Raw genomic sequence first — 60,948 nt, forward strand, 5'->3', positions numbered from 1 at the left:
TGTTTTTCACCCTACAAACTGGATTATCAGATAGCGTCTTGAAACTTTGCACTGGACCCACTGGTGGTGCAGCTGGGTTGTACCTGTCACCATATTCACAGCTGGATTTAAATGGATATGATGCTATTTCGGGGGTGGTTTTTGTGTTCAGCCTGATGTTTTGGGGCGCTGTTGCTCAAGGCGGGGGTACTGCTGGCCTTCCCAAAATAAGTGAGGGAGGCAGGAAGGAGCTACCGACCTTCCCTATGCTCATATCCAACCTGCTCCTGCAAAGGAACCCAGCCAAATACCTTGGCAGCCAGCTCTTCCTCCAGACAAACCCTTCATCAAGGATTCTGGCACAGCCTGACCACAAGCTTGAGCGGTGATAGGATCTAGGATCCGTCCCTGCCGCCCTTCCCGGGTTTATGTCAGGCTCAAAGGATGGTGTGGGCAGCAGAACAAGCCCAGCCTGTGCTTATCCCGCCTGCTTCACCTCCTCTTGCTGCCTGTTGATGAAAGCCGGTGTTAGCGTTTGTCATAATAATAACAATAATAACAATAATCCTATGCACTTCCCGAACAACCATCCATCTGCAGCGCTTGAGCTGCTGGCAAACCTTTAATTAGATTGTGCCTCCCACCACCCCCAGGAAGCAGGCGAACATTATCGCGTTTTCTCATTAGCGCCGAGGCCGATGATGCTCTTCGGGGAGAGGATGCTGCAGGTACAGCTGACGAAAAACGTGAAAAATGATGAAAAAAAAGAAATCAAATACAACAGAGTGTTTAGGGCACAGATCTCAGTTTCTCCGGGAGGAAGAGGAAGGCAGGTGTGTGCTGGTACAATCCCATCATACTCAAACCTCAGCTAAGGATGTGTAATGGAGTCTCATCCCGCAGTGATTGTAGTGATTTTGTGTGTCACTTGGGGGGGATTTGCCATTCTCGGGGTACCCCCCATCAGGCTGTTGTTCCCTGCAACTTGTCACAGTTTCACCCTCATTTTTATTGTGGGGGTGGCTTAAGATACTTGGAAACTACCTTTCCTCAAGTATTTCATATGCTTAAAACTTTTTTTCACTGTTTGATCAGCAGGTATTTAAATATAAATTGCCCTTTTAATATGAAACATTCTCTGTGGGCTTTATTTTTTGCTGGCCCTTTAAAATCCAGGGGAAAAGGCACCTGCAGCCCCTGAGCAGATGGGCTTCACCTGGGCCTCGTTTCCTCCTCTCCCTTTTCAGCTGCTGCCCTTCCGCTTTGCGTTTGCCCATTTGCCTTGAGAATCTGGCTCATGCTGCTTGGGAAGCAGCTTTGTGCTAAGTTGCCTTTTGGGGTAAAGGTTTGGTGGCTGCAGAAAGGCAAACTGAGCTGCTAATAAGTCCCTGGTGGTGTTTCTACTCTTTTCCCAGCAAGAAAGCTACATGCTTTTTGTTTTTCTGTGTTATTTTTTAGGGTAGGTCTGCAATGAAGAGCTCCTACGGGGGCTGCATTTCCCTCTCTGTGCTTGGGCTTCATGTGGTAGCAAGCTCCTAGAGCTTTATTTTGGGTGAAACTGCCTTTGTTTGTGGAAGTCCCTTTGTTAATGACGTTACAGAAACTTTTTGCACATGTGCAAATGTGTTTTGCTCCCTGAGCGCTTTTGGAGGTGAGCAATGGGTGCACAGCACGGCTGCGTGCCAGCTCCGTGTTCTCCGTCCTTCCTCCTACTTGCTGATACGGAGATAATGGGCAGGAAAATAAAAAGCTCCTGGCTATGGCTTGGTGGCTTGGGCTGTGCTGGAGAACAGCCCATCACCTTGGGGAGGGTTGTGCAGGCTGCTTTGCTTCGGTGTTATTCCAGCCTTGGGGTGCTGGGTTGTGTCTGGCTCTTGGCAAGGCTGGACACGGCTTATCCTGTGGTCCTGCTGGGGCTGCTGTTTGGTTGCATGAGGAGTTATGTGCGTGTGGTTGCAACCTGGAGAAATCCTGGGTTGGGAATGCACCGAGAGGTTATTAATGGTCCTCAGGTGGTTGGAGGGTTGAGTGGGGCTCCAGAGTGTTTCTGCACCATCAACTCAGTGCTTTGGAGGGAACATATTTATTTGCAAAGAGGGACTTGTGTTTCTCATCTACGCAGCTGGCGAGGTGCTGAGGATAGGTGTGCAGCAGGTCTGGAGTGCTTGTGTTTGTGGGTGCTTGTTAGATGGGTAAAAAGGAGTGGAAACAGGCTGCTGTGTCCTGCCAACCCCTAGATTTTGGGGATGGCAGGTCATCATCCCCCTCCTCTTGGCTGCGGTGGGCTGGGAGATGGTGCTCACAAAGGATTTCATCTGGTTTGCAAGCTCCTGGCCCAAAATTCTCCTGCCTGCGGTCACTTTGTGTATAGGACACTCCTAAGAGGTCTGTTGTGTACTTCCCAGCCCAGTTTGGAGATGGCAGAGCCCGGCCACATCAGGCGATGCTGCAGCCTTGTCTCTTCTTGGCTTCTTCCCCAAAAACACCCAACATAATCACCGAATACACCTTGTTGCCATAGGAACAGGAGTTGGCTGCTCTTCCTGATTTTTGTGGCAAACTCCAGGAGGTTTTTTTTGTTAATAGCAGACACGAGGTGTCCGGGGTTGTGAAAGCCGGTTGACTCAGCACCACTTTGAACCGGCCCGCAGGGTGTTTGGCTCTAAACATCCTGTCCGAGGGCCACCTCCCTGGGGTGGCTTCTCCCTTTATCTGCCTCTCCTCAGCAATAACTGCTCCTTTTTGCCACATCTGGAGCTGGGAGAAGGACGGGCAGGAGCCGCAGGTGGACTCTTCATAGAGAGAAATACATCGGTGAGCGGCTGTGATGGGACGGACGTGGCTGCTTGTGCTTGGGAAGAGGGGATGTGGGGACAGTCCATCTCTGCAAGACAAAGGTTTAGTGTGGTGATGGGGGAAGTGCTGCATTCTGCAGGCAATCTGTATTTTTAGCTCTTTTTGGGGGTACTTGTGAGGTTTTGGATGTTCATTGATGGCAGAAGATTAGCAGGAGATGGAGCTTGTGCCTTTTCTGTTGGGTGAAGGCTGTTGGCACAAGAGAGATGTGCCTGGGTAACAAGGAGAAACAAAGAGATGACCCTCCAAATGTGCACGGCCTGGTGCTGAGCGTGTCTTGGGGTGATGCTCTCCCTGCCAGGCAGGTGGTCGCACCCATGGGTGCTCATAGGGGATGCTCCTGCATCCGCACAGCATCCTTCTGGTAGCACCTGCATCAGCAGAAACAAGCCCCCGCGTGGAGATAAAAGCTGGATCTGTGATGGCTCTGGGGGGAAAAACCTGGAGATTGGGTAGAAACAAGGCTGCTGAGGTGCCGTACGGGGAGATGGCAGCTCCTGTGTGGTTATTAAGCAAAAGCATTGCAGGCTGGAAGCTGCGGAGGGAGAAGGGCGGCTCGGATAATAACTTCTGACTGCAGCCGTATTTCAAGTCCTCTGACAGACAAACCGGCTCGCAGGAAAAATAAATAACCCGGCTGCGGCTCACTTGGAGCTTAATCAGCTTTTATGTGAGCGTGGACTCGAATGCTGGGGCTGGTGAGAGGTACCAGGTTTGGGCTGTGTGGACGTGGGGAGGTTGTTTTTCTGTCTCTGGAATACGCGAGCTGTGTGAGTGGACCGTTGCTTGGAAACGTGTCTTTTTATTGCAAAATAGTGGCTGTTTTTTAAAAATAAGGTGTGGGTTTTTTTGAGTGGGCCTTATCCAAGCTGCTGTTTGACAGAAGGGTGGGTTTGGGGCATCTCTGCAAAGTGGGAGGTGTCCCAGGATGCCCGGTGCATGCGGGGTGATAAGTCCCTGGGTGCTGCTGTGGCTTGGGGCTGCAGGTGGGTTGTGTCACTTGTCATTTCTGGTCACCAGGATGTCTCTATTCCTATTACTCACAGAACGTTAGGGATAAGATGTCAAGTTAATGCTCCTGCTGTGTATCTTGATCAGGGTGCACTCCTGACCCCAGCTCTGGGCTGTTGCCCTTGCAGTCACAGTCCCTGTAGGACAATGGTTAAATCTGATTATACATCATGCAATTGTGCATTTGTTCTCAGTCACTTCAGCGTGTGGATGTCTGTGCAGGGAAGATATGTGCCCTGGACTGGGTGTCCAGGCTATAATCAGGGAAGACATGGGGCAGGAGCCATCTCACCCTAATGTAGGCATCCAAAATAGAGCGGAAACCCATCAGTGAGCCCTGAACCAGCACCTGGGATGGGGCGTTTCTCATCTGCATGAAAGGCTATGTAGGAACTTCCCTCCTGAAAAGAAGCCTTAATGCGGTGTAAACAGTTCTGAGCAGAGCTCACCCTCACCTGAGGCGCTTGCTGTGCCGCATCCGACCCTTATTTTTGCAGCACCTAATTACTTTCTAGTGTGGGAGGACTTGGAGAACGTGCTGGAGTTGTTCGTCCAGCCTCCTGCAATTCGCTTTGGTATTTATAAACACAGCGAGGATGTGACTTGTGACGCAAGGGCAGGTTGGTGCGGTAGCTTGGGGATGAGTAATGTCTTTTTCTGTGGACATCTGAGCTGTAGAAAAGGACCAGAAAGAGCGAGACCTCCTTAGGTTGTACATGTCTACAGAGAGCAAGGAGAGAGGTCTTGCTGGAGGAAACAAGACCATTGCAAGGTGATATCAAAAGCTCGTCACTATAAGTGTTTAGATTATGACTTATTCCCTTCTGTGTTTGCTGCTCTGGGATTTTTTTTTCAACAATTTGCGTTTGGGCTTAAACACTTTGTAGGATATAAATTTGCTCCTCTCCATCCCCGCTGGTACTCGGTGGCATTGGTCCAGCTTAGCTCAAAGGCCATTTTCATGCCTTTAGTCCTTGAGCTCTTCCTACAGGAGATGAAATCTCTTCCCCTTGTGTCGAATTGCTGCTTGTGTGCAACTCAGAGGTTGTGTGGAACGTGCAAGAGGCTCCTTTTGGGGATGGTAGTGGTTCCTGGGTTGCTCCCTCCTCCTGTTGCGGGTCCAGCAAAGCCTCTGCTGGCTGGAGCTGCTGAACACGCGGGCTGGATTCACGCCCTGGTAATTATCTAGTTGGGAGGGAGCTGATGTTCCGAGGAAATAATTGTCATGTTGCTTTTTATTAGCAAAAGAGCTTTGTTATGGTTCCTCTTCTAATAGCATGTAGCTATTATGCTTTCTTGGGCGCTAATGTGTTTTTCTCTTGCACGATGAAGTCCTGATGATTGTAGGTGTGCAACCACACATATCAATATGTATATGCATATATATATAGTGGGGCAGGGTGGCAGCTTCTCCGTGGTGATGTCACATCTCCGGTATTACCTGTTTGCAGCTGACGGCAGAGCTGTGCACACCTGCTCTGTTGGGATGCAGCTCCCTAGGGATGCTGAGCAGCCTGACACGTCTCCTGGGGACACTTGGGGTTGGTCCCCAGACCCTGTTTGTCCTTGCAGGTCCAGCAAGCGAGGACGATGCCAACGACTTTCCTCGGCAGTGCCCTCCGGGGCACTTGCTTCTTCATTTTTGGTTTCTGGTGGTCTGTGCGATACCCACTGAAGTATCTCAGGCGGAAAGCGAATGCGGAGAGCCAGCCGAGCCAAGGGGTCCAGCGCGTGGAAGTCTTCGAAGGGGCGGTCAAAGCTTTCTTTGCTCTAGCAGGTAAGATGACGAGTATGCCCTGATATCTACTGGCACTGCAGCTGCTCTCTCCCACGAAACAGGGGCTGTTTGTGGGGGAGAACAGCTGTGGGCTTGGGGACGCTCTGGTGGCATGCTCTGTGATGGACCCAGCCACTGTTCCTTTGGACAAACACCGCTCTGACTTCACCATCACAAAGACTTGTGCTCTCTAATCCAGGGATACTGGTGGAGCAGTTTGTGCCGGCCGGTCCCCACCTGCAGCTGTACAGCCCCAAGACGCACAGCTGGACGGACCTCACCCACTGGCACTACACCACCATGTACCTCTTCTTCCTCCTCTCTGGCATTGTGGACATCGTCTCACATTCCCCGCTCAAGCTGCCGCCTGGATTAGATCGGCTCTCGCTCTCTGTGGCTCTGTTCATCGAAGGTGAATCGCACGCGGTGCCTGGATACGGGTTGGGGCATCCCAGAGCATCCTTTTCCAACACAGCGTGAATCTTGGTAGGTTTGCTCTTCTGCTTCCGTGATGACAGCGATGCCGCGCTGGACCACCACGTGCATTCCTTGCTGGCCATTGCTGTCTTTGCCGGAGCCCTCTGTGCCCTGCTGGAGGTGTTTCTCCGTGACCACATCATCCTGGAGATCTTCAGGACCAGCTCCTTCCTTCTCCAGGGCTCTTGGCTTTGGCAGGTCAGTGCACATCCTAACGGGCTTTGCCCCCAGAAGGTGAGTGGTGGGGGGCTGCTCTGCCCTTACAGCACAACTTTTGGGGTTAAACTTATAAGCTGCTTGGAATATCTTAAAAAATAAGAGGAGGACATGAGGCTTAGAACCAGCTTGATGGAGATAAGCATCATAGAGAAGCAAGGAGGGGCGTGCTAAATGTGGTGATGCCCGACATCTCTTCCATCTGCGACCAGATCGGGTTCGTGCTGTCCCCTCCATGGGGAGGACCAGGCTGGGACCAGACTGACCGCGGCAACTTCGCCTTCCTCACCGTGTGTTTCTGCTGGCACTACGCTGGCGTTCTCGCCGTCCTGGCAGCAAACTCCGCTGCTTCACGCTGGTACGTGGGTGACAAGGGGGGTCCCGGCACCCTGCACAACCTGGGGGGACCGACATCCATACTTATATTGTCACTGTCTCTCCTGCAGCTGCAATGAGAACTGCCAGCTGAAATTCGGGGACATCGACGTGGAGCTGGACTGCAGCATGTGCATCCGCAAAAGCAGCAAGAGCTCCGGTGCCCTGCTGCCGGAGAGCCCCTCGGACGACAAATGAGGCCGTGAAAACATCTTCCCCGCTGGCTTAGAGCTCTTGAGATGAGGTTTTTAATTATTCTTGGTAAACCGCGGAGCATCCGAAGCGGGAGGCAGGACCCCCAAGACGCTGCACGGCAGGAGATGCGGAGCCTTCCCTGTGCATCCTCTGCAAACCGGGCTCATCTGGGGGCAATTTTTAACTTCCCTCTGGTGCAGCTCGGCCTGTGAACTGCAGGGCTGGTCCACTGGCCCAGTCCAACTTGTGCGGCTGATTTGGCTATTTTTTTTAATATTGTTTTTGCTTCTGCTTGTACAGAAAGGCGCCAAACCGGCTTTCGAAGCTCCTGGTGCCTGTCTCTCACTCTGGTGTTAATGGAGGGGGTTTTTGTACAAAGCTTAATGAGTATCCATGATCACCAATAAAGTACTTTAATTAACGACCTCGATGGATCTCTTGAATGCGACGCCTGGAGATGGAAGGCATGGTTAAGGCGATGTCCGGCTTCGAAATGCTTTGTGGGATGGATGAAATGTCAGAGGGATGGGACCATGTGCAACTTAACGCAGCTAAATCTGCCCTGAAAAAGGGGTTGATAGGCAGGGAGGGTTTTTTTTTCCCCCATTAGCACCAGCACGTGGCTGCTTTCCTGCTTGTTTTTCATCAGAAGCTGAGAGGATGAATCAAACCCTTTCACTCAGTGTCACTTTGTGCTTCGTGTCCAGGGGGATGTGTTGGTTTTCAGTTTTATTTTCCCTGAGGTCCTTCATGTGGTTTGCAGCAGAACAGCACAGGGAGACGCTTCCTGCCATCGAGATCCAAACCTGATTTAAGAAACATCGTTAAGCAGGATTCGTGAACGAAGAGTTAGTTAATCACTACGTTCACCATCAACACTTAAAACGCTGGTGCTGTGTCCTTTGCTAAGGGCTGGGCTCGGTGAACGGGGAGCACAAACAGCGTTATTATCATTATCTGTTAATACGTTTGCTCTCCTCCTCCCTGAAGATGTGAAGAAGACAGTGTGAACACCTTGCTGCTGATCTGCACAACTCCAAGACATCAAGAAGGAAAGAAAAGTCCACCCTGGCTCAGCGGTTCCACATCCCAGTCCCACAGGAGGTCCTCAGAAGAGTGAACACTTTGTATATATATTTATTATTATTATTATCTATTTTGTCTTTAATTTTTCTAATTATTCTTCTTTGTCCCTTTGGAACAGGGCTGGCAGGAACCCAACGCTTTGTGCTGCTGTCAAGAAAGGACCTTGAGGAGCACAGAAACCAAAGGCAAGCGCAGCATTTTGGGCTCCCCCATTTGCCACCCCCCAGAGGACGATAATTTTGGTATGTAAAGCAGGCCGGCATTCTGGGAGCAATGGTTTCTGCAGGATCTGGTGCCTTTAAGTTGCTGTGGATCTCCTGTGCCAGAGCTTCCCATGTGCTCTGGTTATTAATAATCCCCCTGGGATAAGAATCAAGGTCCTTGGGTCAACTCGTTAGAGATGAGCTGCCATTAACGGGGAGCTTGGTGCATGGGTTGTAACCCAATGTACTGCACTTTCGTTGAAAACAAAGGGGAAAAAATCCCTTTTATCAGCTAATGTTATATTTTTCCTGCTTTTTTCTTGCCCTGGAAATGCTGAATCCCTCGTACTGAGGCCTTTGCTACTTAAAATGTAGGTCTGTAGTGGGGATGTTCCTTCTTTCCCTGAATAAATGTGAATAAGAGCAAATACTTACTGATAATTTAGCTGTGTGTTTTAACAAGCTCAGTGTGATCGCACTGAGCCTAAAGCACAAGGGTTTCTTTGAACGGGGCGAGCAAAATTACCTGTCGTCTACCTGGGTGACGGAGGTGCCCCGTATTTGAGATATGACTGATGTCTGTTGGGTCAATAGCCTAGAAAGAAGAAATTAGATTGTTGTGGCTGTGATTGCATTTGTAGAGAGTTCCCAGCTAGCGTGTGGAATCGATATCCCCTTCAACCCCAAAATGCTCTTTCCTATTGAAGCTGGAAGGTAACAAAGCTCATCGAGGAGGCACAGGGTTATTGAGCAGGAAAACCTGCGCTTTCCACCCAAAACTGTTGCTGCCCATGCTGCTGGTGGGCTATGGGCAGGGATGGGGACCCTGCAATAGGGTTTGGGGTACAGAGCTGTGACATCCCACTCCGTTGCCACCCCACCTCTCCAAGGTGGGTTTAATTATTGGGGACCTCATTATTACACTCAGACCTAGGTGACGCCATTCCCCGGCTGATGTAGCATTATTTTGGATTTCTTGTGAAGCCTCAGAGGTTTATTTGTGCTCTCGGTCCCCAGGGAGGTGACAGCAATGCAGACATGCCACTCCAGCGCTGATTTTCGTTTGTATAGCCTCTGATCTCCCAGAAATCCCTTGGCCAGAAAGCGAAGCCACATTTCTACACCAATCCACATATTAACAAGTTGTTAACGTTTAACCGAGTGGTCCGGCAGGAGCCGGGGCCTCAGGTAATTCTGTACCTGCTTTTTATCTTTGTTTCCTGTCTGTTATCACACAGAAACACTAAGGCCGGTGTTTCTAGCAGCAAACGCTCTGTGCTGCACCATTAGAGCAGGGAGTGGACTGAGCTGTGTGTGTGTGCTCAGGAGGAACAGGGACACTTGTGCTTCAGATTTAAGTCAGTCAGTGAGATCTAAGTCAGGGCTGTGAGTTCATGGAAAGGCAGAGATGCAAGTTTTCCCCTTTCCACAACCCCTCTGCTGCTGGCCAGTGTCGGGGCAGCCCGGAGGAGCTGGCTGTGAGATGTAGAATAGCACTGGTATGCAATATTTCTTATTTTTATTACTGAGAGAGATTCATGGTTTAAAGAGAAGTTGAAATTGGCGCTTTAAGTGCCACTAATTTGGTTGAATTAGTGAATTCTGTTTCCAAACTTCCTGCAACTGCCGTTCAGCGCACAACTGGATTTTGTAGGTCACTTATATCTTCAAGAACTTTTCTTTTAATCTTAGTGCACTTCTTGCTTATTAACTCAAATGATTTGAATAACAACAGTAAGCAGCACATGCTTATGCATCCTCCATGCGTAACTCGAATCTCACCCAAAATTCACGGGCAGGATACACATGTGCACCAACATTTCCATATAGTGGAGTCCCATGAGTTTGTAATTACTCGTCCTACTGTTTTCCATAAAGAAGTTTGAAGATTGTGTGCAATTGCTAAAATCCAGTCAAACTTTAGTCCTTGGTGTGCCAAACAAACCCAAGGTCATGCTCAGATTCCCTAACTGCAATAGGAGTCAGGCTTATCTTTGCAGGTTCTGGCTTAGTGGTTGGGTAAATATTAAGAAAGATTGTGCTAATGCTTATTATTCTTGTTAGGACTTTCCTTCTTGAGAATCTGGTTTGGTTGCATGTGCTGGGTGGAAATACCCATGCGTGGTGATAACTGTGGTGAGGGGATGAGCATGAAATACCTGGAATATTAAACGATGAGTTGCCAGCACTGATTGAAAATGCAGCTCAAGCCCTTAATACTGTATAAAAAACTGGAATAGCTTTTATTAAGTATAATAGATCTCCATAACTGACGCTGAAAGAACAGCAGCTGGTTTTATTTGCCTCCTTTTCTCCCCAGTGACTTCAATTGCTCCTCGTCTCTCTAGACAGAGAGTGACACTGTTGGGAAATAAAATGTAGTTTCTACTTTGAATTGTGGGCTTAGAAAGCTGGTTTATTTTTGGGAATCTATTAGATAACTTACTATTTTCCCTTGATTTGCAGTGTCTTTGTGCTACATCTCTGTTGCTGACCCGGCTGCTCAGGATGTGCCGCTACTGCTCTCTATGTCACTTCAGCTGCTCCGTCACCCGGTGGGTGCCGTAACTGATGTGCAAGAGTTGAGAAAATGTCTGGTTTGTTGGGTTTTGGTTGGTTTTTTTACCCTGTGGGCTTACTGGCAGCTGATGGACATGGTGCAGCTCAGTTTGGTCCTCATGGGAAGGCTCTATTTGCAACCCAATGGATTAAAACCCACCTTTTTGAATTTCTTAGCAAATATTATGTGGACAAGGTGTTACACGGCTTGCGGATATCTGGGTCCGAGCTGCAGCTTGGGCCCCGACGGTGCCACCTAAAAAGACAGTTTTATGTTTAAAAACTCTTATCACAATGAAACTGACTTAGTTTAATTCAAAATTGTTTTCTTAGATCTCATAATTACACAGCCAGGTGTGTTTTAGGCTTGAAAGTTGTGGCTTTCAGGGGTTTCAGTTGTGGTTTTCTAGGACTGAACTTGTGTTCTTTTAGGGATGTCTGGGAGGTGTTAAGTTAGGGGTTTTGGGGGGATTGTTTTCTGGCTGTTGTTGTTTAAGTTGTGGTTTTGGGGTGTGTGTTTTCTGTGTTTAACTTGTGGTTTTAGGGGGTTCGTGGGGTTTGGGGTGTTTTTCTTCAGGTTGAAGTTTTTACTGCAATTTTGCTTTATGGTAATGCTGCATTAAATCTCTGTTCCAGGAGCCTTTGGAAGATACAGGGGGAGAAGAGGACAAGAGAACAATACTGGTGTATCTCCCCCGTCTTTCCAAGAGAACTCAAGGAAGAAGAACAGAGAAAGCTCTGCTGCTGTTTTTTCTTATAGGTTGAAGGAAAACTGAGTTATTCTGTATGTGTTACATCTGCAGTTAAGGTTTGTTTTATAGCAAAGCGCAGGTAAAGTTCAGCTCCAACTGGCAAGAAGACCACGGACTGGAGATGCACCTCACAACTTTGTAGCAGTTAATTAATCCATTAGCTAATTAAGCTATCCCTTGAGCTCAGGGGCTGTGACTCTTGTGAGCTCATGTATGACTTGATGAATTTTATAGAGAAACTTGTTTATATTTTGGACCAGGCTTAAGCGCTGGAGCCTGTACTGTCTTCAGCCAGCCCTGGATGGACAAATGTGACTGTAACACTCTGGGGTTTAGTTCTTATTTTGACAGATTGTTTTTATTGTGTTGTATGTTTTGTTCTAAGTGCTATATACTTTGTCTTGTTGCTGTGATTCCATAGGTCACAGCTGTAAGTGGAGAAGATTCAAAATAAAAGATGACTTAAAACAACTAATTGCATGATGTCTCTTAATTTGCTGGAGTTAAAATAAAACATAGCTTTAAAGCAATTAAAAAAAAACAACTTTGAAGAAAAAAAACCCTAAAACCTAAATAACAGAGACAAAAAAACAATTAAAACAAATCACACAAGCCTCCCCCACCAATTAAAAAAAAAAAACCCACCCCAAACCCAGAAACCAATAAAAAAAAAACCCAAAACACCATTAAAAAAGCATCACCACCACCAACCAATCAGAACTCATCATGAGCAGGAAAGCAAAAGTTTCAACCAATCAGAATTCAGAATCAGCTGTCTATCAAAACTATCAACCAATCAGTATTCAAAACTTTCAACCAATCAGAATTCACAATCAGCTGTCAATCAAAACACTCAACCAATCAGGACTCAATGAGCAGGAAAGCAAAAGTTTCAACCAATCAGAATTCAGAATCAGCTGTCAATCAAAACTATCAACCAATCAGTATTCAAAACTTTCAACCAATCAGAATTCAGAATCAGCTGTCAATCAAAACACTCAACCAATCAGGACTCAATATGAGCAGGAAAGCAAAAGTTTCAACCAATCAGAATTCAGAATCAGCTGTCAATCAAAACTATCAACCAATCAGAACTCACCATGAGCAGGAAAAGTTTCAACCAATCAGTATTCAAAACTATCAACCAGTCAGAATTCAGAACCAGCTGTCAATCAAAGCACTCAACCAATCAGAACTCATCATGAGCAGGAAAAGTTTCAACCAATCAGAATTCAAAGCCAACAACCAACCAAATTTCAGAACTCATGACCAATCAAAACTCAAACCCAAACAAAAATTAAAACCTAATCAAAACTATAAACTAAATACCAATCAAAACTGAAGTCTAACTCCCAATACAAACTGAACCCTAAATCCCAATTGGAACGAGAGTCCCCACTCCAGCCCAGCGCCCTGAGAGCTGCCCCAGGACCCCCAGCCAGGACAAACACCAGCACCTGAGACAGGTTCCAACTTCATCTTTATTGGCACAGAACAGAGAGCAAGTCAGCCCTGCTGGGCTATGCAGCTCCCATAGCAAAACCCAAGCAGCACACACAGCCCAGCAGCAGCTATATACATCTATATATACATAGGTACACAATGAAGAGGACTTGCTGCTGAAAGCTCATCACAACTAACAGACTGAGAGCTTTGCCTGGTCCTGGCACTGCAGCAGCCACAGCCATCTCCACACAGAACGCTGCAGCTCCTTGAAGTCAGCCCAAGTCTAAAAGTCCTCCATGGCAGAACGTGGTTGCTGGAGCTTCTCTCTATCTTCATGAAGCTATTTCAAGCATCCTATGCAGTACTGCAGGGCTGGGTAGACTCACCCCCATTCCACAGCTGCTACCAAGGCTACAGAAGTAGAGAACACTTGAATGTATCTCAGTAAGCCAAGGCCTAAGTCCTCTGTAACAACAGGAGCTGAGCGCAGAGGACAAAAGGCATCACTGAAACCGAGGGTCAGCAATTCCCAATTGGCAGCACCCTGCTGCTCTGCTGGATCCCCACACTGGAGAAGACTCAACTCCACTCTTCCACTCTTCTGGGAAGGATTCAACTCTTCTAATGATTTTGGGCTATAGGAAATTCAAGTGTTCTCTATTTTTTAAATTAAACCTAAGCAAACAAGCCTGAAAGCAAAATCCAGAGACCTTTCTCTTCAGTTTTTTCTCAGCTGTGGCTTGTAGCTCTTGACTCATCACGCTGAAAAACAAAAGGATGCTTCATCATGTAGTGTGGTAACATCCTCTGCGATGTTCTTGGCGCTCACCCTTAAAAACAAAGAGACAGCAGTAAGGAAAAAAAACCTCCCAGAATTATAAGCACAAAATACCAATCATCATCTTTACAAAAGGGATTAGCACATTAAGCACTTGGAACTTCTGGAGCTTGGAGCTGTGACTCAGTGGGACAACCCTGGTGTGCCCAGATAGTCTCAGTCTGGCTCTGATTCTCAGTAGCTGGACTGAGCTCCGGTGACTTGCACCAAGATCATGTCACCAGCAATTGTTACAAGTACAATTCAGCCCTGAAAAAACATAAACGCAGCCCAGCAGAGAACAGCCAGGCCACCCTTTTGCCTGCACTTTGTTTCTTTTAGAGCAAGTACTTCCTCCTGCCTGCTGAAAATTCACACCCACAACCGCATCTTCGCAGGACAAGACAAAGTCTCAAAGCCTGTAAAGCAGATTATCCCGTCAGATCATAAGAACAGATACTAAAAAGTGACACAGCAACAGCGACCTGATCTGACGTCAGAGTTGGCCCCTTCTGCAGGATTTAGGTGAGGTGCCCTCCAGAAGTCCCTTCCAACCTACATAGAAATGCACCAGCTGCAGGATTATTCCCTGCCAAACCACCACGCTGGAGAAAACCATTATTGCTCACCTTGCGTTGGATTTCACGGTGCCATCCCCGAGAGAATCCGCTTCGCTCTGTTCTTGTGCCAGTCGCTGCTGCAGAAACCAGAGGCTCTGGTAAATATGCAGAAAAACAACCCTCCTTTCCCAAACACACAAAAAGCCCACCGTGTAACGTCTCTTTTTTGACCTAGATCATTTTTAGTGTTCAAAGGCACATCCTGGGGGCACCAAGCCCTGCTCAAGATAACAAAGTCTTGTTCTGGGTCCCCTTCCCTCCAGGAGCAACGACACCAAGCAGCCACCCAGGGAGCAGGCAAGAGAATCCATGCTCAGAAAGCCGCCACCCCACTTTCTCCCTGCAGGTATTTTCTCTGAAGTAGCTGCACTTTCAGCTAAAACGAAATGAAAATAAATCCACCCTGGCACTGCCCAACAGACCAGAATTTTCCTATGTTCTGAGCTTGCCATCGCTAGACAGATTCTTTCATCTCTGAGACCTTGCAGGAGGACACACTAAACTATAATATTCAATCCAACTAAGTCACGACTGCATCTTCCTTACCTCTCACCTACACCGTACGGTGTGAGTAGCAGAACAAAACAGCCCCCTCAGCCTCTTAGACATTAGAGCAATCCATTTTACAGGAAGATAATTTCCAAACACACACACAGCCTCCTTCATGGCATCACCTCCCATGAAATTTAGGATACAGAACTCACTCAGCCTGACGAGGAAAGCAGTGGGAAGGTTCTGCCCACTGGGCAAGCCCGCAGGGTTTGCTAATGTGGGCAGCACTGCAGCAGCAGCGATGCTGAACGTGCCAACACAGACAATCTCAAGGGTCTGGCACCGGAGATGTGTCTCATCAGCCTTCTAGCTATATGCAGGTTACTAGAGTCACTGTGGCTTATAGGTTAAGTAAAGTACCTTTCATCTTCCTGACGAATAATGTCTTTTCTTGCAGGAAATTCATCTTCCACTTCTTCGGATGGAAGAAGCCCCGCAGGTGCTGGTAAAAATCAATGGCACGCTGCAGTCTCGGGGGTTGCCAGGCTTTGCATTGGGGAAAATCTTATCATTCTCCTCTCTGTGAGCACAGGCACCTGGAAAGAACAGCAACGTGTGAGCAGAGGGTTCAAAGCAAACACCTTCAAAGCCTCAGGTACTTCACTTAGAGCTGTGCGTGTTTAGAAGCTCCCATACAAGGGCTACCAGCCTTCGAGAGGTTTCTGCGTCTGGAGCGGCCCCCAGCCCAGGCTCGGAGGAAGGATTTGGACCATCTTGCATTGCCATGAAAGCTGCAGGGACTTTGAGGATGCCAGGAGGAAAATTCGCAGGTAGAACTGGCTCACCCTGCCCCTTCTGCTCTCCAAAAGGGACCATCTGGGGAAGTCTAAAGCACGGCCAACAGAATAATCGGCCAAGTTACGTACCTTCCCAGCACAAGCACAGCCCCTTGAAGCTGTAACGGAGGGAGGATGAGGCCCCCCCTTTCCCATCACTCTCCTGAGCACCACATTTGTTTGGTCAGTGATGGGCACAGCAGCTCGGACAATCTCCCAGATGCCATCCAGAGGCCGGCTGATGCTATTTAACTACCAAATCCTTCAGCCCTGCGGCCTGAAATTGCTCTCGGGAAAGGAGAGCTGCTTGAAATCAAACAAGAGGCCGCATTAAACTGTCCTGGCCATCCGCAGAGAGCCTACAGGGCAGAGGTTAAGTGCTCCTGCAACAAAGCGCTGTGTCCCCACAGGTCACTGGTAAACACAGAAAAGAACTCTTGCGTTTTAACACACTTGCTCCTGCAGAATCATATGTACAAGGAGTAACGCCTTGTCCCTTACATGCTGCACTCAGCAGAGCCTTTTCACTGCATCTGCAAAGCTACCAGGCCTGCTGGGATCAAAGGGTGAATTTGGGGGGAGACATCGGGTCAGCACAGACAAGATCATTATACTGACTGTTTTCTATCCTGTGTACAGCGTGGGGATCAATACTCATTTCCAGCAGCTGACCGTTTTTCAAAGGCTTGACGGAGAGATTTTCACACTTTCCAAACTACCTAATGTCAGCATCGAGCTCCACTTGCTCTTGCTTTCCCTGCCTTAGTCTTTATTACTCTGCTTGCCAGTTATCTGTTATTACATCCCATAAAAACGGTCTTTCTCCTGGCTCATTGGTGTTTGACCCTCGCTGTGCACATCTAAAAGCCTCTGCCATTGCAATAGAGCCACAACCACAACACTACTGCCAAAAGCCCAGTTGTAACAGCTCTGGAGACACGAAGAAATTCCTGTGGGATGACACCAAGCACTGCACTAGAGCTGGACAACACTTACCTCGAGATCTGCAGCTTGCTCCCAAAAACATGGATGCTCAGAGCTAAAACAGCCCAGACTAGGAGGTTTTATGTGCTCATTCAGATTAATGTTCCCTTTTGATGGAGCTGCACGGGGAAAGGCACCGCATCACCGTGTACTTGGGCTCCTCTCTCCACAAGCACCTTCAATCACTTCCATCGACCAGGGCTGAACACAGAAAACACGCTCCGCATGCATCTTGGTAAGTGTTGCTTTCTACATGAAAGACAAGCGAGGCTGGTAAAATAAATCCGCCCACGCTACATCCACTTAGCGCCGTGCACAGAGCGGTTTGAATGCACGTTACCTCACTGCGCCCTCGGAGAGGGAATATTAAACAGCTCCACAATACGACAGGAGACAAACCGACCCAGCGCTTCCTCCTCTGCTCAGCGTTCCCCATCTCTCTCAAAGATCCTTTTTCCTTAACTTACACAACTCCTCTTAAAAGGTAAGCAGAGGGCTCATTTTTGTTGCTTTTAAATCACAGCTTTCTTCTGAAATGCAGCTCTCCACAACACACTGCAAGTCTTTTACCCATCAACTACTCCACATCTAATTTTAAGTATCTTACTGTGATTAAACTTTTGACAATTCCCTCAACCATTCATTTGCACAGCTGGTACCATCAACACCTGGGACATGTCTTAGCGCTGATCTCCAAGTGAATACTTTTAAACATTATTTTCCAGAGGCTGCAGTCAAAATCCATCATAAAGAATCGATCCTGAGCACTTGGCAGTCTGCACCAAAGCATGTAACTAATAGACTTTGATTCCAGCCTGACATATTTATTTTGTAAGACTAATAGAATTTATTGAAGGAAAAATCTAATACTCAAATACATTTCTGGAATTCAATCCACAGCCTCTGTAATTTATTTCTCTTTCAGGTCACCCAACCTGAGGGTGCAGTCCAAGAAACAGCTTTGGACTGAAGATGCGCTCCAGCATCCTTCAAATTAAATTTACACTTGGAAATCAAAACTCTTTCCCAAGTAGTTGTGACAAGCCAACAGACGGGATTTTCTAGGACAGCATCTGTTCTCTCCTGCAGAGTCTGAATAATTTAGCCAGAACATGGAAGCACCAGTGGAACCAAGGAGCCCGCGTTTAAGGAGAAACAGGACACGCGATTGTTTCCTATTCAAATTTGCTAAACCTTCACGTTCCCTCCTACCCGCTCTTCCTTTCTTCACTCAGATCCATTGGGAACTGCTGGGATCAATGGGAAGGAAGGTTAATTCTTTGTCTTGGCCTCTGAAAACAGCGTTCAAATGGCAATGACTCTTCGGTCATTTCAGTGAGACGTGAGAGAGGAGCAATTTGTGTTCGAGGTCACACTTCAGAGAAGGAAAATAGAAGAGGAATGACATACAGGAGCAGACACAGCTGCGAGCTTTGCAGGCTGGTACTCTGAGGTGTTCTGGAAGAGAACGTTAAATCAAACACTCAAGTTATTTCCCTTCATAAAACAAAAACATTAGAAGTGATATAGTAAACGCTAACCATAGTTATTAGCCAATTACTGCCTGGGCTCTTCACATCTCCAAAATATTTTCGATCTGGCCATCCACATCAGGAAACGTTCATGCAAACTGTGTCACTGTATGAGGTCCATGTTTTTCTATGCCCTCTTATCCATGAATTGGAAGGCTGGCTGCCGCAGCTCTAACTGACCTGCGCTCCGGTGTGAGGACGTAACGTTATACAGGAGTCCCAGGTGTTGGTTTAGTATCGCGCCTCCTTCTCTCCACAAAGCTCAGCAAAACCTGGAAACAGCACAAAAGACTCTGGACACGGTTATACATTCTCAGTACCAGAACCTTCCTCCTCACTGAAGCAACAGTGGACAAAAAAGCAAAGAAATGTCTCGGCATGTTTGGCAAGGACATGGTGGGAGAAGAGAGAAACTATGTGAGCCCTTGAATAAAGAGAAGAAACGGTCTGGAAGTTAAAGTGTTTATTGATGTGTTTAAACTTTGTACATTCCCCACAGACCACACTAAGGAGTTTGCAGGTAAATCTGTGCATAGTGGGAAGAGACACGGAAGGGGGAAGAAAAAATAAAAGTCACAGGAAAAATAGAAAAAATACACCACAGGTTACCAGAACCTCCAGATTTAAAAAAAGCCGTGAGCATTAACACCAACTATACAAGCATTACAAAGACATGATGGTGAGTGGAACAATACCCCTTTTGTTCTTCTTGGGGCCTATGCATCCAATTTCCCTTAGAGCAGGCAGGATCCCTCTCCCAACTTACCCTCTCTTAACCCCCGTTAAGCAAACTGTTGTTTTAAGCCCTGTTAAAGCAAACTCCGCATTCATCAGCTCCCAAGGTACTGATTACTGTGGCGATTTGTCACGTCTGGGCGAAGACCCAAAGCTGTGCCTACGGCCCAACACCACCAAAAGAGACGCAAAGCGTCCAAAACCTGCGTCTCTCAACTACTTACCATGTTGGCGAGGCAGGAGAGCTGGGGAAAATTAGAAAGTAGTGGCGAGAGGGGGCTGTTAATGCCAGGTGAGTACTGAAGGAAACTGGTTCAGAACGGAGGATTTCAATTCAATACCAGGAACTTCCAAGTCTAGAGCAGAACTGAATGTGGAAGGGGAATGTGCAGCCCCCGGTATGCACAACCATGTTCTAACATTCCACTAGAGTAACTATGAACAGAGATGCTAGAAGCCTTTTCACTCCTTGCCTCCAGGGAGTCTGGATTCCTAGAGCCGCCCTGCTGGGTGCACACCACTGGCGTATGACAATGGGCTTTTTCTCTTTTTTTTTTTCTTTTTTTTTTAGTTTTTTTCTCTCGTTATAAGGATTTTTGTTAGTTACCATTCCAAATTGCTTCCTCGCTTATGCTGTCATAGCTCCTACCCCTAAATTAATCTCTTTGCAACTCCCAGTGAAATTCATTTCAAAGAAAAAAAAAGAATACTGCTTTATATATAAAAGCCAAAATGACCAAAGACCCACAACTGTCTCCTTTTTACAAGGCGGGCTGGTACAAATGACCCTCAATATACAGGTGCTCTATCAGAAATAAAAATCAACATTTCCCATTTTATATATATAGAGCTTGTATCAGACAACAGTACAACGGAACTGGTATTTTTCAGATTATTTAAAAAAAAAAAAAAAGAAAACTACATCTCAGTCAAATATCTGCAATAGATCCATTTTTCCCATTTAAGGAGATTTATATATCATATTGTTATATTATCATTTCTTCACCCATTTAAAAGAATGGAAATTGCAACTCTACAGTAGTAATTATAGTCTTAATGATCCAGGAGTTCTGAATGTAGGATGAAGTCCTCTCGAAGCAACTGTTGGTCAGTAGTTGATCCAAAACGCTGGACCACTTTGGCCCTCCGCCCTGCGCCTCTCCCGCCCAGGGCTGCTGTATCTTCATCTCTTTTATATCTGCATTTGCTCCAGGTATTTGTAAGTGGGGTTCTCGTAGCCGTGGTTTTGCATCTTGCTCAGATGCCGCTCTTCTGGGGTGAGCATCGGGTCAACCTTTGGAAAGACCAGAGGGTTACTGGTCAAAGGAGGTACTTGTAGGCTTTATTTCGTAGCAACAAGAGCCAACAAGCAAATGCTGGATGAACACTGTGGCAAGCAGGAAACAGGTGAAAAAAGCCACAAAAAAATTCTGCTTGCCCTTGCCTCTTTGGGGACGTTCTCCACAAATACTCTAGTAAGTTAGGTAACGGTAGAAATTTGGGACCCGCTTCTCTCATTAAAGAGGTAGTTGTAATTTCCTGCATCAGTTAAGCAAAGGGGAAAAGGGGCTTTCTCCAGATTCCATGAAGGTGTCATTAGAAACGTGTGTTAGGAGCAGAAGGAAGGAGGAGAACTGCTCCTCCGCGTTCAGCCCATGGTGCTGCCTTCATCGTTGTTACGTTAGCTGGGAGAACAAATTGCTAGAGATTGACTGACTTACTCCCCTGCTAAAGATATCGCCCGAAAAGCTCATTTACTGCTAAATCCTATCCTGAGCCAGACAGGGAAGCCTAATTCAATTCCTTGTGATAAGCAAATACCACTGTGAAGTGACAGGTCCCAGCACGCTCGTGACTGATACCTGCATACTGATAAACCAGCGACAAAGACGTCAGCATCTACAGAGTTAAGCTCCATCTAGCTGGGAGCAGAGCAGCTGATGGCTTGGCAGCTCCTGCCATCTTCACCCCCCACACACACCATGTGATTCGACGCTGACTATTTTCATCCCCGGTTATGGAGCAGGAGTTCTCACCTCCACAATCCCATGGCTGATGGTCCCGTACTGCCTCTTCCTCAGCATCACCAAGCTGATGACTATAACAGTAGCTATGGCAACCGCTATCACCAAGAGACCGATAAGGGCACTGCTGCTGAAACTGAAGTCATCCCGGAGGGAGTTGTCATTATCCTGGAGGGAAGAAAACAATGGAGCGGGTAGAGAAAGAGCGCACAGAAAACAGAATCCGGCTTTAGGAATCTGCCGATTCTCAGCTAGACTCGGTAGCCACATACGTACCGGCTCGTCCACCAGCCCACCGACACGTTCCGCGTTGAAAATCATTTCCTTCACGTCAAGGGTTTCATCAATTACCTGAAAACAGTCACAAAAGTGTTTTATGAAAGGAGCCATACAAAACAGGTGGCAGAAGGAATCTGAAGGCAGACAAGAGACCTTTAATGAGTACTAGCAAAGGCTCAGAACCACCTACCATCTCCCCCCTGCTCTCAACAGTGTGAGATGTTCTCCAGCTTTTAAAGCTACCTGAGTTAGCTCTGCAACCATTTGGACATCCAGACTGCCTCAAACTAAAAGCCCAACTGAAAAACCAGGCACTTGCCTTGGACGCAGCATTTCTGTTGCATCAGATCTAACCTGTGGCTTTAACACAGTTTTGAAAAGAAACTCTCAAAAGTCAATGTTTTTTCTGACCTAGTGAATTCTTTACGCTGCAGACAGAGCTAACACCTGCTGAGTCGTTTACCTTCAGAAGGCAGTAAGACCTTTCTTGCCATGAAAAATAGGTGAGAAGACAGATGATCACACCAGCATTCGGTATACTCGGACAGCAAGCTACCCAGCTAAAACAAAGGCGTATCAAAGGGTCCCTCTGCTTGGGAAAACAGTTACTAAATCAACCATTTCTCCAGCCCAGGCTGACAAAGATCTAGAGCTCTCTCTTTCCCTCACCCTCCCACCCTTCTGATGCTCATCAGTATTAAGCGCCCACAACAGTCAGAAAACTGACTCCCCCACACCATATGGGTAATGAATACGCTGACATTCTGCAAGCAGGAAGGAGACATGGAAAAAAGCCACCGCTATTAATTAGTGTCCAACGGCAGGCTTTGCTTTACAAAATAAAGGTGGAGGGCTCACCACATTTTCATCCACTTTGTTCTTGCTGTTAATCACTTTTTCTTCAGCGCCAATCAGACCGTCCAACTCAGTCATGCCGGAACCTGCACCAAAAGAGCAAGGCAGGGACCGTTAGTCTGCCCTCGGGGACATTTAGGAAGGGTTTACCTACTCTTTGTAGAGCTGCCATGGCTAGCGTGTGTAACCGCATGGACCGCTGATAATTAATCTGTCTTCATGCTGTTGTGTCAGAAGGGGAGCTCATAAGCTATGCTACAGTGACGAGTGATCAGGGGGGTTCTGTTAATGAGGGGAAATGAGGTGGCAATGAGAGAAGCAGACAAGACTCACCAAAAACCAGGCTGAAGTGTAAATCCAGAAATACCATACTGTTAAAGTGCTGCTGTTAGAAAAGGTCCAAGGCAACAAATAACACAAATGGTGAATGCGCAGTTCCCTTCTCCTAATGTCAGCCCAGGTCACCGCCACCTCGGTGTGACCTCTGTGGCGGCAGGACGCACCTCCTCTCTGCCCAGGGAACGCTCCCGCACCGTCAGCATCACCCATTCTTTAGAAATGGAGCGCAGCAGCCCGCACCTCGGGAATGAGAATCCCAAGGTCACCCGGAGCGGCTCGGTAATGAGCTGCTGTCCCGTATCTGGCACAAGCCCAGAAACGATAAATCTCGGGGTAAGGGAGGAGCGAAGAACTACGCTCGCCTTTGTACTGGAACATCACTCACCCACTTCTAGGCTGGAACTAGCATAGGCTCAAGAGAAGAATATCAATTAACAGAAGGCGGCTGCTCTGCATAAACTGTTTTGATCTGAAGCGTTTATAAATAGATCAGATCGATAACAGAAGACTCTGATGCAAGACACTCAGACCAAACGCAACGACAGCAAGTCAGGAGAATGCCAGTTCCCCATGATCAGGAGAGACAACATCACATCCTTCACAACACCTACGCCTCCCTAATGCAAGAGCAGGAGGACAGCAAAGGCTCAAAACTACAGCAGAGCCCCTCCACCGAGGAGCACGAGGTAGGGGAAATATTACTACAGCACTTAACGCTCTGCCGGTGACTGCAAACACCTCTGCAAGCTGCTGAGCTTGCAGGTTGCCCAGCCCAAGACATTATGGCAACTGCTGCTGGATTTGGCAGCATGTTGTTTGATGACATGCAAGGAAGGGCTACTTGACTCCAAGGCAAGTTTTTATTGCCTGAAAATGCCAAGAAAACTAATGTTTCACTCCAACCCCTCGCAAAAGAAGCACTTCGGGGTTTAGCGTGTCCCCTTTTCCTCGTATGATTCTCTGGAGACAGCAATCAAATTCCAAGCACGGCCAAGCCTGCCAGGCTGACTTCTCACGGCTGTCGAAGCAGGTCGTGTTATTGCGAAAGTCAATGATGGGGATTTTCTGGAGAGACCAGCCACAAATAGTTTTTAGAGAACTACTGTGTCAGCTTTTGGCCTACGGATGCTTTATTCAGTTCTCAGGAGCCAACGGAGCACAGTCTCCAGGGCTGGGAGCTGAGCTGCTGCACTGCGCTCTGCTGTTTGTACCGAATACCAGACCCAGTTCTGGGTAGCTCCAAGGCACAGTTTGGATTCTGTACTTCCCAGGGAAAAGATAAAAAACACACGCACAAAAAAACCCCCAAACAAACCAAAATTCAAACCCAAAGCTCCCTGGTAGCCCTTGTGAAATTCAGTGCAAAGGGAAGGGAGAGAAGAGGCAAGTGCAGGATATAATTTTTGTCCCCAAGTCATCAGAAACTCTTCCATTGACCTAAATGGGGAGAAATAACCTATACTGATCTTTAAGTCAACACAGCAGTCACAAAAAACCCAAAAACCAACAAACTAAAGGCTGTCCCAACTCTTTGCAGGGCAGTGAGCACACTGAGTCAGCTGTACACTATTCCACAAGAGGGATGAAGGTGACTTACATTTGTAGCGAAACACTGAGAATAGTTTCAAGCTACCTGGCTTTCTCCACATTACAGAATGGTTTGTGCTCTATTAAATGGTTATTAGCAAAATCCTTTGCTCTCCTTTGAGATTCTGCACAATATATTTGGAACCAAAAGCAGATTAAAATGCTGGGTTTACTCCCCACACAAAACGCATGTACTATTTCTACTTTGGGAATCAGATCTGTGGGAGCAGATCAGCTGGGCCTGATCTTTACCTGAGACTGTATCTCTAACAGAGGATTTAATTTAATGCCAACATTTCTACACCGCCCTTAAAGCCCAGGAAGCTTCTTTTTAGCCAGACACAGAGTTACCATAGAATTCATAACAACTTAAAGGAGAAACGGATCATCACACAGAGATGCTATGTTTGAAAAGGTGATGCCGAGGAGACCATGAACACAAAGAAGGAATCTCCGAATTCCTCCGTCTAGCTGCACTCTATAGTATCTATAGGAGCCTGTGTCTGCTGCAGCACTCCTGAGTTTAGTGCTGTCGTCGGGCAGTAAACACACATTCCGCGGGATGCCCAAGAGCCTCTAGAGTATTTACCATCAGCACCACCAGGTTTATTTTGAGCAGTGTCGAACGTGAGTACACATGGAGAGACGCAAAGTGCTGCACGGTTGCAGACAGACCGCTAAGCTCACGCTTCTCGAGAGCAAAGAAGCTGCTCCATGCACACCGAGACACCTTGTGAGCCCGTAAGGGAGGAACATACACAATTAGATACTCAGACTAACTTGTTTCTTTAACACTAGGCCTAAACAAGCAAAATTGGAAGTTACTGATCTAAATGACAGCAAGGAAATGAAAACAAAGGTGAGTATGAAACTAAAATGAGGCTATCAAACACACTGAGAAGGTAGGAGAGTGATCGAAAGCACTGTGAGGGAGCAGCTTAGAACCAACCTTTTTTCATTGGATGGTACAAATCCGGCTGAGGATCTAGCAGGAGGGAAAACAAAAACAAAAATAGCAGAGAAAGGAGATTAAGAGAGAAAGGAAAAAAGGCTTGCGCATGATTTCTGACTCAGACCCTGGGAAAAGCTTTTAGTCTACAGCTTTAAGCTCAGGACTCTGTTCAAGCATTTTAAAAATAAATAGACACACGCCAGCTGTCAACACCCGATGATACAAAAAATACAAATATGTATTGAAAAGAAAAAAAGCAAAAAAAAAGCAAAATAATTCCTGTAGCCCTTCAGCAGGTCATGGCACAAAGATTTTAACCTTATATGACAGCATTTTGGTTAAAGACTGAAAATTAATTCAAGAGTCAAGCCACACAGTAAAAAGTCAACATTCCCTGCAAAATGGAAAGAGATAAAGCAATTTTGCAAATCAAAACAGTAGCTCAGTGTAAATTCCTATCAGCACCGCCTCTTTTCCAATGGACTGTCTGAGGGGTTCTGCTGGGGTGGCCGCTTTGCTCTTAAATCACCCAAAGGGACGGAGCTTTTTGTGCCAGTGAGCTGAGCCTACTGGTTAAGAAAAAACACAGATGTTTTGTAAAGCCAGTGAACCCAATTTTCAGTTCCACGTACCTTCACTTTCAGGCAAGGCCGGGAAGGTTTTCACCTGGAACGGACGGAAAGGTTTGCCATCCAGGGGAATTTCTTCGCTCTCCTCGGAGCTCACTCTGACATCCACTTGGGACTCAGAAATGGAGGACGTGAACTGATCCATGTCTGCACGTTGCTCCTGAAGCAGCTCATCTGAAAGGAAGAAGAGGAAATATTCCACAAACGGCGTGAAGCCTGGCAGGAACAGAAAGGGGCAGATGGTCTGAGGAGCGCCGAGGCAGGGCTGCACGGGAACACCGCTCGGGGCTGCCAGGTTATCTTATCTTGCACGCTCTGAAGTCTCATCTGGAATTCTCAATATAGGCGTTAGCTAGGAATGCACACAAACAAGGGCCAAGAGGTTTGATGTGGTAAGATGGGATTAAACTCCTATAAAGCAGGAAAGCATCTGCTTATTTTTACGGATCTTTTTCATTGCCCTTTGAGAGAGAGCTTTGCTATTCTGAATGTTGTGTAGTTTTTTAAACAGACAGTGAAAATTCTTAGGAGCAGGCTATTCTGGCTGTGTTGCAAAACCCAGAGAATATCTGCCCCGTGGTACCTAAGCTTAAGCCCAAGTGCTTCTTGCTGAGGATATCCCCTCAAAGGAGGCAGCAGTCCTTTTGGAGCCCACTTCACTCGATATAAAAGCTCATAATCTAACACAGTGACACACAGAGACACTCACCAATCTCATCCTGGATTTCTTCAGCCACATATGGCACCTTGTAGAGCAGAGACAAGCTTTGATTCATCCGCTCCTCAATCACATGGAGATGTGTCATCACCTACAGATGTACAAGAGTGTGTTGGAGTAGGCAAAGACTGTCACTCACTGCACTGGTACCGGTATTTCACTTGTTTAGTAAAATATCTATGACTGGTGGATCTGTCACAGACAGGAGAAAGTGACATTGGTCCATTTAGTCCAGTTCTCTGGCTGATGCCGTCTAGCACGTCATGCTTCACGGGAACCGGCCATGTGTACATGGCGCTCTCAGTATTTTTCGGTATTTCCCAGCTCTCCACTGGAAATACTGAAGCTAGTATTTCCCATATGCCAGACATGGTCATAATTAATTTCCTGCAGCAGCTACAAACAAGTGCTTAATTAAATGGATTATCATTCCTGACTACTAGAAAAGATACACGCAAAAGGAGCAGACAATATTATTTATCAACTCTGGCTGCAGAACAAAGGTGCCTTTCAGAACAACGGTGGCCTTACATTTGTCTTACACCCACTACACCCACCCACTGGTGTTCTCCCTTCATTGGAGAAATAAATTCAAACTCTACACAACCTCAAATCACTCTTCCCCAGCATATTAAATTCACCGGTGAAGTCAAGCCTGACCTGAAGAGGGTGCTGCATAATCAGGGATCACGCAGACCACGAAAAACATTCATATTGATGGTCAAATATTGGAAAAAGCTAAGGAGTTGAATGGACCTGTTTCACAGTCTGACGTGTACCTGACCTTTAAGAGCAAGGATGAAAGCAATTTAATTTTACATGTGGCAGCCTGTCAATCAAGAGAATCGATCGAGGAGCTTAAAGTGCATCTGAAAAGTAAAGCGAATGGAAATTGAACTGTACCACCCACATCCCTCACATGTCGATTTGTTGACACTGCAGCCTTCAGAATGAATTAAGGACTGTTTAGGTTTTAGCTTAAGAATACAGTTCACACACTCCCTCTTGGGCTTTGGCAGCATCAGAACAAAGGGGCAGGGTGGGCCGTGCTTGACATGCTAAGCTGTCTCTTGAAAAGGCGTTCACATATTGCGCATCAAGAGCCAAACAGCAGCTACTGGTCTTTCTGAGGATGCGCAGCTCAATGAGAAGGCAAGAATCTGAGAGTCGAGAGCTGAAAGTCCATCGCAGCACCCAGAAACAACATGAAACCCACAGGACCAGGCACCTCTGAGTGTGCAGTTCGCTTCTAGAAAATCACTGCGCCACCACTCTGCACCTCACCAGGTGACACTAAGAGTCGAGTCCCTGTCTGACTCTTAAACCATGATATTTCCATCTCCTGCTCAGACAGCCAAGTAATAAAGCATTTTTTTCTCAGCGCCTATTTCCTTTCCATTTGGCAGCCCCACCGCATTGTCTCCTTGCAGCTCTCCATTCTTTTCTGTTCTCACATATCTTTCATGCATTACAGAATTCAAAGACAATTCAAAGCAGCAGATCAGCCACGAACTGGGGCTGGTAAAAAGTAGATTACATTCCTAAAGCTCCTCTCTCTGCATGTGAACAGACTTTTCAATGTTAACAGGCCATTCTTAATTTGCATCTTGGGCCTTCCAGTACATCTTTCACCATTTTAAAAGTGGGTTGTAAAAAACAAGCATCAGGACATAATTTGGGGAATATGTGAAACTACTTTTACAAGTACATTGGCCAGGTTTGACACTCGCTACCCAGCAGAAGAAAAATTGCTTTCTGGCTGTTCAGGAATAAAATATATTGCAACAACACAAAATGAACTCATCAAAACAGACTTTCTAATAAAGCTAGCAATGACGATCGGCGGTTGGCAAGAGTTATGTATTACACTTTGGAAACAAAGCAATAACTCTGCAGAGGTACAAGAGATTTCCCACAAACCCAAACCACAGGCATCATGAAGAACGAGCCTAACCAAAGTAATATTTGGCCAAAAAGGTCTTGAAAGAAATGAGAAAGCCTATTCAGGGATGAACAAGTCCCCAGCAAATAATTTCATGAGTGCTTGATAAAAAGAAACACTGAACTGAACTAGATCTAAACCCCTAGATTGGTCATTATGACCAAGAATAATTCGTGGCTACGAGTGGATGTTCCATGGTACCTGAACCCTCTATTTTTGACAGAGTCAAGTGCCAATGAAAACTGTACAGGCAGCACATCTGGTGACAGGCAACACGCACACAGGGTGGGAGATCTCTGCACAAGTATGAGAAGTTGCTATAGTACCCAGCAAATTAACGTGAGGCCTTGACGCACGGCCTCTAGGGTGTCTGACAGCCAGGGCTGGGTAACAATGCCTCCCCTTGAGAGAAACCTTCTCATACCTGAGATTTCATCTGCGCAGCCTTTTCTGGGTCAACTGCCAGGACGTGCTGGTAGTGGCGGATGGTGTGCAGACGGTCCTTGTTCTCAGCACGAACATAACGCTTGAGAGCTTGCAGGATGCGGTGGGGCTGCAGGATTGGAGGAGGGCAAGAGTTCAGATCCACTGGATTCAAATAAAATTCACAGCTGAAATACAGCACTTTGGATGTGAGCCTGCTTTGTTACTGGACAGATCAATCACCTGCACTAAGCTCTTAGATATTTTCTTTTTAAATTAAATGTTTCACTCAAAACACTATGTCTTCTGAACATTAAACAAAGCGGAAGTTTTTTTAACCAAGGAGAAAAGGGAGTGAGTCAATAGGAGACCCACTGCTAGGTCTTTAGGACAAACTGTCACGGTGGGGAAAGCTTTGCTGGGAACTTATTCTCACCTTCTGCCCCGGCAGGTCACAGACAGTCTTCTCACCAAGCCATTCCCACCTCCTACCCTTCCCCGCTGTACAAATTCATTGCAAAGACCCTCACCCGCGGCGGGTCAGCCTGCAGGGCAGCCAGGTAGTTCTCCAGAGCGATGCGACGGCGATCGTTCAGCATGGCTTCCACGCGAGCCAGGTGAGTTTCCACGAGCTGCTGCTTCTCACTTGCTGCCTCTTTCTCCAGAGATTTAACCATTGCCTGGAAGTGCTGGAACAAAGAAAGGAGTCTGTGAAATGAACTGTATGCAGCAGGGTCACCCATTCTCACTCACGGAACTCCTTAGAACAAACAGTGCCTGTCACGCTGCGTGTCCTGGGCATTTACAGCAGGAGAGAAGGGCACTGACAGATGTTGGTGCAGATTTAATCCCTGCAAATAGTGACAATTTGCCTTCCAAACTTCCTTCACAACACATTTGAAAGGCCTGATGAGGGTATGTGGCCTTAAGATCGAGGTCATGTTGGAGCTGGGAGATCCAGACTGTACTGAACAATGACACAGTATTAACTCTTTCCCTCAACGCTGCCGTATGGAAACAGGATAGACCCCTTCAGCCTAGAGGCATCAATCTGAATTTGAAAGAGTTTATAAAGGTGTTTCATAGGGGATTTTTCCTCAGCACGCCTTCAGATAATATCTCTACATGTCCTATTAGAAAGGTTATAACCCACATCTCCAAGTGAACCAGGAAAGTCCATTAAGTGTTGTTATGTTTCAACAGAGATGTTGAAATACTCTCTGGACTTGCATATATTTCCAAACAGTGGCTGACATTAAATCACGTAGAGAGAAAACTGTTCTAGGATAAAATCCAAAGCTGGAGTCAGTGTCTTAGTTGTATAATGGTTTGAGGGATCTTTATATAGTTGTCACTGCCAGAAGAGCCTGTTCCTAACAATCCCATACACAGAACTTCCCTGATTAACTCCACAGACTAACTGAGCTCTCCTCATAAGGTAGAAGATTGGCATTTTGGCAGCAAACCAGCTTTATCTGCTGCCTAAGTGGTTTTCACTAAGTCTGCCCGAAAAGGAAATGTGTGTCCAGAGAATCAGGGCCAACCTGAGCTGGGCTGTGAGGCCACTGGTTAGCGCAAAACAGGCCAAAGGTCTGAAGTTACAATTTGGCTCTGCTGTTGCTGCGCTCGAGGCATGAGATAGCTTCCTACTACTGAGTTTAGGAAAGGACCTGGCACCGTATTGGATCATCTCCAGCATTAAGAACAAAGCACGCAATTGAATCAAATCTCCTCTAAAAGGCAGCTGTTGACAGAACAGGAAAGCTGTTCTTCCATCTCAGTCATCTTTTGGCTTTGAATATTAGCAGCCCTCATTTAGTTTATTCAGAAGACGAAGGCCGAGCACCAGTAACTTTCCTCTTTAGGTCCTTCAACTCTTACCTGAATGAGAGTCTGTCTTTCTGCCTTGGGGAGATTTACAGCTTGGTGTTCTGCCTCCTCCCACTCCTTTTTCACCTGGACAGAGAAAAGGACAGAACGCATCAACAAGAAACAAATTTCTGTCTGGTCTTTGTGAGCTAATTTGCCTTCACATGCAGATCCTTGTAAAGCCCAGCTATGTTTGGAAAGCACTATAGAGCTGCTGTGGGATTTAAACCTAGCACTTAAACCCTCTGAGCAGCAGCAAGCCAGGTCTCCCCAGTGACTGGTCTCTCCCAACACTCCAAAGAAATGGAAAGCTAACAGCTACAGTGTGGTCACCTTGCAAGAGAAACATAGAAGGCTGGAGACTGGCAAATAAGTCAGTTCACCATCAATTTGGCCAGAAAAACACAGTCAGCAACTATGCGGCACAGCACAAAAGAGTAAAGCTAGATGCTCACCCGGTCCATGCGGTTGTGGTGTCTGACCTCCAGCTGCTCCTTTGCCTTCTGGAAGCGGGCATGTTCGTTGTCATCAGCGGGGGTTTCAAAGTAGACATCCACATCATCGGTTGGCACTGCAAAGGGAGGGTAAGGATCAGCGGAGGGCAGAAAACTGTGATCCTGGAATGCAAAGGACAGGCAGGGAGAGGAATCTCTCCATGCCTGCATAATTAAGAATCTGGCAGATTGAGTTTGCTGAACCACCAGAAGTATCTTTAAGCTGCCAATTTACTGCACAACATCACATAGTTACATCATCCCAAAAACACAGTAATGCACTGCGGCAACCAGCACCTGTTCAGCCTTCTCATAAGTTCTGAGATGAGCATTATTCAGCTCCAGCAACGGAACGACTTGGATTGCAGAATAAAGCACTTGGTTTCTCTTCCCTTTCACATTAGCTTTGGATAGTTTAAATGACATTTTGTGCATTAGCTGTTCGCTGACAAGCTGGCTCCAGACATCATTAATATGATTAGGAAGCTTGACAATAAATCTGCACAAAACATTACCCAACATTTTACACTTCAAACCTACCTTCCCTACCAGATGCACCATGCAGGACTAACAGGCAATGATATTAGACAAGACAGCAACAGAAGGAGGCCCAGTGTGACAACCTGACTTCTCCAATAAACAGCACGGTTTGTATCTTTAAGTCATTCGAATTCAACAAGGGCAGAACTAGAATTTTAGAACTGACAATTACAAGCATCTGCAAAATCCAAACCAGGAGCTCTGTACTCCATACACTGCAGTTCGGGAAACGCTGAACCGAGTGTTTGTGCTACAGTTTTAGAAACTACACATCCCGGAGCCCTTTCTGAAAGGATCTACAGCAAACGTGATGCACTCTGTTGTTGCCCTTCAGCAGAGGGAGGCCAGAAAGGGAAAGCCAAGGCAATCTTTCAACCATTTTAGTAATCTGAGTGGAAAAAACTCCAACACATCATTGAAAGACAGAAAAAAGATAACCTTGCACTTCAGCATGAACACAGGGTAAGAGTTTTACACGTACCTGAATCCACCAACCTTTAACTGGGGAAGGAGGGATGAAGGGGAAAGGATCGCTACATGAAATAACAGCAACATAAAACATGGGCGTTATTGTAGCGTGCAAGGGACAACGTCAGATCAGCACTGTATTCTGGGACTGCTCATGGCATTTCTGAACCAGGCTTGGACACAGAGAACTCTCTTTCCAGCCCCGAATCCCTCTGTAACAGGACAAACTTTTGCACAAAAAGCTCCTGACATCCGCATCTTTTATTTCACCACTTCGGTTAGATCAGCCCAATCTAAAGCACTTGCATGAAGCCCATTTTGTAAACAGGATTATGGCTGTATAGTCAGACTGCCAAGCCCCAGATAGCACAAAAAGCCTTTCAAAAGGCTTTAATGGTAGCTGAAGTGGAAGTGCTGGAGTTCAACAATAAGATTAATAAGGAGGTTAAAATGTTTTTGGTAGTTTTATCATCTGACATAAAAGCCAGTTGAAACTGGTGCCAAAAACCTCAAGCTCTCAAAAATGCAAGGATTGAGTCATGATTCATATTTCAAACCGAGCTGAAAGTGGGAATCTGAATTCTATACTACTAGTCTGATATTTTTCCAAAGTACAATAGCAAGAAAATGCCTACTAGCAGGAGAATGGGGAGCAGCAGCCTACTTTTCAGGACCAACTGGTTCAAACACATGCATGGTAACACAACTGAGAAAACAGCAAGAGCTTCCTTCCATATATTTGGAAAAAAAGCCAGTTTTGCAAATAGCATGATATATGTTTTCCCAAGAGGTGCAAGACAGCCCCTGGTCCCTGCTACAGATCTGGAAGACGACAACCAAGCCCTTAGCCAGAGCTGTAAGCCAACGGTGAGCACAGACAGCATGTCGAGAGCCATTTTCCCCAGGAAAGTTCACCCTCAAAACCTAGAGAAACGGAGACAAGCTGCAAAAGGACAGACAGAACTGCTGCAGACACCAGAACCAAAAGGATGAGCTACACACGGACCCTCTCTTGACCTGGGCAAGGAGAAGGAGACACCAAACGCCAGACACACAGAGGCCAGCTGCAAAAGGGCCGGGGGGAGGCAGGACTTACTCATCTTTTTACACACAGCCATACAATACTCCTCTGACTCAAAATTGTTCCTGTTGCCTCCGCAGCCTCCATATATAAAGCGAATGCATTTTCTCTTGTTAGGGTCGAAGTACCAACGAGGCATCACAGCCCGGCAGGGCCCTGTCATCGCCTCCTGGGAGCAGACAGCTGTGTGGAGACGGGGTAGAACGTGAGCTGGTGAGGAGCGACTTACACAAAGCAGCAGTGGCTCTAGGTCACACCTTCTCCTGGGGCACTAGCGCTGGCATCAGACCAAAGGGCTTTTGTCAGTTTGGGGGGGCGTCTATTGCTGCAAAAGCATCCAGCGCTGCTCAGGGAAGCGCCTGCATGTGGTGGTTTGAAGCAAAGGTGCAGCAGCAGTTGTCTTGACATGAAGCTCTCATGTGCTAGAGTGATTTCTCCCTAGCTAGAGGCTGAAACAGCAAGGATCTATTTTGCTGATGCCACAGTGTTATGTCTCAGGTGTCTCAGTGGTAGAGTCTGCACTGTATAAAACCAACATGATGGAAAGAAAACCCATTAGGGCTGCTTAAAGTGTTCAAAGATGCCCTGTTCTGCTGCACTCTGTCTGCAGAGACACTTCACATCTCAAAGGTGAGCTAAAAGAGCAAGTGAAAAGGCAGCTTAAGCAAAAGGAACGACCACCATGGCTAGGTTTTTAAGTTTTGGAACATCTACACACTAAATATCAAAATTCTAGGTACCCATGGACGTGGACTGCTTCACAATAAGCGGGTGATATAAGCAGCTAGATTAATTTGAGGCAAGAGAACAGATACAGTGTATAAGTGAGTAACTGTTCATGCTAATTTGGGAAAAAAGATTGTGTACCCCCAAAACAGACACCCCAATCATATTGTTCCAATTCTGTTTCAACACCTGCAGATCTGTACGAGTCCTGCACATATCTGAGCTCAGCCTTGTTTCAGCAAGTGAAATTATCTGCAGCATGCTGGCACTTTACCAAAAAGATGCAAGAACTGCTGGCAATGATTCAGTGATCTGGAGCTAATTGAATTTCATTCCCTCTCCCCTGCTCCTTCCTCTGCAGACAATTCTACACGCAAAGTACAGGACATGGTATAGCGCTGAGGCACCACACCATCAGCACATGCCCTCTGCAGTGGCACCTACCACTTAACAAAAGCGACTGCAAGTCTAATGTATATCACCACTGCAGTAAGTATATATTACTCGCATAATAAAATCAGGCCAATTGTGTTGGCTGATATTCTTTCATGAAAGAGAAGAGTTTATGCAAAGGCTATTAAGGCAGCACCAAGCATCCTTCTCAACCTTAAATGACCAGGTGCCACCTTTGTGCCACCTCTGCAGAGTGTGACCCACCACTTTTAGCTCCCTTTTTGTAAATGAGTGTAAAACACCAAATCCAAGATAAATCACGCCAAACTGGGATGTTAAATTCTGAGTGTACCCCAAACGCCTCTTTAAGATTTTTCAGAATTAGCCTATGCAGATACGGTTTTCTGACTCAATGCTGCACCTGCACGGAGGTGCCCGTTTAACGTGCCAAACACTGGGCTTTCTGCCAGCAGAAACGCTGTTTATCTGGAAACATATGGGCCGTGCTCTAGAGAGTTAATTTCAACACTTGAAACATAAGCATCATCAGCTTTCCTCTGTTTGCTAACTTATCTGGCAAATAAAACTTCCAAGTGGTATTTATTGACTTGATCAAAACCCCGTCAGAACCGACAGCAAATAAAGATACTCTCACGGTAGCAAGAGCTTCATAGGCTAAAATGTGTCTTACATTTCATATCGCTGCTGACTTCTTTTTCGGAAGCAGCCTTCTCGTTGGTAGGCTCCGTGGTGGTCTCTTCATTGTAATCATCGACTTTGTAGCTATCGTAATAGTAGTCGCGGTCTTCCACCACATCCTCCTCCTCCTCTTCCCCTTCGTCTTCTTCATCCTCATCTTCCTCCACAGCTGTCCCTGTGAAGTCTTCTACACCCGCCTCGGTAGGGAACTCACTGAAGGGATACAGTTCAGTCAGGGAGCTTCAAAAGCACAGGAATTCTCCTCTCAATCCTCACCACAAGGGAGTCGCTGCATTAAACAGGCAACATCAACTTCAAATACTGCCAACACCCATGCCAGTGAGAACCCTACCTTTTATAAAGGTTGTAATCTTCATCCTCGTCTTCATCTTCTTCCTCTTTGGACAGAGCTTCATCCACAACCTTTGTCTGAGGACAACACACGTACTCGGTTCCATGGAACTGGTCCACCCCGCAGGGCAGCAGCATGCCGTAACTGTGCAGGATCATCCCCTCCGTCAGACAGGCCTGGAGGAGAAGCACGGGAACGTCACATCAGCATCACGTTCTCGCTCTGGATAAAGCTAATGTTTGCCTATCACAGATCTCAAGGATGCTGCCCAATGGTCTAAAATTTGCAGCAAAATGATAACGGCAACATACGCCCTTAGTGCAAACAAATGAGAACGGATGTGAAACTTGTAGCTCAAGCGAAATACTGAGAAAAGCCCCAGAATCAGAGCCATGTGGTGCCTCCTGGTGTTAACAGACCAAACGCTCCCCAGCCCCTCACAACTGCTGATCTGTCAGCCCAGCTAAGTTCAGCACAATAACTAGACATTTTGTGCCAACTCGAGGGAGAGAGCACTCAAAAGAACCAGAACTACTGTTTGCTCTTCTGGGTTGGCCATTTCATTAAACTTTAGCTATTAAACTTTACATTGGAGTAAGTGAATAATTGCTCAAATGGGCTTTGTGTCAAGATTATTTTAACATGCCGTAGATGAAAAATCAATCAGATAATTCAAGAAAAAGCAAACTGCGATTAGATGTCATGTCTATACACTTCTCTTAAGCTAAGGAAATATACGGCTTTGTAGTGCCCAAGAAAAGAATGAAGTAAGAAAGACTTTATTATGTACATTGGAACCCTTTTGTACTTTGCTTTGTTACAGCACGGATGTAAAATGAGCCAAATATTTCTGGAAAAGCTCTCCAACTATGTTGAAAACAAGTGGTTTTTAAATTTGCTAGACATTAGCAAGTTTGTCCTCAATTAAAAGGTGATTGCACTAGCACAGCTTTATTTAGACAGGCTTTTGCTCCCAGGATGTTCAAAAATGTTTAACCTCATCTTCACTAGCACCATCACAACTAATCATTGCGTTGCTGTTTCTACAAAACGGAAACCCTACATTTAGTTGTGATCTTGTTTTTATTATCGCCAGTTGAAATGTGTGCAGAGAATTTGCAATATTTTTGCTAGTCAGATACAGAAAAAAACTAAAACAAAAAAACAAGCACCAACACAAACCCCAAAAAACCCACGGGCTAGATTTATTCTGAGAAGATAATCCATCTCTTATGTAAAACCTCCACTAATCAGTCACAGCGAAACTCAGATTGTCCCCAGGCAAGCACTCCCAACCAAATCCCCAGCAGCAGCAGGTACATTAATGCAAAATGTGCAAGAAAAATAGGAAACATTCTATGATCTCTGTAGCTCTTTACCCTGGAAAGAAGGATGAGCCACTGGTCAAAGCAATATTCTAGAGACCCGATTTCAATTCCTAGCTCCATCCACGAGTATGATCTTAAGCAAGCTACTTATGACAGCTTTTCAGGGGTGAAGAATAACACAGCTAGCTACACAGATTTTTTGAAGTCACTTGAATAGTTATAATTCTTTTTCATTGCTCTCTGCCTCAGTCCATAGACTACAACACAGGAATAACAGACCCCAGAGAAATGCTGTTCTGCTCCAATACTACAAGCAGACAGATCCAGAATAAATATCCCGGCCACGGCAGCTCAATTACCTCTTTTGCCACAGTGTGCCAGTGCTGATGGCTTTCACACATGTCCATGCGCTCCTTGTGGAAGAATCGGCACTTCTCAGGCACCAGCAGGACATCGCTCACAAACTCACCCACTGAAAAACAAGGCACGACCGTAGTTCACTTGTCCCATCACACACGTTCAACTCCCGACAGAAAACACAGCTAACATTTTGTTGCAAGTGCCTTAAAGGTTTGGGTTATTCTTAACAGTGACAAGTCAGACCAGCAGCCATTTCAGCAAATGTACAGAAAACCAGAGCCTCAGAGCTCCCAAGGTAAAACACAGGAGAAAGGGCTGATCACTGAACCATCATGTGAACCTGAAGGCTGAACTGAAGGCCAGAATTACAGTGCAAGTTAATAAATAGTTGTTCGTGGAACAGACAGGACTGACCGAAGAGATTTCACGCCAATCTCTGAAAAGACTGCATCTGCATACGGACGTCTTCAAACCACTTCATCACCAATTTCTAAATGAGCTGCACCATACCAAAGCTCGTTCACGCTGTCTGGTGCTGTAACAGGCTGGAAATTCTTATGTGCCACGAGCGTTATCTATGTTTTCAGTATCTGGGTATCCGAGCAAGTCTTGTTTGTTTTTGTTTTGTTTCCAGATGGTTTAATTCAGGATCAACTGCGGCACATTCCCTGACTCAGACAGTCCTAAGAAAAACAGAGGGCTGAAAAATAAAACAACTATACAGCCCAAAACCAAAGCACAACCAGTGTCAGCACATACGCTGCATCCTACCAAACGCGGCCACTGCAATTCAACATCTGAAATTTTCTCAAAGTTGATATATTTTTTTTCTTTCTCGCAGATTTAAATACCACATCCAGTAATTTTAAAACGAGGAGCTATCTAGATACTGCGAGAAGACCGGGAAAAGATCTTCAGTCCAAGTGTTTCAAAGGACCATGCCCTGCACACATGAGTGGCAGCTCTAGGAATCATTTGTTAAAACTGGAGGAACGTCTTTGAAGTTCTTTCTCCCAGGATGTATCCACATCAAATTTCATTTCTCATGGTGCTTTCTGATCGCCTAGTGGAGGGTATTACATATGGGAGAACAGAACCCACACAGTTCTGCAGATTTGCTCGTGTTTTCTTGTATCAAACCACACACTAACCTGAGATACGGATACAAATTGTGAAAAAGAGTTCCCACTAATACTCCCAGCGATCAGACTCCCCGAGATTGCACAAGACTTCTTCTAAAACAAGTCTTTTCCAGCGGATAACTGGAAAGAGATTCAGCCAGCTGAGACTAAGCTTAATACTAAGAACACACGCAGTGCTGCACAGTGTCAGGCACAACCCATGGGTCAAAAGCCGCAGGTAAAACAAGCTAAACATGTTGCCTGATCCAAGTGGGTGGATAGATTCTGGAAAGCACCACGAAATCCATCACAGTTTATCGCGTATTCTTTCACAGTTCAAAGTGGGGACATGGGATACAGCTGCAAGAAGCAGAACCTCTTTGAAACAGCAAAATTTAAATATAGTCATTGAAACAGAACAGAGTTCTCTTGCCAAGACCGAAGCAGGAAGCCTGAACACACTGAGTATTTAAGTCTCCAAGGCAACTAAATATTAAAGCTTCACAAAAATAGGATGAGAGTATTAAGTCCCAATGTCTTTGTGATACTCTAATACAATAGCCTTCAGGTTTTTATGGCAGTTGCAGAGAGAATGGGGATTTCTTTTTCACGCCAGGCACCATTATTCCAGCACAGCTGTTATCAAGCTGTCGATCTGTTTGAAAAAGGCAGAGTTCCATCTTGTGGAAACAAAAATGTTTAAGTGGAAGCTGAACATGGAAATGGCAATCTGATGTGAGAAGAGCCTTATAAACTCAGTTGTTGCCTCTGTAAGAAGCCAGGAGGGAATTTTTTGCTCCTCCCACAAGAATGTACAAATACATCACACCAGGCACTCACCCAGGCACTTGTAGGGCACGACGATATGAGTGTGGTCCTTGCACTGTTTCTTCCCTCTCTTGCACCAGCTGTCGATGCTGACAGGTTGATTGGCTTCCACAACATTTGTAATCTGAAGGTCTGGATACATCTGTTTAACAAGACCAAGAGAGGTTTCTCTCCGGAAAGGACAAAGAACATGCAAAGTGGCTCCTAAGCAGGAGTAGCGAGGCTGACCCTCAACCAAAACCAAGTTTGAATTTGCACATGGACACACACTCTCCTCTGGATCAAGCTTACGACAGCTGAAGATATAAAAAAGCCCCCAGCTGACGGTCACACAGGGCTGAGAAATGGAATGTGTCATCACTTCTTTGTGGCAGGAGGCAGCCGGGTCAGGGGCAAGAGCCTTCACCGGCACCAAGCTGAGGTGTCTGGGTTTGCATGGTAGTGCGGGAGGAGTACTTAACCCTCTGGAACAGGGCGACCACTAACAAATAGGCTTTAGTAACATCTTCAGACTTTCTCGTCACTTGTCAAGGTGATATGCACCTACCTCCTTATGCCTGCTCCATTTATGATGTATTAATATCATCCCTACGTCCTGCTTGAGTTCTTGAGTCCAGACACTGACTTATATTTAGGCTTCTGCTACATGAACCAAAAGTAGCCCCAGTTATATCAGCCTTGTAAAACAGTTTTAAACATTTTCCAGTCCATACATGGTGTGCTATACCACCTTCCCATTAAAAAAAACCCCAAACAAACAAAACCTCACTGATAACAACACAGTCATATTCTAATCGGAATAGATGTCAGGTTCCATTTTGCTCAGACACGGAGCAACTGCTGGTTAACTGGCTCAGAGGGAGAACATTCGGAGAAACCCCTGCAAAGACAAACATGGATACGTCTCCGACTCACAGATCAGGGACCTTTTGTAGCAGCGTAAGCTGATCTAAATGAGAGGTAGCTCCTAAATCCCACTGCAGTGTCCTCCCTGGGCAGGAACACAGCAAAGCAATTCAGGGCACTGAGCTACTCAGACACTAATTTGTCTCCTGCAGGGTTAATTTGCTACGGACCAGCTAAATTGGAATCCAATTCCTTAGCAGAGTGAAGATGCAAGATCGCACGGAAACACTCACCTCTTGGCAGTACTGCAGAATCTCTTCCTTTCTTCCAAAGCAGCTCTTGGTCCCAGAAGTGTCAGGTTCCCATTTCCCGGTCTGGATATTCACGTGCATATTCAGCTTCCCACAGAACATGGCAATTTGAGGCTCTGCCACTGCAAAGCCTGTCCCGGCATTGGCTGCGAGCGCCTGTGAAGACAAACCAAACCAAAACACGTTGATTATCTGATCAAAAGCAGAACGACTCAAAGAACCAGAAACCTTCTGGCATCTTCTCAGAGAGCTCCCACTGAATCCAGGTGTCAGGGGAGTCTTGCAAATGTATTTTGTAACCATATTCCTTAAAGTTGGTGAGCCCACACCAAGTTTTCACCAAAGTGTTTGTTTTTCCTAACTCTGTTTTTATTATTGCAATAACAACTTACCAAACACAAAACCAAGTGATTGACACTTACAGGTTGCACCCACAAAGGCTAAAATTTGAAAAACACTAAACTGATATTTGAAGATACATAACTAATAGTAATAACTTTTGGTCAAACAGCTCTGTGAGGTTACACACAAAGCGGGTAGCACTACTATTAATCAAATAACTACTTCCAACTGCACAAAGCCTGCTCAGAGTTTGAAACCACGCATTTGTCCCAAAATCTCCAAATATTTGGGATAGAAATACCTAAACTTCTTGCCCAAATGTACAAATAAAGATAACTGCTGCTGAATCAGAATAACAGCTTTTGCAACTGACTCCTCAAAGCCCATCGTCTCTCATTCTGTACACTCCTATGGGTATCTATTTGTACTGCCTGGTGCCGATGTGTATTCCGTGTGCTTCCCACAGACAAAACGTGACAACCCAGACCCACATTGGGGTCAAACTGCAGAGCAATCCATGAAAACAAGGTCAGGTTCCCTTTGGGAAATCTTGCTGGCTGACCAAGAGAAGAAAAAGGGGATTAAATTAAATTGCAGAGTTGGGGTTTTTCTGAAAAGACTGAGTGGATGCCAGGAGAGTAACATACTCCTACATTAACTACGAGCTGTTGTAAAAGGAAAAGAAGAAAAGAAAAAAGGTATGAGGCAAAACCCAGATAAACTCCTAAATCGAAAGCTCTTTAAGGTGTTTAGGGGAATGAAATCCATTTCAACTAGTTCAGACAAGGCAGATTAGAACCAGAGGCTCCAGGGCACCGCAGCCCTAAGCTGCTTTTTTCCTGGCAGGCAGCACTACCCTAGGCCACCAGTTCTGCTTCACATTTAACTTCTCGTGCACTCAAAAATGCATATATTACAGTTCATTCCCTATTGCCTGCAGATCCCCATCAAATTATATCAATACATGCATGCTTCAAGCAAATAAAGAGAAGAATTCAACTGGACAACCCCTGTGTGCAGCTCCTAGTTGCTAGATTTTAGGAAAAAATTAACTCCATTAGAATTAGATCATTTCTTCTCCACCCCGTTCCCACACAAAATCACTGCCTGGAGATAAGACATTTCAACACTCAGAGAGTCAAAGGTTGTTTAGTGCTGAACACACAGCTTGTGCTTGGGGGATAAGACCAACCTGAGACACAAAAGCATCAATTCATGGTGTAGGTATAGGAGGTATGGTTGTGTACTTAACGTATAGGAGGACTCCTGATGAACACCCCAAGGCTGGGTAAGAGGGTGCAATAACTTCATTATTTCAGAAATCAAACCATTTAATAAACATGTGCTTCCAACAAGTGTTGACTGATACCACTGAGCACAACCTTGGCTTTGCGCTGCCTTCCTCCCTGCCGTGTCGTTTCAGAATATAAATGCAAACGTGGAATGAGTCTTCATAACTCTAAACACACAAACTTTGTACAAGGGTCTTTTATCTCTCTCCAAACAAACACCACTTTGGTATCAACAATCTCTTTCCAGAGAGCACAAGACTTGACATGTTAAAGGAAACAATCCCCAACACAATTGTGTTTTATGACAACACTGCAACCACATCCAAGAGTCGAGCTGAACTCTGAGAAGAACAAAAAGCAATGCAAGATCAAGTATGCAGAAAGCGTTAACCCTGGTAGGACAGTGCATCAAAAGATAATAAAACATACGTGTTATGAACGGTTTGGAGATAATTAGCACCGCCTATGCTCATAATCTGTCTTCTTCAAAGCAAACTTTAAAAGTATGCAGCAAAATAAGGTAACTGCATAGGCAGGAGGGGTGCAGGCTCCATCCCGAGGCAGAAACACCCATCAGAAACCCATTCAGAACAGCTCTTGCATGAGCAAACCCCCTGTTCAAACACATACCAACCTCCTGAAATCATCGCCACCCCCTATTTACATTCTGCTGCGAGCTCCTGTTTATTTTTGCTGTCTCTCCGGCCTGACACCTCTGTGCTGTGGCAAAGGTATCATTCCTCCTCCCCATGGCTCCAGAGTTGGCGTTATCAGCCCGGTGCTGTTGCCGTAGCTACCAGAACATGCTAAGCCCCAATTCACAGCTGAACAAACGAGACTAATTACTTGCTTGATTTCATCACTTTTAATCAACTGGAAAAGAAATCTTTTCTTGAATTGCACTGTTGAGTAAGTTAATGAACTTTGCTATCACAAGTTGAATCTTTAACCCCATGGCCTGCAAGATAAAGAGTTGTGAGTAATGGGCTTCCATTTCTCACCACTGACAATCCACTCCACCCACTAAGCACATCACTTCTATTTAATTTAGCATTTTTATCTCACTCTACCTGTAGTGAGAGAATGCAGCACAGCAAAATTTCATCTGTAACGCTGGAGATGACACTTCTAAAACTGCTTAAGGAGTGAAGAAAGTCACTGACAAGAGTATTTTGGGACAGTAATGTTCTGTTGTTCCCCACAGTTGCCTTCACCGTACCCAAAATAAAAGCAGATCACTCAGGCGTACGATGCCTGAGGTTAGCCAGTCTATGCAAGCATCGCTTTGCAAAAGGAAGGTTGGGGAACATGTAAACCAGCACGAAGCTTGGGCTAAAGCCATGTCCTTAGTTAAGCTCTTCAGTACTTCAGAGAATTCACCCATTCCACATTGCAGAGGGATGAACAAACTGACAGCACATTTTTCTTTGGGAATTTCCCAGCCATAAATGGAAGCTGCCGCCTCTTTTAGTGCTGGGGAGCAACTATTCAATCTTTTAAATAAGCAGACTAATAGTTTGGGAGGGACATCATACACATAACGGCAGAGAGTTAATCCAGTTGTGTATGTCCTCAGCAAACATTATTTTAGTAGCTATTATCCTATTAATATATATCCATAACATGAGAGCAAGATTTAAGTTAGCTGGGAGAAGACTGGTACATAAACCATTGCATTCCTCACCAGCATTTGCATTTACAAGATATCTCACGATAAATTCGGCTCTGCCTTTTGGTGTAATTCCGTAAATCCTGTCTGCTTCCCAAGACCAAAGAACTATTTGATTCCATGGCACGTAAATCTCTGGCCAGTTAATGACAGTTAAATTCCTCACCCTGTTGTACAGTGCCTGATTTACAGTCCCAAAACACTGGAATTCGAACCTCTAAATATTCTTCTTCTCTGATGAAGTGTCTCTGCCCAAGTATCCAGTCTTTTATTTACTATGGGCCCCTTCAACTTGTGACAGCGGGTTTGATCCGTGAGCTTTATCCATCCAGAAGCCTGGGCTCTGCTCTGAAAAGGGTCATGCCTGTTCTTCCTCGAATATCTACCAAAGGAGAGGTTAGGGAGGATTTTTTGTGAATTTAAATGATTTCTGCTCTCTAGAGTGCCTCTACTTCAATGCTGGGAATAACAGCTTTCCATGAGGCCTACTCTGCTGCAATACACGAGCAGCCCTGGCTGGATAAAACCACGCAAGATTAAGTCGCTTTAAAACTTAAACTGCAGCCTCTAGAATTTATAAGCTGCTGAAAAAAGCTCAGATTGTGAATTGCATTGACTCGGTGGTCAGAGAACACAGATTAATAGCTGCTGAGGGAATTCGCTGCCTCGAAAGCAAATGCACGGCCTCTTGGAGGATCGTCTGCAGGTCGGATCACATTTCCTGCTCGGAAGAGTTAAAAGTATTCCACAACTATTTGCTGCTACACTGACAAAAAATGCCAGGCTGTACTTTGAAAGATTACTTTGTGCTGTTTGTTTTTAATTAAGCAAAGTCCCTTGAAAGTAACATGGCTTATTAAATCAGAATGCGCGTGATCTACAACCTGAGGGACTTCAGAACGTGCTGTTCAGCACAATCCTTATCTAGATAATTTATGTTTCCCACCTTTAGTTAATTAAAGAATTTTTATTTATTTTTTTTTTTAAAAAAAAGCTTCTGTGGATTATTTTTTTAAATACACTTCCTATTCTATCCAGGGGTGTCAGCACTTCAGTTCTTCCTATGTCAGTGTAATATCCACAGATATAGAGATATAAATTGAACTCTTTCAAGACCACTGAGGAATTCTAACAGTTCGTTTGATATAAAAATGAATCTTGCTGCCTTATCAGCCTTCCTTCGAGCACAACCCTTGATGGCTGACACTTTTAAATGTGTGAATATTATAACTTTTCACCCTTGGCTGAAACATTGCTACACGCATTTGTGCAGGAACTTGACTGCGTCGAAGCCCAGATGCACACCCCACGTTAGCGCTGTCGACAGAGCTGAAGTTATGGGCATCTCTCCTTCCATAAGGAAAGGCCAGCCCTTGGCAAAATAAAACCAATAAAAAAATCAAGAAGAGATGGTGCAGTCACAAAGTCTACAACTGCTGAGGTGAAGCATTAAGCTGAAGCTTTTGGGAGAACAGTTGGCTGGAACTGTGGAGCTGAGCCTTCCTAGGTCTTAAATCTGATATTCATGGCTTTGAATCTCACCTGAGAATTAATGGTTTATGGCAAGCTAGTGTTCAGGAAACCACCACCCTTCAATTAAAAAGCAAGGGTAGTTGGCAAAGGGACTCTATGCACAAGAACTTCTGAACGCAATACTTAAAATTCCCTTGTTTTTGGTTTTATAACTTGTAAACACGAGCAGAGCTTTCAATTTGTGCTTCAAATTGTGTTTCATGCTTTGTTTTCCTTAGCTTCTCTTCCTGCTTTTATTCAGCAGATAGGTGGCTTGAACCCAGGAAGGCTAATGAATGCCTGACACAGCAGGCAGTAAATCTACAGACTAGCAGCTCATCCTAGCTTTATTGCTTTATTTTTTTTTAAATTGCTGATAATTACAATAATGCACATGGGCAGGGGTCCAAGACAGGAAGAATTATTGTCTGCAGGCAGATCTGGTGTGAGCTGATAATACCAGCCTGTGTTTGCTTTTGAATTTAAATGGCAGAAATCTCAGTAAAGCAGTCTTTGGCTTACTTGAACTTGCTGGAAGGGGTGGAGTTCTCGTCTGCTCGTCCTTTATCGACTTTTGTGGCAGAGGATTCTGCACCAGCAGAAAACTGGAAAGCGATGCAGGAGCTGCAGAGCCCGCTCAGGTGCAGTTTATATTTAGATCGCCGCTGTTTATGGTGAACATGCGGCCTCCAACGCTCCCAAGTTCCGCGATGATAATCCATGTGCTTTCCGATGTGCCGACAGCAACCGGAGCACTACATAGACCAAAAGGCTGCTGAGGCCTGAAGCATGCATTCCTGCTTTTGGCACTTTCCTCTGCCTTTCTACAGAGAAAAGGGGAGATCTCCAAGTACCTGTGAGTCATGGGCAGCCTTTTCGCCCTTATAATTTGTACTAATGAGGTAGCAGATTATTTCCCCCTCCTCCTCTAGTTTATCATGCGCCATAGAACAAGTCTACATGAGTCACTGGGCAGATAATCTGCCTGTCAGACATGAGGACGCAGGAACGGCCACGTTCAGATAGGCAAAGCAACACTGCAGGCAGTGCTGGTACTTAGCTAGTCTAAGGCAGCAGCGATCACATTCAGTAAAGCCACAATCCAGCACAGTTTTGGCTTCCTGAAGTTGTTTGTGTAACACAGTTGCCTTTGGCATCCTCTTTTCTACCCCCAGAGAGACAAAGTTCAGAACAAATCAGTTGGAACATTCCCTGAACAAATGTTACTGTACGCAGGACAGTGTCCTGTAAAAAAGATTAATTGATTGGCCTCAAGCTTTCAAAACCAAAGCTTGTGTGTACAATGGCTGGGACTGGAACATTTCGCCGCAAAAGCCACCCTAAAAATATAAGGGTGAGAGAAGAGGTGGGCAGTACTACAGAAGAGTTAGTGAATATATTCACTGTGGTTACCAGGATACCGAGATTCCATAATATACAGGAAAGTACATTTACAAAATCTTTCATCACTTCAAAACAATTTGTCTTGGAAGCAAAAATAACTTCTGGACTAAAACTCATCACAACCCACATACACACACACTTGTCCACGAGCTTTCGTGGTGCACTAAACAGGCGGAAAGAGGCCGAGAGAATCATTTATTAACATTAGGCAGGCAAAAAACAAACCCTTACTAATGATTCAAAGTGATTTAGCATTCTGGGGGGGAACAAAACCAAAAAACCTGCCCCAAAACAGCGTGAGTATTTAGTTTAGAGGTCTTGTCAAAAAAGCCTGTGAAGGAGAGATGGCTGCAGGAACCTGTGGTTACTCAGTCTAACCATGCATCTAACCACTTGCAGGGCTTGAGATCAAAAGACTGCACAGATTGTGTTTTTATCTAACACACAACCACCCAAAAAGCAAGCAGGAAATTGAAGGGCATATTTTAACAGAGAATCTGGAATTTGAAGTGGAAACTACCTGAAAAAAATGCAAGATAAAGACAACAAGTGGGAATGCAGTTTGGGTTTGGTTTCAACCATTGGTGAGATCAACTATCCATCCCTTTATAGATGTTGTTCCATATCACAGATTGGCTATTTATGTGCACAGACCGCAATTGTTTTGGAACATGATAAAGTACTCATTTGGTATCTTAGAAGTCCTGCAAATAGGCTACACATGACCTTCCTTACAGCACATGGGAATAGTTCAAGAGGGATGCTCTAACCACACTGAAGCTCTTCCAATCTGGAAGAGGAAACCGTGAGGTTTGAAAGTCCTGGCTTTCCAGACCATGCTTATGGCCATCCTTTAAAATACGAAACCCACAGCTAAAGTACTTTCATATTTACTGCTGCGCCCTGAGCTCTGCCAAGTGTATGCTGATCCAAACCAAAATTAACCTTACCAAAATAATTATGGAACAGCCTTGCTGGTGTAAGTGTCCAAACTGTCCAAAGTGTTTATACTTCAAAGTTCTACAGTTCTGTCAAAAGCATGAGTTAATTCTATAAATTACAGGTCTATGAAAACAATCAGCAGTTAGTAGATATTACCAAGAATGGGGAACTTAACTCTAGCTCCTATTAAATATATTTAGGAAATAATGCAAATTGGGATTTGAAACCAAAACCACCTCCCCACGCACCTTCCCACACAACTCCTCCTGTTATTTATTCTGAGAACTCCTTATGGCTTGTTATGGAGCATCTTCCAGGCAGCACCTTGTACCATTGCTCACATGCAAAACAAAATCTTTTAAGAACATTTTAGCTCCAGGGGTGCAGAAATCAGTGCTTTAAAAAAAAAAAAAAAAACCCGAAACACTCTGTATTTTGCTGTTTAAATTCCCATACTGATATTTTAGGCTTATTCAGCTACAGTAAATAATTTTTTGTTAAATAGAACACTTCAATGTGAACATCGCTCCAAGAAAGTTTAGTTTTCAGCTAGCTGCTCATTAGGAAATGTTCCAACAACAAGAATTAACTTGGAGCAAAGAGGCTGAAGTGCAGCAAGATGGCAAAAGCCTTATTTATTTTTAAGCTTGTCACCCAACAGCCAAACGTCACTCAGAAGGATCCAGGCACTATTAGCAGAATTTAGGCTCAAATCTCACAACTTCCTTCCTTCTTCCAAAGCAGAGGATAAAAGGTGGAATTCTATCTTTCCCCTAAAGCTCAAAGACCAAGATTTAGTGATCTGCTCCAAGAGAGAGGTCAAATGACAAAATGCCTTTTCACAGAATCACAGGATGTCTTTAAAAGCAATCCTGACTAATTTAGTGGCATTTTATTTCGGAAGCATTAATTTATCAGCTGGGGTTTATAGTCGCAGTGTCATATCATAGCCAGGCTAACACACTGAAACTCTAATGGATGTATTAAACGGTTCCTTTAAGGGAAGCAACAGATCTCTACTTTGAATAACTCTTTAATGCTATTAGAAAATTAAGTAGTAATTTATAGCACAGACTACAGCTGGCTAGGGTCAGATCCCCTGTAGTGATTTTGCTGATCCAGAAAGTAAATCTAGTCCAAGAGAAGCTAACCTAGAACCTCCAGGATTGCCGGGCTAGCGTTGCACAGGCTTTGTATGTTGTACAAACACACCTCATTTTCATATGCTCTGCAGTCTATTGATTGTGCAGCGTTGCATGGAAGTAAAACCAAACAGGAGAACTGTTTTTTATCTTTGATCAAATGAGATTTCAACTTGTTTGCAATTTCTTCCGAGTTTCCGTGGGAAGAACAAACTCCATAACATTGATACTTATTTCCTTGGGGTTTCCTCAAGCATTTTTCTAGAAATTTTCAAGGTAGTGGATAGAAAGCAGCACTTTCTTCTTTTCTGTCTACTTATTTGAGCTGCAATTGAACATTAGAATGGGGGTAGAATTTAAATCCTGCAGCTGCAAGTGTCTGATGGTCAGTTCTTTGATGAGTTTTAAGAAACATGACACTTCAGTAAGGTCTTTTGAATCACAAAACCATCATGAGCTGAAAGTTTTATTACAAATGGGGAAGCAAAAACTGCCTGTTCGGCAACAGTGAAGGAAATTGCTCTTCGAAAAAGAGCAGGCAGAACAGTTTTAGTCAATTTAGTTTCGTCTTAAAGAGCAAGGACAGGATACACAGAGAACTTCCATCATCTCAAGAGAAATCCCTCTTCAAGGTCTCTGAAAGGTATTACAGATATTACTATTTTATTTCTTTAAACGCCTTGTCCAATTCTTTATTTTCCTATTTGGAAAAGGCTATTAGACAGGATAAGAGGGGGACCATTTACTTTCTCTTGGAGAAGCTTTTCTGCCTGGTCAGATGCTCTCGTCCAATGCCATAGACACCTGGGAGAGAGAGAAATTCTTTCCTTGACCCTACAAGCAGACACGGGCAGCAAGGGAAACGCTGACTTAACATGTAAATCCCATCAGTAGGGCAGCGATGGGAGGGCAGATTGATTTGTGTATTGATGCAATAGGCCACTCACCATTTTCCTAGCCATAGGCTGAGTAGCTTCAATAGAGCTTTCTCAAAGTCAAAGGATGAAAATGTTGTGTTAAGTTGCAACCCCAGGGAGTGGTGGTTTTGTTTTTCACTAGTTGACTTCAACCGTGGCCCACCTAAGGGTGTTTTTTTAAATTCAGAAACACAGCTGTGTACATATCTCGGCTGTAAATATTAACCCCACTAGAATGTGGCAAATCACTGTTGTGGATTAGCCCTATGGAATCTATGCAGGTGTCTCACATCGTAACAGATCAACACCCAAGAGAGCCTTGTTGAAATTATAGCTTGATGATGCAATAGCACAAGACAGCCAGAAACACTTCTCACAGCCTTATTTCAGACATCTAAAAAAGAGCAGAGCCCAAACAAGCTCCTTAGCAGACTAAGTCTTAATTATCTTGAAGGCTGCCTCTCCCTGCACAATCCCTGGCTAGTCTAGACAGCAGTGATTCCAGTTCTAGCTGAATTTGTGTTATGAGGCCAGGAACATTTAGAAGACTCTGAGAATATTACACTGAGCATTCTTGTATCTGATTGTAATACCAGTTTGAGAAGAAAAACAGGTTAGGTAACCGGTGCAGAATGAATTCATGTGGGTCAAGGCTGCGTGGCAATTCCAAAGCCTGGACAGCCAAGACAAATGGACTAACTACCCAGTCTCTCAATTCCATTACAGGTTGTCTGTATTTTTGTAGTTATACCTATCAATAAAAGGGATGTGAATATTAGCCCAGAGAGGCAGGAATAATGAGCAGAGTCCTCTGCTTTGCGGCCGCTGTTTGTTCCCAAAGTTCCCTCTCACCTTTACAGGATGTATTCTAACAAATACTGCTAAGCACACAACTTTAAGGTTCTCTCAGAAGCCAAGGTGTTGCCGAGGGGATCAACACAGGAGGGGGGGTGGGAGAAAATGTGTGTGCAGGCACCCATAGGCCAAGTGTTTCCAAATGCAAACTCAGCCCCAGTTTCATCATTCTGCAAGATGAGCATCTGAAATCTGGCTCGAGTTAAAGATGCTCACATCCTGATGCATTCCAACAGATTGTACTGCTCCAGTATGTGCAGTCTGTCTGTATCTTTATTTTGTACTTCACATGGCATGGGGTGTATCTTGCAGGCTCAGAACTATTTTAGTCTTCTTCATCACTGAAGAACGTCATCCTAGATGTGAGGTAGGTACGGTCAGATGGATGCTGCTCAGAGATGTATTTGAAGTGATACTGCAATGTGCAGAAGTTATTCCAAGGCAAATATTTCAAACCAAAAATCTCTGCTTTACTTGATCTGGAGTATTTAAAGCTAGTTCTTATAAAGAGTAAAAATCTACCAGCCCCTTGTTACGGCACAAGAAACAGCTTACAGGTAGGTCAGTAAATGGCAATGCATGTCAAAGCCAGCACCAGGGAATAGCTGCTGAAAGTTCAGCTACAAACAGCTGTGCACATTAATCCCATCTTCGGCATTCGACTTCGCTGCCAGCTGTAGCTAAATGTTTGTTATCTCCTCACTTATACGATCAAAATAAATTTAATAATCACAGACTATTAAATAAAGTAACAGAACAGTATGAGTAAAGCTATCAGCCACTTACATAACGGGGAATAACGATTTAACTTGTTGCAAAAATCTTTAAAGATAGTGACAGGAAACCTGAAAAGCCAAACTGAAACCCAGGACAATCAGGCAAATGAAGTCACGTCATTTTTGCTTCTGCCTGAAGTAAAAGGGCATTTAGAGTCTCAGAAAGCTGTGCTCCTCACTTCAGCTCTTCTACAGTACCAAAGGAGCTTGCAGCCCAAAGTTTCATGGATATCTTCATCATTTTCTTCTCTGGAGCAACCAATTTAGCTGTTTCCATACACACGACTAGTAAGTATGACACCGGCTATTTCAGAACAGTAATGCTCTTGAAATACATCAGCATCTATTACAGAGGGACTACAATGCTGGATTCTAGTCAGTGCCCTGCAATGAAAGAGGGAATTATCATGCTATAGATGCCCTGTGGAAAACCTCCCACACGGTTATACTTTGAAAAGTATTCTTCTCATCACGCTAATTCCCATGTGAAGCAAGTTGCAAAAGCTTGCTCAATATAATTAAGTGCAACAAATCCATCCAAACCTAGGAATTTGAGCCTCAACTTCAAAATGCTTTTTGTCTCTATTGCAGATTTTACATTTAAGCAAATCTGTAAGATCTCCTGCCATCTTAACAGCCCTGCTACATTAGGAATCCAGCTCTTCTCCTCCGTCTTCCTTGGAGCTGCATTGCTGAGCAAAGGACCTGGCGGACAGAGATAAGGCAAAAGGACTTTGAGACCATCAGGTGGTTGATGTTTATTTGCCTCTTAACCTGAGAAATTAAGACATTCTGAAGCAAGATGCAAACATTTAAGATAACACACTATGCACAGAACACCGTAGTACAGATTCAAACATATATAACAGATTCCAGCTCTTGTGATTAGTGTAAAGTCTTATTCACAAGCTCAAATACATCTTGCATACAATGAATAGACCAATGAAAACAAAAGCATAAACACACAGACAGAAGGTGAAGGACCCGAGCAAATCCCAAGCTGTGATTCCAAGCACCAAGCCAGCTGCAGACAGCGCCGGGATCCAGCAGTGCAAAACATGCCATTGCATCAAGCCTGCGCCCTGGCAGGCCATTCATCGCCTGCCTTTGTTACTGGGAAATTGCTTCCGAGAAAGCGGCTGTTGCCCTAAACAGAATACCCACATACTGACTAGCTTTGTTGCAGACCAAGTATTGATGCAATTTGAACAAGACAGCATTTATCTGGAGCAACAGAGGCAGAAACACTTTTTTCCCTTTTTTAAAGCCTCCAGGGAGCCTCTTCTGCTGTGAAACGATGCTGTGTCCCAGGCGCAAGCTTCACATATCCGCGGGGATACTCAAACCGTGACCCCCATCGAGAATGTACGTGGCCTCTTCTGGGGTCTGGCTCTTGCCCAGGTAAGTCCACACCACCGTGGGCTTTCATGTCCAAAGGCTGCGCTCTAACGCTCCAATATGTCACAACCACAAAAGCTCAACATTTTTTTTGACTGGCTATCAAGTAAAAAACCTTTTCCACTGCTTGACATTTCCAGTACTGAGGCTACCCGGCTCTACTGGAAGACTCTGGAAACAAAGCAGTCATTTGAAACACTGCAACGCTGACTACTTAGAGGCACTTAATCTACTCCAACAGAATCTTATTCCAACAGTCCGAATGGGAGCTGTGAGCATCCTGCTCCATTCAACAGTAGGAACTGGTTTCCACAATAACACGCATGCTCAACAGTTTTGAGATTTTTCCTGAGGAGCAGCAACATTTAAGTACATGCACAAGCACCGCCATACCCTCCACTAGAGAACTAATCTTTGGCCAAGACCATTACAGAGGCTAACGTGCTTAGCTTGGATTCCAACACTGTTTTATTCTTTAGGGTTTCTAAACGCGTATGTGATATTCCCGCGTAAAACGAAGCAGACATCAAATTCAATTTCTTCAGCAAGAGCTTTGATAAATTATGCAGAGAAAGACTCACGTTCAAATGCCGATATACTCACTGGGAACTCAAACCACAGGTTTGAATCAACATTTTGCATTTAATCTTTTGAGAGGAATACTTAGCAGATTAAAGCAAATCTGCCCCTCTCTATTTCAGGCCACAATTATTGTAAGTCTACCAGACTAAGAAGTCAACCAGCGTTCGGTATTAGTGAATTATACTAATTCATGCAGATTCCTCCAGGACCATTTTGGGCAAGTTATTAGTCTCAATATGACTGGGAAAAAAAAAATGAAACAGTGATAAAAATCCCTACTACTACACTTAGAGCTGGCAACGTGTCAGGGCAAGTTCAAAACCATACAGGGAATTTGGTGATTAAAAGCTTTATGCTGGAGGTTACCATACATCTAAGCAGGGACCGGCTTCTGTTGTGAATATGCAGTCCAAATCCGTTTGAAATCTACCATGAGTGCATCATGTTTATTGTAACAGATGGTATCGGCAAGATTTTTTCTTTTTGCTGCTGTCGCTTCACACTACGCAATGACATCATAACTAGTGGGATTCATCAACCCAAAATCCAAACCAAAAGGGACAAAGCTTTTGGCAGGGAGCTGGAGCTAAAAATAACATAAGAGCCTTTAAAGAAAAGCCCAAAGATTAAAAATGCAAATGTTTGGCTTTTGATTTAAGCATCTCAGTAGTGAAGTTAGAGCAGGGCAACCCCTGGAAAACACCAAGTAGTTTCCCAAACCTCTGTTTCATCTTTGCAACAACATCAGCAGAAGAGGATTTCTGAGGTCTCATCAATGAGTATTTTAGTGCTTTGAGGTGGTAGATTAAAGCATTCGAGCACAGCACCTGTGTGAGAAAATGCAAGTCCTTGTTACAGCAGGGAGTTATCACACACACTGCTGCAAGAACTGAAAAACCCCAAACACTGACCAACACCTTGAGACATGTCAGATGTTTGAATATATAACCAAAGCCGCAAATGCTTGTTGGAAGAAAAGACCTAAATGAGGAAGAGAACTTTGAAGGTTAAACACTACTTTTCTTTAAACATGAAGGTATCGGTAAGGACATGACAATTAGCTACTCTTAAAAGGAAACTTCGCTAAGTATCAACTCCTGCTACAATAAGGAGGAACCACTGCCCAGCCATCCCTGCGTGTTTGTGTCTCTCTGTCCTTGACCTAAATCAAAACACACTTTAGACTGTCGTAATTTCGTTAGAGAGAAGCTTACTGTATGAAATTACCTAAATGCATCCCTGTCACCGAGCCAAAGCCTGGGAGCAGAGTGCTGAAGCAGTTGCCATCCATGCTGCACCTTCGCATGATACCACGGATTAGTCACATTGTCAACGCGCGGTGAACCGTAAGGCAGCCCGTGACTCGGTGCCTTACTCGAGCTACGGCACACAAAGCTTCACCCAGATACCAGCGAAGAAGAGTCACTTCCCACCTCCTGTGGCTCTTGGGTTTGCTTTTTTTCAGGCTGCATCTAAATTACACTGGCAATTTTTAAGCCCGTCATATTTGGCGACCTGAAGAACTTGAACTCAAAGTCATCATTTCATAATGATTTTCAGTTAGCCTCAAAACACAGAAAAGCCATCCGAGCCAAACAATTATCGATTTTGTCTCCTCTGTAAACTTCTCTAAAGCTCATGCACTGCACAGAATAACAACTTCAGGCCCCGCGTCGTGAACCAAAGGGCCTGTCTGCCCACAGCAACCTGCTGTACTGACCTGTGCAGGAAACCCGAGGAGCTGAAACAACTGGTGAAACTTTCCAGGGTTCAGAAGAGGAATCCCCCAGAAAGTCACCCGCAAAGATTACACTGAACTCTGCAGCCAGACACTGTTCAGCAGGCTTGAGAGCTGAGAATTCCCCCAAACCACTGCTAATATAGACATATTCACAACCAAATCTGTCTGCAACAGAAAATACAAGACTTTCTGGACCATGCCATCAGTCCCCTCCCTTAGGAAATGCAGAGAACCAGCACGTGATTTGACTTTCCAAAGTGAAATAAAACATGGAATAACACAGAGCGCAGCAACATTTGACTGTGCACACTAGTTCGGAGTCACTAGCACACTGCTAAAGATATAAACCAAAATAAGTCAGCAATGTATAACTTTGTACAATTACATGATCATTGCTGACAGCACAAAATATGACAATTTTGTAACTAAATACACACATGGGTCTATATCTCCAAACTAGTGAACACGTCCTTTTCTCTACCAGCTACATACAAAACACGCGCTGTAATACTTCAAAATGAAGCCCTGTAAGCAGCTTAGCCGCATGCGTTTCTGATCAGGTGGACACCTGATTACGTCAAGCCATGGGTTTTGCTGCTGGAAAGATTAGTTTAACACCATTTGCAGAACATCAGTGTTTTGATCATCCATCTCAAGTTAGAACTTACACTTTTACAAACATAGGTAAAGATGGAATTTTGCATTTTAACCATCAGCCCAATCAGACGGTGGAGCAAGAGTGAGGATTTAGCGACCATTTCAAAGCCACGCTGGAAGGTCAATGTGACTTCTGCCTTTTTTGTATGTGGATTTTCCATGTTCTCACATGTAGTAGTATAGCTTAGAGAAGGCGCAAGCAGAAATATGTTTAACTACAACTGAGAAGGCAGATGGGGGTGAATATTCCCACAGGAATTCCAAAATTAGAAGAAGCAAAAGTCTAACATTAAGAAATCACTGTAAAACTACCCAGTCAAACTATTTCTCCTTGTGTACTGTCTCTTAGGAGCGAAGGCTCATTTCTTTATTCTCCCTATAGCACCCAACTAGCCCTCTCTAATAAGAGCAGTAATATGCTAAAGGTGCCTTTTAGCCTAGAACCATGGGGAAAAAAAATAAGCATGGCATTTTGGTCAAACAATGATAAAGAGAAACCTTGTAATTTACTCCACTCACATCTTCATTCTTACTGCTTTATAAGCCACACTAGTAAGCATACAATAAATATTTACAACAGATATTTAGACAGAAGAGTTACAATGTTGTCGATCGATTTCCTCTCCCCACAAACCTGAGACTCATTGGCACCTACAGAAAGATGAAAATGAAAAATATCGGAATGCAAATTACAAAACTGACACAGTCAAAGTGCCTTAAGGACTCCATTTAAGATAAAACCTGCGATAGGATATGTTATTTGCCCGTGATAAACTCGCTGCTAGCAGGGAATGCAAAGCATGCCCATTAGAGGTGTAGACGACATTTGGGAGAAAAAAGGGGTAATCCTGCAAGTTCAAGTACCCTTTGGAATTAGAAGCCTTACCAGAAGGTTTCTAGGCCATCACAAGTATTTGAAGCATTCCAATTAAGAGCGAGCACCATCTTAAATTAACGTGTTTCAGAGGTGCTGACCGCGTGAACTACAAATCAATGACACTGAGTTTTACTGCACCTAAGGAGCAGGAGTGCAAGGCATCTGAAGGATTACGTCAACCCGGAAAACCTAAGTACTTAATGAGAAGAGTCTGAAATGCCAAAGTGTAGAAAAGACGGCGGTAAACCCTTTGTTATTCTAACAAGAAAGAGATAATAGGGGATTGTGTGTTTCTATCGTATTTTCAACTGAAGATCAAGGTTATGGTTTAAGCGCATTTGTAGAGGCAGATGCTGCAGTCAAAATAACTCCTGTATACAAGATCAAGTCCATATATCTCCAAAAGACACAGGAAAAAATATCACAGGCAGAATTTTTGTAAGTAATATCTAGAAAGATGCACAACTGGTCTCTAGAACACAGTGCAATAATCCTTCCTTGCACTCTAACGTACTGAAGGAGGAGCACTATATATTCATAAGGCTCATATCCAGCTAAAGCCACCTACAGAACAGGTTTTGAATCACTCTCAGGCGATGCAATGAACATATTAACAAAACAATCATTTCATCCCTAGTAGAGATATTAATGTCTAAATAACATTTAAGAGAGGCGATAAATACTTCACGTATGGAACAAGGAGAGCTGAAGGCGTTCTCCAAAGAGCAGAGCTTATCTTCACACGGCATTCTACAAAGCAGCAGAAATTCCAGAGCCTCTCTGCAATATCAGATGTCCATCTGACTTGCTTTATTTCCCTATACGTGCCTCTGCTTCAGAGCAGCTTTTGTTGAGGCTTACAAGAGGCATCGCATAGAATCGCTTTCGTACAAAAGTGTATTTCCCAACACTCACTGGGAAGTGAAATTTCAAGAACTGAAAATAAGCTGAAGGCCAGAGGCTCGGGACTGGAATTTTACTGAGCTGTGTCTACCCAGGGTTGAAACACAGAAGTGGAAATTTCCCCTAGGTGGAGTTCTTTTGTTCAATGCAGCAGGCAATTAGAAGTCCCGGAGGTCTGCGGAAATGGCACAACACTGATATTTTTGTCGGTAAGAATTTAAGCACACAATACAAAAATCATGACATGAAATGCATGATTCTGCTGTAAAACACACTGCTGGGTTTTTTTTCCTCATCCCAAATCCTGGTCACTTGAAACAGGCAGGTAACAGGTACAAGCATTCCAGATAACTTTGGAAAAAGACCACTAAAGCCAAACGTGATTAAAAAAAGCACTATCGAGTCTGCATGGCCTCAGATTTGATTATACAAAAAGGTCAAGTGATAAAAAAGAAACTTTGCATCTTTAAAGGCCTTGAGGGCACAGCAGAGGTACTTTATCATTGGAACACAGATCAAATTAGAACAGATTTATTTTCTTTTTCCAGTTGGCATCAGTGCCCTATTTGAAGTTCTTGGGGACTTCACAACCAAAACACGGCAGTCACTGAATTCAGACACAACCCTAGGACACATATTACTATGGAAAGGAAACAACATTAATTGCTGGGTATCAATGATTTCTCTAAGCTCTTCTATTCAAATTCATTTGGAAGAGAAACTGTGAAAGGTTATCTGCCATCAACATGATGATCTGAAAGGGAGACTGACTGTCACCAGCACAAGCCCTTGGGAAAGCCTATTCAAAGGTTTACATACCGATAATTTAAGGAGAAAAAAAATCTGCCACTCCCCTTCCTCTGTGCAGGCAAGAAAAACAAATTGTAGTCGATAAGAAGATTATCGGGTGTTCTAGGGACAGGGACTGGTAGCTAAGATAATCAAGCGAAAGAAAATCCACCTAATGGGACCGTGCCAATCCTACTAAACTAATAATTGCAGACATCGCTACGCATTTTCCTTAACTGCACTTTCAAAGTACACTTTCAAACATCTTTTTTATTATTAAAAAAAAAACATACAACAAACCTCTTGCATGTTTTTCCACTGCAATACTTGATATCATTCAGTAACTATCACAGTATAAAGAAACAAGTAACCATTTCACCTCCAAGCTCTGCATGAAGATACGATCCTGGCAGTAATAGAGACTCATGAGCTGCAGTCCCCCCCAGACAAGACAGTGGGAGAGGATGCAGCAAAAAATCAGAATTCAAATGTCACAGTTGACACTTGATGTTAGCAAGAAGGGCTGAACAGAGCAGAGACGCAGCGAGGACAGCCCGCTGCACTGACATAACCCCACACTAGTACCGATCACCATCCTCTGCAAAAGGAGGGGGCAGAAACAGCTTCATTTTAATCCTCTTCCAAGAGGTCGACACCTTCATTCTCAGGAGGTGCTGAGGGGTGACACTGCTGCTGTCTCCTCTCTGCCAAACCCTGCGATGTGCTCCATCTGACAGACTCAAGGCTTCGGAATAAAATTACAGATAGATTTATTTTCCAACTTGGCATTTTGTAACACACGTCCATAAGCAGCGGCAGCTTCCAGAAGGGACGTGCATAGCAGCCGAATTTGTCTCGGATGTGACAGAGGAAGTGACCTACAGCTGGAGGAGTTTCCAAACAGGTGGAAGAGATTAATTAGATTTTACCCGGCCACCCAGGACCGTCCCCTACCACCAAGGCAATGACGAGGAACCTGATCTGGGCTTCAGCTCCACACCCTCCCAGCAGCCTTACGAGTCTTGAGTTCTCTTTCCTGCAAGATTACCTCCCCAGAAGTTTTTCCGAAGCCAATTATCGCCACTTTCCATCGATTTATAGAAATTTAACAGAAAGGCTGGTACAAAGTAGGCAGAATGCTATTCCTCAAGAGCAGCCAAGTACACAAGTCATCGACTAAATCAATTTCACAAGACGTATATTAAAAATATTAAAGAACCATGCTTATTGCCAGTTAGTAATTACCGAAGGCTTCAGATTTTTGCATCACACTGAGGTAGATGTCCTGCTTAACTAAGCTTGGTAAATTTTACTATAAACTGTCAAATCAAGCTATTCACAAATAGCCACAAGCCTGCTCTTCACCAGCTCTAAGTAACCCAGAACCTGAACAAGACAGACACAGCCGCTTTGCATTTCCAAACGACATCCAGGAGTAGATTATTAAACTCTATTTCTGTGCCATGTTTAAAGCTCCGGGTGCACTTCGCTCTTTGTTTTGCTGTTTCACTCTAGTGTAAAGTTTTTAAGCAGCCCAGGTTTTTTTCCCTATTCACCTTATCATTTAGATCGCTAAATTACACAGAATTTCAATTCTTAGGGGATAAAGTCAGAATTTCCCCCTTCCAATTACTTTCATATATAGAGATAAAACCGTAATATCTATTCGTATAGATATACAGATGTGCATACACCTGAAGTGCGGCATCCAAGCCGTTTCTGTGTTAAATGCACACCCTTTCCACTTGGCAGAAGCATCCTCTCGCAAAGATAACACTTCAAACCTCCACATTTATTGGGGATCTAGCAAGCGAATGGATTCGTTTAAGCAAGGCTTATTTTTCCCTGCGAAATCGCCCTCTAATATCTTCTAAGCTTCTAGACCAATCTGAAGCGCACGGCTCTTGCTACCGTGCCAAGAATGCAGAGGTCACTTCTCAAAACATAAATTAAGAAAAACGATAAATAAAAAGAAACAGGGATCCTAGCGAAACGAAGCTGCTAAACCATGCGATTTTGGGCCAGATAAGAAACCTGTTTGGAAGTGTTTTCCTGAAAACCAGAAGAAAACACGATCCCACCACCCCCTACCCCTAGAAGGTCTCGCAGAAGCTGCTCAACCTCTGGGCTGCGAGGAGACACCTTGAACACGCCATTTACCGCCCTCCCGCACAACCGCAGCCCAGCTGCAGGTCGCCCCCGGGCGATAACGCAGCCCCCCCCGGGCAGGGAGGAGAAAAAGCACCCCGTAAAATGGCGAGAGAGCCCCAACCTCAGCCCCGTTTCTCCCCGCGGCCGCTCCTTCCAACCTGCAGACAATACCCGGCCCCCCCACCGCCCCCGCGGGTACTCCCGGGGGAGCCGGGGCCGCACCCGCCGCCGCCTGAGGAGAACCGGGCAGCCGCGCGCAGCCCGCAACGGCCGCCCGCGCACTCGCAACGGCCGCCCGCGCGCCCTCCCAACAGCCGCCACCCTCCCCAGCCCCTGCGCACCTCGATATAACCGGCGAGGGTGACGGCGGGGCCGGCGAGCCCCAGGAGGAGCAGGAACGCGGAGCTGGAGCCCATCGCAGCCGCCGCTCTCCGCCGCCGCCCAAAGCGCGACTGCGGCCTCGGCGGCGCGTCGGGAGCCGCCTCACCCAAGCCCCGCCCCACCGCCCCTGCGCCAATCGCGGAGAAGCCGGAGGAGTGACGCTCCGCTATCCCCGGCTGGCAGCCAATCGCCGCGCCGCCGAGGATCGCCGGCCCCGCCCCCGGGTGAGTAAGGACGTCTGGGTGACTAGCCACGCCCCCTTCCCGCTACCAACCAATAGCAGGCGCAGGGCGCGTTACCCCGCCCACGGGGCGGCTCATGGGGGAAATGGCGGCCGGAGCTGAGGCCCGGGGGGGAAACACCCCCCGGGGGTTTCACCCTTTTTTATTTTTAGGCTGCTATGGAAATTAACCACCCACGTCCAGTTCTTGACATCCAAGAGCCTAAAGGGCTATGGGGCGGTGTAGCCAGGATCTATGGGGGTCTGTGGACCCAGAGACCTTCAG

General features: G+C 45.1%; 2 protein-coding genes and 1 long non-coding RNA gene across 8 annotated transcripts in view; 1 reads left to right on the plus strand and 2 right to left on the minus strand.

The window, feature by feature from the left end:
• Positions 1 to 6,889, plus strand: part of TMEM45B (transmembrane protein 45B) — a gene marked incomplete at both ends in the record, with an annotated part of 12,708 nt that extends 5,819 nt beyond the window's left edge. Inside the window, 6 exons of the mRNA XM_082070409.1 lie at positions 2,706 to 2,793; positions 5,419 to 5,623; positions 5,823 to 6,035; positions 6,114 to 6,298; positions 6,529 to 6,674; positions 6,763 to 6,889. Of these exons, the coding sequence (XP_081926535.1) occupies positions 2,706 to 2,793; positions 5,419 to 5,623; positions 5,823 to 6,035; positions 6,114 to 6,298; positions 6,529 to 6,674; positions 6,763 to 6,889 (964 nt within the window). The remainder of the gene's footprint in view (positions 1 to 2,705; positions 2,794 to 5,418; positions 5,624 to 5,822; positions 6,036 to 6,113; positions 6,299 to 6,528; positions 6,675 to 6,762) is intronic.
• Positions 6,890 to 12,965: 6,076 nt separating this feature from the next.
• LOC309448796 lies at positions 12,966 to 16,627 on the minus strand. Its single transcript, XR_014185854.1, has 3 exons — positions 15,282 to 16,627; positions 14,379 to 14,446; positions 12,966 to 13,762 (listed from the first exon to the last, which is right to left on the minus strand). It is a non-coding gene; the product is annotated as an uncharacterized lncRNA (long non-coding RNA).
• A 2,034-nt stretch (positions 16,628 to 18,661) lies between these two features.
• APLP2 (amyloid beta precursor like protein 2) lies at positions 18,662 to 60,538 on the minus strand. 6 transcript variants are annotated; one of them, XM_082070515.1, is made up of 18 exons: positions 60,403 to 60,538; positions 40,095 to 40,268; positions 38,968 to 39,097; positions 37,006 to 37,118; positions 35,319 to 35,494; positions 34,959 to 35,179; positions 33,164 to 33,331; positions 31,021 to 31,136; positions 30,578 to 30,652; positions 29,227 to 29,385; positions 28,698 to 28,826; positions 26,323 to 26,422; positions 25,617 to 25,787; positions 24,982 to 25,017; positions 22,113 to 22,192; positions 21,249 to 21,323; positions 20,985 to 21,140; positions 18,662 to 20,242 (listed from the first exon to the last, which is right to left on the minus strand). In XM_082070515.1, exons 1-18 carry the CDS (start codon positions 60,475 to 60,477, stop codon positions 20,141 to 20,143), a joined length of 2,256 nt encoding a protein of 751 aa, XP_081926641.1. In that variant the 5' UTR covers positions 60,478 to 60,538; the 3' UTR covers positions 18,662 to 20,140. The 6 variants fall into 6 exon arrangements, with proteins under 6 accessions (XP_081926641.1, XP_081926640.1, XP_081926644.1 ...); XM_082070514.1 differs by having other exon boundaries at positions 22,110 to 22,192; XM_082070518.1 differs by lacking the exon at positions 33,164 to 33,331 and having other exon boundaries at positions 22,110 to 22,192.
• Between the last annotated feature and the right edge of the window lie 410 nt (positions 60,539 to 60,948).

The sequence above is a fragment of the Streptopelia decaocto genome (genome assembly GCF_964273445.1).
Source record: "Streptopelia decaocto genome assembly, chromosome: 21".
In the NCBI taxonomy this organism is placed as follows: domain Eukaryota; kingdom Metazoa; phylum Chordata; class Aves; order Columbiformes; family Columbidae; genus Streptopelia; species Streptopelia decaocto.

What these genes read in the sequence shown, in the direction of transcription:
- APLP2 (XM_082070514.1), bottom strand. Translation starts at nt 60,477, where the DNA reads ATGGGCTCCAGCTCCGCGTTCCTGCTCCTCCTGGGGCTCGCCGGCCCC. An exon ending in AGTCAGCAGCGATATGAAAT is followed by an intron (nt 33,332 to 34,958) that starts GTAAGACACATT and finishes GTCTCCACACAG; the next exon opens with CTGTCTGCTCCCAGGAGGCG. An exon ending in AGAAATCCAGGATGAGATTG is followed by an intron (nt 25,788 to 26,322) that starts GTGAGTGTCTCT and finishes TCTTCCTTTCAG; the next exon opens with ATGAGCTGCTTCAGGAGCAA.